Below are 72,089 nucleotides of genomic sequence, written 5' to 3'. Positions count from 1 at the left end.
TCAGCCTCCGGGGACGTCTTTCGCTGCCTGCCACGCCTTGGAACGACCTCCCAATCAACCACAGGCGAGAGCTCAGCCCCACTGCGGGCAGCAACCGGGGCAACCACAGCGGCAGACCGATCTGGGGACAGACGGGACGAGGCTGACATCCCTGTGATACCCAAGTCCGGCTCCCCATAGTGGTGCCCATTGGCAACAGCCTCAAACTGCGCGACCGAAGTTAGCGTCGCTTGCAGCTGTGAGCGAAGGGCTGCCAACTCAGCCCTCATCCGAACACAGCAATCATAGTCCCTGTCCATTCTAATCGATGTTGAACAACAGTTACTGAAACACGAGTCCGTGCCTAGATAACGCAAGGGAAACACGCAAAGAATGTATTAACTAACCTGTACAAATGCGTAACGACTGCGCTACAATCTGCCTGAATTTACGATTACAGTAACTAAAACTCGAAATTACACCTCCTATATGAAACTCACACGCAATTTAAGTAAGAATCTAGGAAGTAAACACTAAAGTTAAAGAAATATGAGAGCAGTAGAAATAAAAACATGAGACAATAATGAGAGAAATATTAGTGATAGCAGTTCTTGCAAATTTGAACGCGCAACTGCAATTTGAAATTGCTGCATACATAAGTAAAATCGGTCAGAATGTGGCAAGTGTGAACCAAGGTGTAGAGAAAGTACAAAAAGTACAGTAAACAGTCGAAAATAGGTAAAGCAGGAGTAAGTAACAACCTACACAGTGACAAAGGATCAGTAAAGACTCCAATGGCATTAAGAGCTAGAAGTGGCCCCTCAAAAAACAAAGATTGCTTACGTTGTCAACCAAATGGACGACGAAGTATATAATTGCGGGACACGCATCTAAAAAGTAGCTTAACCTACGCAGAATTCGAGAACATGTTTCTAAACAAATACTGGTCGAAAGGTAAGCGGGACAGTATCCTAATTTCCACATGCAGTCGTTCATATAATAAAAGGAGGAATGGAATATACAGCGATGTCTTAGAAGAAGAACTCGAAAGGAATCAATACCCTGAGGTCCCGCACGAGAAAACGAACATGGTGCTGTCGGTAGTATAAAGATTATTTCGCGAACTAGGCAGCCACATGATAAGAATAATCATAGTCTCAGTGTAATACGCCAGAACAATATCCGCGCACTTTCATAGGACTCGTCGGTTCGCGCGGATACCCCGTCGGAGGTTCGAGTCCTCCCTCGGGCATGAGTGTGTGTCTTGTCGGTAGCGTAAGTTAGTTTAAGTAGTGTGTAAGTCTAGGGACCAATGATCTTATCAGTTTGTTCCCTTAGAAATTCACACACATTTGAACATTTCTCTCTCTCTCTCTCTCTCTCTCTCTCTCTCTCATGTTGCCATAATGGTTTGCTTTCCCTCCTTGACTATTTAGCTTGAGAGAATGGGTGAGCGGTTTGAATTGTAGAGGTCAAAGAAGTCCTTAACTTATACTCCCAAACAGTTAGGTCCAGCGAACCACTGACCATGGCCCCCTTGGTCAGGCTGTCTGCTAAAACAGCGAGTAACTTTAGTTGCTATTTTACGCATCATCATTGGCTAGTGGAGAGGGAGCCACCTCCATTCTCAAAAAAATCCGTCTCTGCTCTGAACAAGGGGCAATGGTTGTCTTTGAATCGGAGTCATGTCCCAACCCTTGGTCGGTACGCATGTGCGTTCCTAGTGCGGACGAAATTACAGATTAAGCTGCGATACGTTTATTGAGCTCGGAAGCCAATAAATTCGAAAACGTTCTTGCCCCCTTTAAATTCTATCCTCATTTCTATACTTATTGCGTGTGAAGTTCAATGAGTTTTGAGGACGTATTTGACTTTGTGTTAGAACTTTGACCATTAGGCAGTTTCATACTTCGCTTGGTACCCCCATTAAGTAATGCCTTTCGTACTTATGTTGATTGTGTTTGGTCGTTACCGATTTTCCACCCCACCCTGTAATACGTGGGCAAATTGATGAATTATTTCGCATTTAAGTAACCCAAGAATCGTGTGATGAATTTTCTTGAAATTTACATAAGATGTAGATGGGAGGCCTTGTCTTCTGTTATCCGCCCTGTAGTTCAGGACCAGAAGTATGAAATCTGAATTATGTCGCAATAATTACACGTCTGTTGTCTGAAACTGATAACCAATATATTATTCAAAATGATCTCCATTGCTATTTATACATTTCTCCCACCTCTTCGGCAGCCTATGAATGCAAAAAAAAAAAAAAAAAAAAAAAAAAAAAAAAAACTTTGGAAGCGAACCAGTCAGCGACCCACTTTCGTACATTGTCAAACAAATTTGAGCGTTGTTCGGCGAGAGCGTGTCATGGCCAAATATTTCCCAACTGAACACATCTACCAACACCTCGACCGTTTCCCTGACCGATTTTGCTGTGTGTGATCGGGCGTTATCATGCAACATTATGACTTTATGTTGCCTTTCTCCATTTTCCAGCGGTTCTAGGCGCTTCAGTCTGGATCCGCGCGACCGCTACGGTCGCAGATTCGAATCCTGCCTCGGGAATGGATGTGTCTGATGTCCTTAGGTTCGTTAGGTTTAAATAGTTCTAAGGTCTATGGGACTGATGACCTAAGATGTTAAGTCCCATAGTGCTCAGAGCCATTTGAACCATTTTAACAACCATTTTACGGTCGTTTTTCACGTAGTGAAGCTTGCACAGGATAGAGTAGCATGGAGGGCTGCATAAAACCAGTCTCTGGACTGAAGACCACAACAACAACAACTCGATTTAAATCGATCATTTGCTATTGGTAGTGATCAGTGTTAACGGTTTCACCAGACTTTAGCAGCTCATAATAGCTGACACCCATCTGATCCCGCCAAACACAGAGCATTGTCTTCTTTCCAAAGCGATGGACTTGCAGTGGATGTCGATGGTTTCCCTGGATTCACCCAGGATGTACGACGCTTAAGAGTCTCAAAATATATCCATTTTTCGTCATCTGTCACTATTCGATGGAGAAATTACTTTCTTTTGTATCTGGCGAGCAGCATTTCACAAGTGGTCTTTCGATTTGCTTGCTGTCTTTCATTCAGTTCGCCGGCCGCGGTGGTCTCGCGGTTCTAGGCGCGCAGTCCGGAACCGTGCGACTGCTACGGTCGCAGGTTCGAATCCTGCCTCGGGCATGGGTGTGTGTGATGTCCTTAGGTTAGTTAGGTTTCAGTAGTTCTAAGTTCTAGGGGACTAATGACCACAGCAGTTGAGTCCCATAGTGCTCAGAGCCATTTGAACCATTTTTTTTCATTCAGTTCATGCGGAACACATTTTTCCAGTTTCTGTACCTTTCCCACAGCTTCAAACCGGAGACGAACGGATTTCTGCGTCACATTCAATCATTCCGCTAGATCCTGTTGAGTTCGAGTATCATCTTCGTCCAATAAGGCCTGCAACTCGTTTTCTTCGAGCTTTTTCGGTAGTTTCCCTGGCTCGTCGTTCCTCGCGTCAAAATTACCACTTTTGAATTTTTTGAACCACTCACAACATTCTGTTTTCCCAACAGCATGTTCGCCGAAAGCTTCAACAAGCATTTCATGCGATTCTGCAGCAGTTATCTTCAAATAGCATCAGAAAATCAATGCTGTCCGCAAATAGTAGTTCTTAGACGCAAAACTCGGCATGTTTACGGGTTTGAAAAAGATACCGATGTATGGAACTTGGATTACTGTGTGTGTCGACATTCATAGTCAGCCGTTACAGGAAGCATATGGCGCCGCAGACGCGGTGCCACGGTTGCTACACTGACGGCTAGCACCATCTATAGGGCAATTCCGGTTTCATACTTCTACACCTGGTAATTATTTCTCAGTCTTTCTCTATCAGTGTAGTATACATTCTAATAATTCCCACGTCTTCGTAATCACGTGCATGATTTTCATTCTGTAACCGTCAACCTCCTGCATATACCTTCTTTTTCCCGCCTAATTATTTGATCTGATTCCTTACTGATACTATTGCTGAGCTGTTTGTTAAATCAGCCACACCAGACCAAATTTAAGAAAATAGAATGAATTTTATAAATTGATTTATTCATGTCATTTATGTTCCAAAAATCAGTATTTTAATAAATTTGATGTTTGTACATGCTCGTCTTACTGATCATCCATCGCCCAACAACTGGTTTAGTGTATAAGAATTTGTAAAGAATTTCATGAGTACTTGCACAGAGAATAATGAAACTTGCGCTGTGTCTTCTCATGGTTAGTCGGATCTTGCGTTTCCACCTAGTTGCTGTTTCGCTGAATTAGATTCAGATGCTATGCGCAACTTTCTCTGATGCGTCACAATTGTTGCGCGTAAGACAGACACATGCAGATGAATTATCTATCATACCTCCATTCACAGAGTATAAAGTACCTCACGTGATGAAAGAGAATGCTTTATTATGAATATTATAGTGAGGTACATACTAATTAAAGTCACCTTAGGTAGATTTGTTGCTCTTTTCCAGTGTATCCCATACCCTTTTTGATTGAGTGACAGTGCCAAGTGAGAGCAGCCTGTCCTAAAAATCCCATGATACTTCTCCTGACTACCAGACTCCTCTTTTAGCGTCCCTGTACATGGTACAGAAACTCCTGTGTGGTGTGCCCACCACAACTGCGGAGATATGGTAGTAGAAATGTGGAAAACTTCGACGACATTATTGTTTTTTAGTACGGCCACATTAGTGAGGAATTAGTTGATAAGCTGTCCGGTGTGAAAAAATACGGGTACCACCACTGTAAAGCACAAAGTTATCACTCAAGTTGTATTGCCTAGCCGGCCGCGGTGGCCGAGCGGTTCTGGGCGCTTCAGTCCGGAACCACGCTGCTCCTACGGTTGCTGGTTCGAATCCTGCCTCGGGCATGGATGTGTGTGATGTCCTTAGGTTAGTTAAGTTTAAGTAGTTCTAAGTTCTAGGGGACTGATGAGCTCAGATGTTAAGTCCCATACTGCTCAGAGCCATTTGAACCATTGGTGTTACCTAATAACCAAAGAAAACAATCACGGTAGAGGGTTTAAAAACTTTACCGCAATATGGAGGGGGCCGTAGTATATTGCAGTGAGACTTTCTGGCAGTCTAAGACTGACTGCTGGACCTTTGCCTTCCGCGAACAGGTGCTCTGGCAGGAAGTTTTATGCCAGAGAATACTCCGCAGCAGAGTAAAAATTTCATTCGCCACTAAGGTGACAAAAGTCATGGCATAGCAAATGCACTATGCAGATGGTAGTAGTATCGCGTACACAAGTTATAAAAGAGCAGTGCGTGGGCGGAGCTGTCATTTGTAGTCAAGTGATTCGTGTGATTGTGACCGCACGACGAGAGGTAACAGATTTTGAAGCGGAATGATAGTTGGAGCTAGACACATGGGACATTCCATTTCAGAATTCGTTAAGGAATTCAATATTCCTAGAACCACAGTGTCAAGAGTTTCAGACATTACCTCTCGTCACGGGCAAGACAGTGGCCAACGGCCTTCAGATAACGGCCGAGAGCAGCGAAATATGCGTAGAGTTGTCGGTACTAACAGACAAGCAACACTGCGCGAAATAACGGGAGAAATTAACGTGGGAAGTGGGGCGAACATATCTGTTAGAACAGTGTCCGTGGTCAGAAGTGATGCCGGCAAACTCTTGGCACTTGGGAACTCGGAATTCTGATTTCTCTGACGGTTCCCAACACCAAATGTCCCACGATTCTAGCTCCACCTACTGTTCCGCTTTCAAATTCCCATCGTGCGGCCGTAGTGACGTCAGTAACCTTTTCACGTGACTCACACGAGACGAATGACAACTCCGCCATTGCACTGCTCTTTTACACCTTACATACGCGATACTAACGCCATCTGTGTATGTGTCATCTGTATGTATATGGAATAGCGTCTCGCTTATGTGACTGGATTTGTGATTTCCTGTCAGAAAGTTCACAGTTCGAACTAACTGACGGAAAGTCATCGATTGAAACAGAAGGGATTCCTGGCGTAGTGTTATAGGCTCTTTGCTGTTCCTTATCCATATAAACGATATGGGAGACAATCTGAGCAGCCGTCTTAGGTTGTTTACAGATGACTCTGTCTTTAATCGACTAATAAAGTCACCAGAAGATCAAATCAAATTGCAAAACGATTTAGGAGAGATATCTGAATGGTGGCAAAATTGACAGTTGACCCTAAATAACGAAAAGGGTGAGGTCATCCACATGAGTGCTAAAAGAAATCCATTAAACTTCGGTTACACGATAAATCAGTCTAATCTAAAAGTCGTAAATTCAACTAAATACCTATGTATTACAATTACGAACAACTTAAATTGGAAGGAACATATAGAAAATGTTGTGGGGAAGGCTAACCAAAGAGTACGTTTTATTGGAAGGCACTTACAAAATGTAACAGACCTACTAAGGAGACTGCCTACACTATGCTTATCCCTCCTCTTTTAGAATACTGCAGTACTGCTGGACAGTATAGAAAAATCAAGACTGCAGTGGTATGGACACATGAAGAGAATGGATGAGGGAAGAATTCCAAAGAGGATGTTTGATCTGCAACTGGAGGGGAAGAGGCCCAGAGGAAGATCAAGAGATAGATTGGTGAAGGGAGTGAAGGAATGTGTGACGAGAAGAGGAGAGAACTGGACGAAGGTGGAAGAGGGGGAATGGTGGAAAGACAGAACACGATGGAGAGGCTTGTGTTCCCGACAGACCCAGCCAGTGGCTGGAAACTGTCCAAGATGATGATGAATACTGCTGCGTGGTGTGGGATCCTTACCAGATACGACTGACGGAGTATTTCCAAAAAGTTCAAAGAAAGCCAGCACGTTTTGTAATATCGCGAAACATGGGAGAGAGTGTCACAGAAATGATACAGGATTTGGGCTGCACATCATTAAAATTAAGGCGTTTTCATTGCGGCGGTATCTTCTCACGAAATTACAATCACTAACTTTCTCCTCCGAATGCGAAAATATTTAGTTAACACCGACCTACATAGGGAGAAACGATCACCATGATATAATAAGAGAAATCAGAGCTCGTGGAAAGACCACATAGATAATATTGTGGGGAAGGCGAGCCAAAGGTTGCGTTTCATTGGCAGGACACTTAGAAGATGCAACAAGTCCACTAAAGAGACAGCTTACACTACACTCGTTCGTCCTCTGTTAGAATATTGCTGCGCGTTGTGGGATCCTTACCAGGTGGGGTTGACGGAGGACATCGAAAGGGTGCAAAAAAGGGCAGCTCGTTTTGTATTATCACGTAATAGGGGAGAGAGTGTGGCAGACATGATACGCGAATTGGGATGGAAGTCATTACAGCAAAGACGTTTTTCGTCGCGGCGAGATCTATTTACGAAATTTCAGTCACCAACTTTCTCTTCCGAATGCGAAAATATTTTGTTGAGCCCAACCTACATAGGTAGGAATGATCATCAAAATAAAATAAGAGAAATCAGAGCTCGAACAGAAAGGCTTAGGTGTTCGTTTTTCCCGCGCGCTGTTCGGGATTGGAATGGTAGAGAGATAGTATGTTTGTGGTTCGACGAACCCTCTGCCAAGCACTTAAATGTGAATTGCAGAGTAGTTATGTAGATGTAGAAGATATATGTGTTCGTTCTTTCCTCGCGCTATACAGGATTGGAATAATAGAGGATTGTGAAGGTTGTTCGATTAGCCCTCTGCGAGGCACTTAAATGTGATTTGCAGAGTACCCATGTAGATGTAGATAGATATATGTGCATGTCGCTATCCCATGACTTTATGACCACAGTAGAAGGTTATAAATCCACGATATATATTTTTTTATTACGAGTGGAATATGAACGTGTGGATAATATTCATTCAGTTATGTAATTATTTCTTAAAAAGATGATAATTATGTAAAACAGAGACAATATTTGTCTCACATTCTTTGTTAATCTATGTCATTCTTTTCTTTTGTTTTGTATCCTTTTGTCGTCTTCTTCTGATGTACATCGCCGATGCAAGACGCGAAACGATTTGTAAAATTATTGTACTTTTATGTTCATTTGCTGGTAAAAACAAATAGAGCCAAATGCGTTAAAACTACACTCCTGGAAATGGAAAAAAGAACACATTGACACCGGTGTGTCAGACCCACCATACTTCCTCCGGACACTGCGAGAGGGCTGTACAAGCAATGATCACACGCACGGCACAGCGGACACACCAGGAACCGCGGTGTTGGCCGTCGAATGGCGCTAGCTGCGCAGCATTTGTGCACCGCCGCCGTCAGTGTCAGCCAGTTTGCCGTGGCATACGGAGCTCCATCGCAGTCTTTAACACTGGTAGCATGCCGCGACAGCGTGGACGTGAACCGTATGTGCAGTTGACGGACTTTGAGCGAGGGCGTACAGTGGGCATGCGGCAGGCCGGGTGGACGTACCGCCGAATTGCTCAACACGTGGGGCGTGAGGTCTCCACAGTACATCGATGTTGTCGCCAGTGGTCGGCGGAAGGTGCACGTGCCCGTCGACCTGGGACCGGACCGCAGCGACGCACGGATGCACGCCAAGACCGTAGGATCCTACGCAGTGCCGTAGGGGACCGCACCGCCACTTCCCAGCAAATTAGGGACACTGTTGCTCCTGGGGTATCGGCGAGGACCATTCGCAACCGTCTCCATGAAGCTGGGCTACGGTCCCGCACACCGTTAGGCCGTCTTCCGCTCACGCCCCAACATCGTGCAGCCCGCCTCCAGTGGTGTCGCGACAGGCGTGAATGGAGGGACGAATGGAGACGTGTCGTCTTCAGCGATGAGAGTCGCTTCTGCCTTGGTGCCAATGATGGTCGTATGCGTGTTTGGCGCCGTGCAGGTGAGCGCCACAATCAGGACTGCATACGACCGAGGCACACAGGGCCAACACCCGGCATCATGGTGTGGGGAGCGATCTCCTACACTGGCCGTACACCACTGGTGATCGTCGAGGGGACACTGAATAGTGCATGGTACATCCAAACCGTCATCGAACCCATCGTTCTATCATTCCTAGACCGGCAAGGGAACTTGCTGTTCCTACAGGACAATGCACGTCCGCATGTACCCCGTGCCACCCAACGTGCTCTAGAAGGTGTAAGTCAACTACCATGGCCAGCAAGATCTCCGGATCTGTCCCCCATTGAGCATGTTTGGGACTGGATGAAGCGTCGTCTCACGCAGTCTGCACGTCCAGCACGAACGCTGGTCCAACTGAGGCGCCAGGCGGAAATGGCATGGCAAGCCGTTCCACAGGACTACATCCAGCATCTCTACGATCGTCTCCATGGGAGAATAGCAGCCTGCATTGCTGCGAAAGGTGGATATACACTGTACTAGTGCCGACATTGTGCATGCTCTGTTGCCTGTGTCTATGTGCCTGTGGTTCTGTCAGTGTGATCATGTGATGTATCTGACCCCAGGAATGTGTCAGTAAAGTTTCCCCTTCCTGGGACAATGAATTCACGGTGTTCTTATTTCAATTTCCAGGAGTGTATTTATGATTAATTATTGAAAATTCACTTCCTATTTTAATTATAATTTTCTATTAGTTGTTTTATCATAGCTGCAAGAAGCGCAGCCATTGTTAGTTGCGATTATATAGTAAGTTCGTCTGTACTTCTAGTTGAAGTGTTAAACTAATTTTCAAAACAATTTAATAATTTTTTTATTGGTGGCATCAATTTAAATGATTAAATAGTTATTGGGAAAAGGAAAATCTTAATTGAAAAGGAAATCCTCTATCTTTTGTTGGCCGCCATCTTAACTTTTATTACAGCGACAAATTTAAATTACTTGAAACTGCAAACTTTCAATATTCTGATAAATGTGCACCGGTGGTACTGAACCCTATTTATAAAAGAAGAAAATAATCGAATCAGACTGCATTTTCTAAGAACAGTGCTGATGGTATTTATTGTTGAACAAGATTTCATTGCTGATGTATGAGGCCAAAATTAAACTACGGAGGAATCACGGAGAAAAATATTTTTTGAATACGTCAGTGCCGTGTACGAGTGGTATTCTGTGGTTCCTTTTCATGATCAATTTGCTAAGAATAATTAAATCCATCGAAGACAAAAATTATAAAAGCTCTGATGTACGATGTGTAATTTTAGTGATATGAACACAACTTACAGTCAACATTATTACACTACGTCAGGTGGAATTCTTGCGCAATTTGAACGAAATAATTATCCGGGAGAAGTTGTAGTGTGAGTAATGCATTATAAATGTGTATAATATTGTCAGTATCATTTACAATACCAAATCAATGGAACTGATAAAGAAAAAAAAACAGAGTGAATTCAAAGCGCAGAATACCATAGAGTATCGTATCATCCATATTCTTTGCACTTGTCGATGTTGATGACACACAAAAACCGCCACAAGATGTCAACCGAAACAACACGATGTGAAGCGACCGGAAAAAATCGCAACACCAAAGAATAATTAATTCACGGTAATTAAGTTGCAAGGCACCTTCGTCTAGGTAACATATTTAAATGATTAATATTGCAAGGTCGCAGTTTAATGTAACCGCGAGATAAGCCATTGCAAATGTGAAATTCTGGTACGTTAAAAACCGTTGTAGCCGCCAGAATTTGAATGCAAGCAAGCAAACGTGCATCGATTGTCTTGCATAGGCGCCGGATGTCCGGTTGTGGGATGGAGTTCCATGTCCGTTGAAGTTATCGTCACATGATGTCCCATATGTGTTCGACTGGAGATATATCTCGTGATCGAACAGGCCGATGCAACATCTGAGCACTCCGTACAGCATGTCGGGTTACCGCAGTGTTTTGCTGGCGAGCGTCAACCTATTGGAAAACCACCATGGAATGCTATTCATGAATGGCACCAGAACAGGTAGAACCACAAGACTGACGTAACAAATTTGCGGTAATGGTGCGTGGGATGGCCACGAGAGTGGTCCTGCTGCCATACGAAATCACATCCCAGACCACAACTCGAGGGATTGGTCCTTTGCGTCTAGGATGCAGACATGTCAGCTTGTCTCCTTCTCACCAAGACATGGCCTTCACTGGCACAGAAATAGCTTTCATCAGAACACCCAACAGACCTCCACCCTGCCCTCCACTAAGCTTTCACTTGACACCACTGAAGTCGCTGATGGCTGTGGTCAGGTGTCTGAGAATGCACGCTACAGGGCGTCTGGCTCTGAGCTGTCGTTGAAGTGACCGATTTGTGACAGTTTGTAACCTCCCCAGAAAACAGTTGCGAAACCTCCCAACAGTAAGAATATAATTATTTATAATTTACATTCAGCGTAACCTACCAATAATACAATGTGACGAACTTCTCAATAAAATTAGCGCTCACTTATAACCTTTCCATAATTGACTGTGAATTTAAACTGGTGAATTTTGGACGTCAGCAGCGCTGCGTCATGGCCCTGAAAGATCATTCTGAATAAATTGAAAATTCTTACCTCAATAAGGTCGCCGGCTAACGCGTATATATGTGCTCGTATAAGAAATTTTTGTGGCAGAACCCTGCGCAATCCTGGCCGATAGATTTGTCATGTATAAAAAGAAACAACTGATTTTTCTTTACAATAATCGTGATGACCATGGATTGGAGAAATTAGTAAGTTCTTTAAATTAAGATGAATGATTATCAAAAGTTAATTTTTTATAAGAAACATTATTGTAAAGAGATTTTTTAAAAACGTTTACATGCGGCTTGACATAACAATAGTACATATGCGCGAGGCTGCTTTTACCTTATATTACGAGGCCTGTTCAGAAAGTAAGCTCCGATTGATTGCCAAATTGAAACCACAGTGAACATCAGAAATGTTTTACTTGTAACAATTAGCTACACCTTTCAGCTACTTCTCTACGTAGTCGCCGTTCTGACTTAGACTTTTGTCATAGCGTTGTACCAACTTTTCAATAGCCTCATCATAGAAGGCAGCCGCCAGTGCTTTCCGCCAATTCTCCACGCTGGCCTACACCTCGTTGTCTGTGTCAAAATGTTGTCTTCAAAGACAGCGGTTCATGTGACCAGAGATGAAACTCAGGGGGAGACAATTGCGGACTGTATTGTGGGTAATCTCACATTTCCATTTGAAAACGATGCAGGAGCATCTTCATTGCCCCTGCAGAATGCGGCTGAGAATTGTCTTGAAGAAGAAACAGAACGACAGTTATGTAATGTTAGCTGCATAGCTTCAGGCGAAATTTCTCACCAGGCCCTCGTACTTGGCGGCAGACACTATTTTCTAGACATCTTTACGCACTCACTGCGAGCTCAGAAATGAGAAGAGCGACGTGATGCTAACTGGGGTTATACTAGAGACACTACCCAACACATCTGTGTAAAGCTTTATCGGATTTTCATAGTCGTTTCCATTTCGCGACCGATCGGAGCTTACTTTCTGAACGCCCCTCGTATATCGCTCAGGCTCCACTATCACTCCCCACGACCGGCCCAGCCAACACCATACACCAGACTGCAAGCAACAACTTGCCACTACTGCCACACAGTTCTTAGTGCAGTCCACACTGCTCTCTGGTCTAAGATTCTCTTATAGCTTACATATCGCAGGCAGCGCGTGAGCAATCCATCGAAATTACATCTGCTCGAGTGGGCTAGCAACAAATTCTTTAATCATGGACCTCTTACAAGTTCTTTGTGTCACTGTGGTCCCAAGTCCTGGTCGGATTACAGCTGCAGGTAGCGTACGATGCGACAGAGCAGCGCCGAACACGATGGTCTCCCCTCTCGGTAGTGCGACACTTGGCCGCCTTGGAGCCCAGCCCATGGCAGTCGCACTTTTCCTAACCACCGCTCCCAGTAACCATGTACAGTGGCTACATTATTGCCAAGTCTGTATGCAGTATAGCAGAAGAAACGGCCAGCTTCTCGTAGCCCTATTACACGACCTCGTTTAAAGTTAACGAGGTGTCGCTAATGGTGTCTGTCTCCTTATATGCATCAACTCACTGCGTCCAGTATCAAAAGTAATTAACGCTCTCCACCGTTACAGCACGCATTTAAAGCAAGCCGGATCCGCATCCTTATACTGGCGCTACTAGCGGTACTCTTACGCGACCGATGGGAAATTTTAATAGACGCCATCTTACAGATCTAGATACACGCCTACCAACTTTCGTCTATTTCACACAGCTCCCTCTTGGTGCTGCGATTTTTCTTTCGTCGGTGTATTTCAAGATATCATCTTCCTTCTAAACTAGCCGAACGACTGACGGGAGAAGTAAATAGATTATGCCAGGTACATTGTCACCATAAGCAAATTTGGTGGCCGAGATGGATTAGTACATTTGAAGACGTCATCAACCTTGTTCCATATGACTCAACGGAATATACTGTACTTTGATGGAAGTATTGCCTAACCAGATACCAGACAGCATAATTAGAGATATGCTGAAAATATATCGGATGAAAATGTAATATTTAATGAGTAGGTCCTGAAAATGGGACAGCACACGCCACAAGAGCTGCCGCCCACAAAAGTCAGTTTGATATACACTACTGGCAATTAAAATTGCTACACCACGAACATGACGTGCTACAGACGCGAAATTTAACCGACAGGAAGAAGATGCTGGGATATGCAAATGATTAGCTTTTCAGAGCATTCACACAAGGTTGGCGCCGCTGGCGACACCTACAACATGCTGACATGAGGAAAGCTTCCAACCGATTTCTCATACGCAAACAGCACTAGACAGCGTTGCCTGGTGAAATGTTGTTTGTGATGCCTCGTGTAAGGAGGGGAAATGCGTACCATCACGTTTGCGACTTTGATAAAGGTCGGATTGTAGCCTATCGCGATTGCGGTTTATCGTATCGCGACATTGCTGCTCGCGTTGGTCGAGATCCAATGACTGTTAGCAGAATATGGAATCGGTGGGTTCAGGAGCGTAATACGGAACGCCGTGCTGAATCCCAACGGCCTCGTATCATTAGCATTCGAGATGACAAGCATCTTATCTGCGTGGCTGTAAAGGATCGTGCAGCCACGTCTCGACCCCTGAGTCAACAGATGGGGACGTTTGCAAGACAGCAACCGTCAGCACGAACAGTTGGACGACGTTTGCAGCAGCATGGACTATCAGCTCGGAGACCATGGCTGCGGTTACCCTTGACGCTGCATCACAGACAGGAGCGCCTGCGATGGTGTACTCTGCGACGAACCTGGGTGCACGAATGGCAAAGCGTCATTTTTTCGGATGAATCCAGGCTCTGTTTACAGCATCCTGATGGTCGCATCCGTGTTTGGCGACATCGCGGTGAACGCACATAGGAAGCCTGTATTCGTGATCGCCATACTGGCGTATCCCTCGGCGTGATGCTATGGGGTGCCATTGGTTACACGTCTTGGTCACCTCTTATTCGCATTGACAGCACTTTGAGCAGTGGTCGTTAAATTTCAGATGTGTTACTACCCGTGGATCTATCCTTCATTCGATTCCTGCGGAACCCTACATTTCAGCAGGATAATGCACGACCGCATGTTGCAGGTACTGTACGGGCCTTTCTGGACACAGAAAATGTTCGACTGCTGCCCTGGCCAGCACATGCTCCAGCTCTCACCAATTGAAAACGCCTGGTCAATGGTGGCCCAGGCGTATCAAGAGTCGTGTGAAGTTAGCACACCTTTTTCGAGAAATATACATTTTTTTCATAGTTCTTGATAGATGTGCCATAGTTCTAGAGTTCTTTGTACAAAATTTCAATAGATCTACAGAATTTAGCGAAGAAAACAATATTCGAAAAAATTATCGTATCGAAAAAATTCATTGTCAATTTCCGCAAAATATAAATAAGTACAAAAGTTCTGAGCACAGTTCTGACTGGAGCTCAAAGAGTTCTATCGAAAATCTCAGTAACATTTTTTTGTGCTGCTAGTAGTTTATGAGATAATTGCGTTTTAATGAGAAAATCTTTTCACTTACTGTGAAGTTGCCACCCTTTTCTTCAGAAATAATAATTTTTTCAGAGTTCTTGGTAGATATGCCATAGTTCTAGAGTTCTTTGTACAAAATTTGAATAGTTCTGCAGAATTTAGCAAAGAAAACAACAATACTCGAAAACATATTCGTATCGAAAACATTCTTTGTCAATTTTCGCAAAAATTTAACTCGTAGAACAGTTCTGAGGACAGTTCTGAACAGAACCCAAAGAGCTCTATCGAAAATCCCAACAACATTTTTCTATGGCGATAATAGTTTATGAGATAAATTGATTTAATGTGGGACACACTTTCTCTGCAGAAAATATAAATGCATTCGTACAACAGTACTGATGACAGTTCTGGACACCACGTGAAGAGTTCTATCGAAAATCCTAGTAGCATTTTTTTGTGCAGGTAATAGTTTACGAGATAATTGCAATTTAAGGAGAAAATCTTTTCACTTACTGTGAAGTTGGCACCCTTTCTTCTCAGAAATATATATTTTTTCAGAGTTCTTGATAGAAATGCCATAGTTCTAGAGTTCTTTGCACAAAAATTTAGTAGTCCTGCTGAATTTAGCGAAGAAAACAACAATACTCGAAAAAATTTTCGTATCGAAAACATTCTTTGTCAATGTTGGCAAAAAGTAAATTCGTACAACAGTTCTGAACAGAACACCAAGAGCTCTATTGAAAATCCTAATAACATCTTTTTGTGGCGATGATAGTTTATACGGTAACTGCTTTGATGTTAGACCCACTGTCTCTACAGAAAAAAATAAATTCGTACAACAGTTTTGATGAACATTTCTGGATAACACCACAAGACTTCTATCGATAATCATAATAACAATTTTTGTGGTTATAATAGTTTGTAAGATAATTGATTAATTGTGGGACTCACTTACTCTACAAAAAAATTATGTATATTCGTACGTTCTGGTGATAGCTCTGGATAGCATTGTAAGAGTTCTATCGAAAATACTAGTAACATATTCTGTGCAGGTAATTGTTTACGTAGTAACTGCATTTAATAAGGAATGCTTATGAGCCTTTCCCGTGAAGTTTACACCCCTTTTACGAGAAATATACATTATTTTCATAGTTCTTGATACGTATGCAATTGTTCTAGGTTTCCCTGGTCAAAACGCGAATAGATCTGCAGAATTTCGGGAAGAAAACAATAACTCGGCAAAATTTTAGTATGGTAAAAAATTGTCAGTTTGGGAAAAATAAATTTGTATAACAGTTCTGTTGGCAGTGTGGATAGCACCCGAAGAGTTGTATTGAACATGATAAGAACATTTTTGTGGCGATAATAGTTTATACGATGATTGTTTTAATCTGATACTCACTTTCTCTACGAAAGCAAAATTCATAGAATAGTTCTGATGGCAGTTCTGAATAGCACCCACAGAGTTCTACCAAAAACTATAACAACATTTTTTGTGACGATGACATTATATGAGATAATTAATGTGGGACTCACTTTTGTCATGTAAAAGCAATAAATTCGTACAGAAGGTCTGATGGCATTTCTTAATAGGACCCTAAGAGTTCTACCGAAAACTGTAATAACATTTTTTGTGGGGATAACAGTTAATGAGATAATATCATTTACGAGAGACCCACTTGGTCTACATTATACCTCATAACATTTTTATGCTGCCAATAGATTATGAAATAGATTGTGTGTTCACTCTGCAGTGGGTGTGCGCCGATGTGAAACTTACTGGCAGATAAAAACTGTGTGCCGGACCGGGTCTCTAACCCCAGCTGTGACGAAGCAATATGGTCACAATATCCTTTCTTCCAGGGGTGCTACTTCTGCAATTTTCGTAGGACAACTTCTGCGAAATTGGGAACGCAGGAGATGAGGTACTGCTGGAAGTAAGCTATGAAGACGGATCGAAAATTCTCGCTTTTAATTGGAAAACCGAAAATCCGGATATATATTCTGCTAAATACAAAAAGTCTAAATGTTCAGCACTGTACAAATGCCAGTACACCTTCTTAAGACTGACTGTAGTAACTGTAGGTGGAAGCGTGGGATGTGCACGCTTAGATGATTCAAAGAGAGAAGGCTCGTCTGTGCAAAACAAACAGATGGCTGAGAGAGCAGATACATTCACACGCGCCACTAACCAGATTGTGTCACACCTGTCGAGAAGCGCACCAGAGGTACAATGAGCTGTGGTGGAGTGCTGTTGGCGTGGTTACTATGCAACTTACTTGATGGGCACCAATACACCGTTATATTAAGGTACAATACTTGAGAAACAATGTCATTCACACACACTGAGTTCCTTATCACTCAGTACTAGACTAAATTACCGGCCTAATGATAAGCAGCCTATGTACATCACCGACTGCATATCTTCGTGTTAGAAGAAAAAAAGAGACAAATACCAAGGGACACAAAATATGAATCCGGATAAACCGGAAATCAGGATTAGTGCGGACCAAATAAACGAGATTCTTGTTTACAAATTTCGAACACCTTGTTAACGTTAATACTGTATCCCCTCAACATAATAACACCTCTATCAGTCATGTACTGAATTATGATTTAAACATACTACGTTCGTTTGTACAATATATTCATTTAAATATACTTACATTTCTATACATTGTAAAGACTTTTGACTCTCGCTGTAGTGAAACTCATCAAACGTCCACACTTCCTTTCCAACTAGAACAAATGTTTGCAACAATATTAACGACAGAAATTTCAAATTTATTCGTTACACACAGCACATGCTTTTATGTATCCTAGCGTCTTGTGATGTTGCCACCTAACTTTCATCCATGAGGGTCCAGGGCAATTTTTAGCTCCTAGTGAGTCCTGGATGTCATGAGAGCTCAAACCAGTTACTGTATTACGTAATAAAATTCATCTGGTTCTTCCTGATTTTAAAGATATACACTTCATGTACAGTACGTCGTCATTCTCGTGCTTACATGTCACTTTGTTTAATTTGGGCGCGCCGCGCGGGATTAGCCGAGCGGTCTTAGGCGCTGCAGTCATGGACGGCGCGGCTGGTCCCGGTGGAGGTTCGAGTCCTCCCTCGGGCATGGGTGTGTGTGTTTGTCCTTAGGATAATTTAGATTAAGTAGTGTGTAAGCTTAGGAACTGATGACCTTAGCAGTTAAGTCCCATAAGATTTCACACACTTTTGAACATTTGAACATTTAATTTGGGCGCCGCAGTTTCTGTAGAACCTCGTTTATGTAATATCTTTGAAGAACCTGTCGACTGTCGTATATGCAGGAAAAATGTTTACATGGCATAAAACAAAACCAGAATGCGTTACAACAGCTGCAGTATGTTTTAATGGTGGAGTAAAAATGGTTCAAATGCATCTGAGCACTATGGGATTTATCATCTGAGGTCATCATTCCCCAAGAACTTAGAACTGCTTAAACCTAACTAACCTAAGGACACCACACTCATCCATGCCCGAGGCAGGATTCAAATCTGCGACAGAAGCGGTCGCGCGGTTCCAGACTGAAGCGCCTAGAACCGCTCGGCCACTCCGGCCGGCCTGATGGAGTAAAGATTAAAAACAACGAGAAGAAGAGGCATCAAAACTAGGAACAACATGAAAATTGTGCTGGTATGGGCGGACAGGCAACATGTTACATAAACTGAAAAAGCTGCTGAAAGCATGAAAAAGGAGGCCAGAATAACAAAGAAAAGAAGCAAAACTAAAGAAAATTAAAAGGACATGAAAGATAACAACAATATTATGGAGCAGGAATGGTTTGGAATGTCCTCATTGAGAAGAAAATGACATACAAATCTTTAGTTTGAATTTTCTGTAATCAACGTGTTTGCATACAGAGATAATGTTACCAGTATCTCATCCACTATTAAAGCTACATAAACAAAGCTATTCATGAATAATAATATAGTGCTTGCCTACACACTGAACCACATTATTCAACAATGGATTAAATATTTTAAGCTGCAGTATGTCATATTATGTTCTTAAATTATTAGGAGAAAAAATCAAAACATGAAACTGGTAAATATTACTGGTTTGCTGTTTCCACAAGGTAATAATTCAAAGAATAAAATATGTTTTTATCTTTTATTTGGAATAGTGTGTAAGTACATTGAACCTAAAATAACAATTACGTGTAATTCAGTATGTAAGAAAAACATCAATATTCACTGCACAATGTATTCCACAGATTTACAATGTATTTCACCTAGAACTCACAAGATACCAATACTTTGATAAAAGTTTCATTCCTGAATCTATTGACAGTCTTGCATTATTAAATTTCAAAGTACCAGTAAAAACTACAGGCCGTGATGTACAGGTCCCCTTAACAGTTCTTCTTCAGAATACACTATAACCCAGAAGGAAATACATATGTAGGGAATTCAGTAATAAATAAGCATGGAATTTATGAGGAGTGAAACAACTAAGAAAAATAAGTACAAAAAACAAATACGTGAAATTTAGGGCATAAAATGCTCTTATTCTAGTAACTAAAACAGGAGTGCTGTGGTTCCAGAAACAAAGATACTAAGAATTAACATAAGAGCTGTATTTGTAATATTTAGATATCAACTTTTAGCAATTGCTTACCTTATAAAGCAAAGTTCCTATGTAGGAACTACTTGTTTCGTCTCGTTGGTCTTGTAGCTGCCATTTGAAAACTTTCCTGTCTTGACATACACGAACAGGTGTGGAGAAATTATCGTTTCTCTTGAAACTCTCTGTACATCTTTGTATAAGTCATCTTACTGCTTCCAGTAGGTTCCATCGAAGACATATGCCGTGTAGTGTTTGATGGAGCTATTATAATGAATGGCACCAGCGAGAGTGTACTCTTGATTGTTAACTACGATTTCTTTCGTGATCGTTTGCAACACACATTTCTTCCTTTGATTCGGAGGAAACTGATCTTCAGTTAGTGGGCAAGTTGTTGTACTAGTATCCATCATCAAGTAGCATCCAAATCTCTTTTCTTCGACTGCTTCTCCTTTACATTTCTGGAATTTTATGATAGTCTTTAGACCTCCATTTGTTGCATCTACGGCCTCTTGCATGAAATTATAACCAAGTCTGAAAAGCACATACGTATCAACGGAAATATAGTGTAGTTTCACATAGCGTGAATTTAGGCACGTCAGACACGATATCTTTTCGTTGCAAATCGGGATATCTTTTAATATTGTCTCGTATAATTCCCTAACATTCGACTCTGCATTCAGAGACAATATTTTTCGAGAGATTACTCCTTTTTTCAGGAATAGTATTACATATAAAATATCAAATCTCTGCTTAAAATGCTGGGAGTTTATAATTTTTTTGTGCAAAACATCAAAAGCCACATCCAAAAATGGAGGGCTCACCATTTGAATGGCACTTTTGAAATCATCACTGAGTGATGTTGCTTGCAAGAATAAGGTCATCGAAGAATCGAAAGCCGCACGTTCCCTTCAAGTTGTAGGTAGCAGATTTGAATTTGCTTGAGGACCCATTTGGGAAAAGTGGCAAATTAATGTCTATGAATTTCTTAGTCGAATTTCAGTTTGGGAAATCATATAAGTAGTTTTTCTTGCTCTTAGTTTGCATGCTCGATGTGACAATGATTTCATTTTGAAGCTTTTTCAGCATTGCACTCTCCTCCATTTAATTGTTACTGGCCTCTCGGTTTTCTTCTGTTTTCGAACCACAGGATGAAATTTCAGTGACATCCCTGGTGAAGTTTGGTTCTCGATAGTCTTTTGTGGAATGAAATATCTCTTTAGAGTCCAAATTCGGCAGTAAATTATTATCTGAAGAGCGCTGAAAACACACACTATCACTCTTGACTGAGAGACTGTTGTTCTCCGCATTCATAACTAGTGAGCTCGAAGTTGGAGAAAATATGTATTCAAAACTATTAAAATTTTTGTTTAACTCTGTCTCATTGCCATCATCGTGTTGGGTCTCACTTCGTAAGGTATTATTCAGCGTGCTCTCAGAATTATCAAGGATATGATTGCTTTTGAGGTTTGTTATCTTCAGCTTCTTATTTTTTCCTCTCCAGTTTTCTTCTTCATGGTAAGGCAATGATGCTTCAGTTGTTTTGTGCTTCACAGCTTGCTTTGAATCTTGTTTTCCCATCATAAGTGGCGCTAACATTTTTGTTTCCTCACGCAGCCACTTCAAATGTTGACAAATGAATTTGTCTACTCGTAGAGGCAACTTGTCAAAGCCCATTGTCTTTAATTTTGAAAATTATCTTTCAGTCGCTCCTGACGAACGAATAGATAGAGGAATATGGAAAGAAGGATACATCACAGCTGTCCACAGTGGTATATAGATCATCAACTCTTTCAGCATCTCTGTAGCATTAGGAATGTTGTACGGATTCACATCAAAGAGATTGTCATCCTTAGTCTGATTCGCGATGACTTCAGCTTCATTGTAGATACGTTTTGCCCTATCAATCCACGCGTTTGCAGTAGATCCCTTAGAGTTCAAAATTCACTCCAAAAGACAGTCATCATTGTTTTCAACATCATCAGTTTTCTTGTCATCATCTTCCTTTTCTTCAATATATGAATAACGTGGACCACCTCTGGTAATGTTATCAAGGTGGCGCTGATGTTCCATTGATGAATATTCTTGACTGCACTCATCAGTACAGAGATGTTCACTCAACGCAACAACCAAAAATGAGTGCAAAGCACTTTCAATATCACGAAAATCTGTCATCATGTAAATATGGGCCAAAACTCGAAGATAAAGTTGTTTGACTTGTGATTTACCTCTTGAGAAGCATTTACACCTCGAAATCATGACCATAAAATGGTTTAAATTTATCCTCAAACACGACGAGGGTAGAATTACTCTTTCATGCAAAACAATATGACTATAACACCTATTCAAATACTCTGTTAAGTCTGAGCAATTGGCTATTGCTCTAGAAATGGCAACCAACAAAGCCTTACCAAAATCAGTTACCATGATTTTTGGTCTCGGAGCTCCAGATCTGACGATTTCCATAAAGAAAAATGACAAGAATGATGCGTCATGCCTAGAGGATATCATCTTATAAGTTGACGATATTTGGATCTTTACCAGTGACGTTTACTTCGCGGATGCACATGTACTGATACAGGTATATGTAGTTCGACTTAATTTCCACACAGTTAGCCCTGTTTGACAGATCCTCAAATCGTGAAATAAATCGAAATGCAACGCCACCTGTAACATCTACTGAATCGTATACACTGCTATTGATTTGAGGACAATATTTGTGCAACTGATTTCGATCATTCAGCCAATATATACAGAAGAATGGGTCCAATCCGATTGCGTGAATTTCGTCCCGATGGGTTGTATGTTTTGCGGATGTGCAGGTTTTCAACAGGCATACTAGTTATTATACCAAATCGTTTGTCCCTTTCCTCTTCTTTAGCCTTTCTCAAGACATCAGCATTTGGTAAATTTGGAGGAATCATGTCTCAGAAAGACATATTTTTCGCTTCATAGTTTCGCCAAAGAGCTGCAGGAATCCTGTTATCAACCAATTTAGCAGCTACCTGTTGTCTTCTTGTGCCACGAAGTTGTCTTCTTTTCAGGTGATTTCTATCGTCTGAAAAGTTTGAAAGTCTGCATTTCAGAATAATGTCGTCCTTTTTTTGCATCTTCAGAGCAATCCCTTCAATAGTGGCTCCGCATTCTGTACATCTTCCTCTGATCTTCAAGAAGTACTTTCAACTTGAACGTTCACGCACTTTCGCGTATTTGAAAGAAAAGGGACATGGAATTTTGTGATGTTCATAAATTTTATCAGGCATCAAATCGGTCCATTTCCTTATTTCCAGTTTTGAAGGCTTTCCAAGTTTCCTCTCTTTTGGTTTTATGGTAGACCATTTTTCTGCTGACAGTAGTAAGTCTAATTGCTTTGTCATGTCCTTGTTGCATGAAGAATCAAAAACATTCCGCGACTCATCTTTTCCGTCGTCGTCTTTTTCTTCAACAAAACATTCCAGCCTGAAAGTGTTTCTAACAAAAGTAAGCAGATCATGACGATCTTCTTTAATTGTTGTGTAAATATGTTTGAAGACGTTTTCGAGCCGATGTCGGCCATGGCATCGGACAGTTTTTGGAAGACCGGATGAGACGGAGTGAATTGAATGCCTCTATCATCGATTACTTTAAATTCCCCCATACTGAGAAGACGTTTCAATTCTGGTAGATTGTACATTTTTATGGGTATTACGGTTCATAAATATCACTTACACAACAGCACCGACTGCACAACAGGCACCGACTGCACAAGAGATCTGACTGAATGAGCATTATTATTATTCGCATGAGTGTGAGTAGTATTGTTACGTTTAGTCATTAGGGGCAGATCAAGGAGCGAAATGCAGCGCCGGCGGGCGGCTTCACACGACGCGGCGCGCGCTACCCAAAAAGTGCAGCTGTTGTTGTCATTAGCTTTGATGCTACCGCGAGAAGCTTTGATGCTACCTCCATTGTAACTGCTACGCTGACGTCACTTGCTGATTGTTTAAAAGACGCGTGTTCACGTGTTCATTGTTTCCAGATGTAGTGCCACGACTTTTGTACTGTTGCTGTGCTTTGTTTATTATTTTTTGGTTTTGAGAGGTCTCAATGACGTATCATAGTTTTCATTATCCTTCCAACGGCCCCATCTGCTCAAATTGATAAATGTGAAATGTTCTATAAATTACTTTTCAACAATTTGCAGTATTGGCGCCTTCTCGTTAATAGCTTCCATTCTCCATATGCTTTTCATTGTTGTGTGATTCTGTAAATTACTTGTCAACAACCGGTAGCACTGGCGCCTTCTCGTTATAGCTTCCTTTCTCTGTATGCCTTTCATTGTTATATGAATCAGTATCGACGCTAAGCCTCTCTTGATGAGATATGAGCCGATTGCTCGTTTTTATCCACTGTGCCCTTTCGTATTTCATTTCAGCAAATAATTTATTTGTTTATCAACGTAGTTAGTAGTACAAAAGCTAATCCAGAATGTAAAATGCACTTAAATTCTGTTTGAACTGTTTAACCGTCAGTGTCCGCTGTCTGAAAGTCAAATATCAAATTAACACACTGTGCCTGGTTGCGTTATTTTATAGGAATTTTATTAATTTAAGTGGGATGTACTTGATCATGCTGAAGAAATCCAAAGCATATAGGTCGAAGGGGATAATATTATTCGAAATTTACCTGGACCGATAGGCGCAGCCAAAGTAGCCTTTGTGATGCTGTAATTGCCTCATAGACGATATTTCTCTATTGTAGTTTTGTATTTCAATCAGCATTTTGAGAGCATTAAAGCTTCATTTCAGCGTGAGAGACTGGTAAAATCAATAGATGTTATTGAACTAAAAGCCTTAATCAGTCAATTGTTTTTAATTGTTGTTAACAAAAGCAACAGATAAAGCCTGGAACATCTGTGTGGAACTGATGGGGATGGCATTGAAAAATTTCACCTCTCAAATGAACATAAAAACGTTTCAAATTTATTGTGGAGTGCCTTAGATTTTACAGTCGCGCTATTCGTGATGAAAGGAGACAATTAGACAAGCTAACAGCAATTCGGGAAATATTTGCTGTGTGTGTACGCAACTACCAGAAATCTTATACCCTTGGAGAAAATGTTACAGTAGACAAGAAGCTGGAAGGAATCTGTGGAAGATACAGTTTTCGCCAATATGTACCTATCAAAACAAACAAGTATGGATATTAAATCTCTGCTTTTGTGGATTCTTAAGTATTTTCCCTGTACAATTTGGAAATAAACGCTGTGTTGCAACCAGAAGGATTTACCAACTGAGCAATAAACATTTTGATGTTGTTCTGTGACTGTGTAAACCTATATATCATCAGGTCGAAATGTGAAAGCGGACAACTGATTTACTAGTACTGGAATGATAATAGAGCTATGAAGGGAGAATTTTTCTTTTGTTGCCACGATGAAGAAAAACAACCGTGAGATTTCTCTAGAGTTTGCTATCAGTAAAAGAAGGTCTGCCCACAGTTCCTTTTTTGGCTTCCATAAGACTGAGCTCTAGTTTCCTCCGTACCTAAAAAGGGGAAGTGTGTGGTCCTGGCATCACGTTTGCATGAAGATAATTCGATAGATGCTGACACTGTAGATAAATGGAAGCCATCCATCGAAAATGTTACAATAGCGTTAAGTGTGGTATTTTCACAGCGGATAAGCTGAATGCTTTGTACACCTCTGCAAGAAATGTGCGCCGCTGGTCAATGGTTATATTTTTGTAATGATCAGTACGGTTGGAATCTATGCACAAGTGATTTATTGTGGCAACAGTAAGAATTGTATCAGAAGGAAAGGGTTCCTGAATCAGCTATGTTATACATTGTTGTTTTCTTCGCTTCTGCAGAACTATTCAAATTTTGTACAAAGAACTCTAGAACTATGCCATATCTATCAAGAACTCCAAAAAATATACATTTCGGAAAAAAAGGGTGACAACTTCACAGTAAGTGAAAAGATTTTCTCCTTACATTGCAATTATCTCGTGAACTACTAGCTGCACAAAAAAATGTTATTGGGATTTTCGATAGAACTCTAGGAGTTATGCTCAGAACTGTGCTCAGAACTGATGTACTTATTTACAATTTGCGAAAATTGACAAAGAATGTTACATTCTGCAGAACTATTGAAATTTTGTGCGAAGAACGCTAGAACTATGGCACATCTAACAAGAACTGTGAAAAAAATGTATATTTTTCGAAAAAGGGGTGCTAACTTCACACGACTTGTATCAAGGCCGCTATTATGGCCAGAGGTGGTTGTTCATGGTACTGATTTCTCAGGATCTATGAACGTAAATTGGGTGAAAATGTAATTACATATCAGTTCTAGTATAATATATTTGTCCAATGAATCTGCATTTCATCATGGTGTAGCAAGTTTAATGGGCAGTAGTGTACTTGTACAGCCTATAGTGATAAGTGGTACTTACTGGAATTAAGGAAAACGTGGAAGGGAGAACCCACCGATATAACTTTCTTTTCAAACAACTGAAACGACCCCTTTTAAACAATTTTACACGACTGTGCTTATACTGACGCACAATATTTTTGTTAGCGCAACGCAATCTGACTTTCAAAAAAATCCCTACAAAAGAATGGCCCTGACTAACATTAAACTATACCTTTCACAAATCACTTACCTCACAAAAATCTTGGTTACTGCCACTACTGCAATACAGCGAGCGCCACTACTGCCAGCTAAATAAAAGATTCAAACTATGGAAGGCACTAACTACTGATAGGGATAGTTAGCAAATGAAAGATATTAATAGAGAACAAACAATGTATTTACCTTGATATCATCATATATATATATATATAGAGCAGTTCATGACAAATTTCAAAACTCCGCCATCTCTCTCCCCACATCCACCACTGCTGGCGGCTCACCTCCAACTGCCCAGCGCTACGCGCTGTTCACAGCCAGCTGCCTAACACTACAATGGTTGAGTATTACAACAATGCAAAGCAGCCACAGACTGCACACAGCACAGCCAGTGATTTTCATATTGAGGTGGCGTTACTAATAAAAAAACCTAAACAGCCTACTTACATAGTCCCCATGCTCCCCACAAAAAATTTTACAAAATTTGTTGGGCACTGGCCGATACATATTTGTTAATTTTTTTTTTCACAATTACAATAACAAAGAAATCAAATGCACACACTTATTGATACAATGTTGGTCAAAAGCTCAAATTTTCTCACAGTCCATAAAGACAGTCCTGATCGTTCATGACGTTAAAATAGCAGTGTTTTTCTCAAAGTCTGATCAGTAAAAGAAAATGCACACGGAAGTAGTGGATTTCCATGCAGTCTTGAAGAAGTAGTGTTGTCCTTCCAACGGAAAGACAGTGCTGACTCTTGACATGCCGGCAGGTAATGGGCCACAACAGAGCAAACCCACAGCTGAGTCAGTCAAGGTTTTGAAGAATATCGTTTGGTAGGTCATCACAGAGCAGACCCACAGCAGTCCTGGTAGAGATTACGGTATTGGTGGGCCACCAGAGGCGCAGACCCACTGCAGTCCTTGTAGAAATAATGGTATTGATGGATCATCAAAGATGTAGACCCACTGTAGTCCTTGTAGAAATAATGGTATTGGTGGGTCATCAAAGATGCAGACCCACTGTAGTCCTTGTAGAGATGGCCAGCAGCCATCTGTTGTGACTATGCAGGTGCACAATCAGCATTGAAGAGTCTTGCAGATAATATAGCAAATCCATAACCACCACTTGTGCACTCACAAAGTTTTTGGAATTGTCCTTAGAACCAGCAATGCTGTTATCCAGTCCCTTGCTGAATTATTAACACACGTGCAAACACTATCAGTCCCTACTTCTCACATATTGTCCATATACTATGACCAACAGAAACGTGTGCAGTGAAATGATACTTAATTTGAAGAACTGGTGTCAATTACAATATTATAACATGAGAATACAATTACAAAGGTACAAAATACATTATTAAAGAACATAACAATACAGATAACATTTGTAGTACAGGTTTTACAACAGAACAGAAATAAACATATACATCAATGTTACAGGAATTATGACATAAGTAAATACATAAAATATCAGAATAACTTTTGGAACATCAACTTCACACATGAGCTTTAAAACAGAACAGAATAAATAATATCTAAGCATATTTACAGGTTAAATAACATATTATTAATACCAATGATATTTGACGATAACAGTATTCCTCATCATAGTGAATAGTATTAGAAAAAAAATTCTATGAAACTACACAGAGACAGGAAGAAAACAAATACACAAGGGTACACAAACACATAGGGGGATAACACAAAAGGAAAGGACAGGGTTTGTTTTACTGCAGTATTTTGCAAACAAAACTTTCTTTACTTCTCGGAGATCTCCCTGCGTTCTTCATTATTTCCAAAAAGTCCTATCTAAACCTCCTTCCTGTATTCTATTCATATTTCTCTCAAAATAATTATTTCTCATTGTACAATACTCATTTGGCCCAAATATTTTTCATATACCTTGTTAATGCATTGCTTCCAATTCATCATAGTTATTTTCTTATATAGTCTACCGCCTCTTAAGCTAACTTAAATCTACTGAGCTCAGATGCTAAACTAAGGAACGACGCAATGCAGCATCACATAAAACAAGTAATATAAACAGCAATAAAAAAAACGCAGATTTGCGAAGCAAGCAGCATTAAGAAATTAGCAAAGCAATTGTAATATTACAACTAATCTAGGCAATGTGCAGCAAACAATAAAAATAAATCATTAGTAAAACTGGCTTAACAGAATAATACAAAGTCAAATTCAATAACACTATGCCTGGCAAACAGCAGCAACTTATACCTAAACATGACAGAGCTCAAGCAGAAAAAATATTACAGTAAAAATGGCCATGTTTAAAACTTACGTCACATCTTAACACTAGAGTGATGCATCACAAAAACTTACTCTACGAAAAAAAAATTACCAAGTAGTTGAAAAGAAAATTATGTATGCAGTTCCTGTTATTAGTCCCTTCTTAGTGTTCTTTCCATTCCAAGAGCTCCTTATTCGAAGAATGTGGGTCATAAAATAATTATTTAATAAATCTGTTGACAGAAAGTGTTCACATTAGCAAATGAATTTTTTTTATATAAAACCCATGCTGCAACACAGCTGGAAACTAGATATCTAATGAAATAAGCAACTATGTACAAAACAAAGCATAAGAACATCGTTCAATAGCCATGTGGCATTTCATAAGTAGTAAAAAAATATCTCATCTAGAAAGACAGTAGTCATAATCAGGTATGTAGACAAACTATTTCTTGTCATTTCATTAGGCATTTCAGTAAATATCAGAAAGTACGATATGTTTCCAAGTAATGAGCGTGTCGCATTCGCGATGCTTTCTACAAAGGAACGTCAATAGTGAGGATAATGGCCTCCCCTTTTTTTTTCTTCTTCTCCACCTGCGCCACACACTAATGGCTTTTTCTCAAGGCGGCTGGCACACCTGGCCGCTCACAACGAATTACTTCACGGTCACTTACCTTTCTTAACGAAATATTTACGACAGCAGTTTTCGCTACAGCGATAGTCTCATATAAAAATTTCATAGGTCAAGAATTTGCGTTACAAATCTGTAGAAACAAAATCGTATGAATATAACAGTGTCCGAAAAATTTTCGTAGGCATTGTGGTACATTCACGCATTTACACACATTTCATAACTCTTAAAGTACGATTCTTGGTTTCCAACATCCTTTTTCCCTAACCACTACTCATTATTCCTTACTTTATTACACATATACATATTCGTCGACACGTCTTCAATATTTCATCTTAGAAATCCGTAGCATAATCAAATTCCTCATATACGGTAGCATCATCTTATTGATCATAAACATATCTCAACAGCATAATACACATCGTCGTCGTAAAAATAACATCATAACACCTCAGTCAAATCTCTCAATCGTCGTAGCTTTCTGCAATAATATCAAAACCTAAAAAAAATTCTCTGCTCATTTCAATGGTGTCATCTACCTCAAACGTACTTTAAAAATTATGATCCCATACCAAATACATCATTCAAAGCTCTCATAGTACCACAATGATTCCGAAAAAATATGAACAGTTTACAAAGTACAGACAAAATACAGTTTCATAAGTGTGAAGTTATCCAACTGTGTAATTGCGTAAACATGTGTCACTGATGCAGTAAAATAAATGTTTGTTTCTTTGTTAAATAATCGGATAGCTGTGTAATTTATGTGTTAGAGAAATATGGTACCGATGTGTAAAGTTGTATAAGCAAATACCATATTAGCTAGGGTTCCTTGTGGTTGCCACACACATGGTACACAAAGTAAGCGTGTACCCCCCTGAGGATAAATGTAATTATACCCTCAGGAGTTACAGATTACAGCAATGGAATGAAATGTATCACGGAAAACTTTCTTTGTAATTAAAAAATCTTTAAAAATAAGTATTTTAAGTATAAGATTAATCACTCAAATGCGTGTACTGTAGCGCTAAACTGTGCGTCTTGTCGCAACATAATCTCTGTGGAAGTGTCGTAGTTATCGTCCTCCGAAAGCTAAGTTCTGCAGAAGTCAATGTACTTACCTCATGATAAACAAAAGTGAAATGCTTTGCGTATAGATATCGTAGTTATTACGCTTATTGTTGTGATGAAGAAAGTACTGTACTGTAACGTATTGTTGTGCCACGAAAAAGGCTGTCTCATTGTTGCTATACCACAAAAGTTACTACTAAAACATGTTGTACTTTCCAGAAGAATTCAGAAAAACTGTGCAGATGTAAAACAGATACACCGCAAAAGCAACTAGGTTAATTGTGTCACACATTAGTAGCGTCGTGATATAGTCGTGTAGCTGTCAAATAAACTAACCACTGTGTCACCTGGTATCTCTCAGAAAGCACCTTGAATCCATAATGTATTTGCAAGTAAACCAAAATGTTGCATTAAAAAAAGCAGATTATCTTTCAATAAACGGTTTTACATGTGAAATGTGGTGTAAACCTTTACTCTTCCTAGTACGCAGAGTTTCAACTTTAACGCAATTATCAAGTGGTAAACGTCATTAAAGAATACTGGAATATTTCTCAAGGTTAGCGTCTATGTTATTTTTCTCGGAGCCAGCCGGCGCACGTGTCTGCCTGCGGTGCGGGTCATTGTCTGTTGTCTCTTTGTTGGCGCGCGTCGTTATTGGGGTTTGGAGACCTAACTTCTACTAATTCACCGTGACGAGAGGGCCCTGTCCTGTTTAAATCCCGCCAGTTCTGATGCAATTCAGGTCTGTCGTTACGATCACATCGTCTGTCGTCATGTCGGTAAATTTCATAATTTCTTGTTTGTCGGTCATGTGGTGGAGAATTTCTCCCTGAATCGTCACTGTGCGCCGAACTGTTGCGTCTGAAGTTATTCTGCCTCTTTTTTTTTTTATGAACAGCTTATAGTAAAAATCATCGTGTCGGCGAGTAGCATATCGGTCATTGTTAGATCGTGTCGGCGGTTCCCTCTCAAAATTCGGTGCACATTGCCAATTTCTTTCATAACTTCCGAAATGCCCTGTGTTATTATGTTGCGGATTTTCCGTATTTCTATGTCCCTCTTCCCGTATTGGGGCGCGAGTGTCCTCTGAAATACGTAATTCTTGTATTACCTGTGTCAGCTGATCTTGTACTTCGCGGATTTCTCTTTTGTACTGTGTATTGAATTGATTTTGATTTTGTTTGAATTTTGTAATTTCTTCATACTCTTCAGTGTCAGTGAAGGCTAGAGGTGTTGTGTCATTCAGATCATCATCTACCTTTGTAGATAAGTTAGTGAACTGATCTGAAAGTTCGGCTACTTTCTCCGATAGTGTACTTATTTCCTCAGTGTGTTTTTCTGAACCAAGTTTCAGAGTGTCCATTTGTGTTGAAATCGAATCTACTGTGTCCTTCAAGTTTTCCTGAGTTTTTGCAAGTTGCGTAACCGAATCGGTAGATGCAAATGAGTCAATTTTAGCTTGCAAGGTGTCGTGATTTTCATGAACAATGGTTTGCAGTTCTTTTATGGCTGCTTCATGATTCTGTAATGCATTTTCATGACGCGAAAAAATAGGTTGGAAATGCTCACAAATTTGTGTTTTTACGTCATTACAGACTTTTTGACATTTCGATTCGATTTTATGTAACTCAGTAGTTAAATCTTCACGTGTTTGTTCAAGTGTGGTGTCTAACTTTTGAAGATTTTGTTCCATTGTGTCTAATTTTTGAAGCTTTTGCTGTGTTTGTCTCTGATTTTGTTCCATTGTGTCTAATTTTTCAAGCTTTTGTCCCATTTGTCTCTGATTTTGTTCCATTTGTTGCATTAATTGCAATAATAATGTATTAGTATCCGGAATCTGTTTCTCTATGCTTTTTGGCACTGAATTTGCACCGGCAACATTTACATTTTGACAAGCAGAAAATGTGTCTTGACTTATTTGAGAAAACGGTGAGGATCCAAAACCTGAATCTACAGTATTTGCGAGATCGTGTCGTGTCATTTCGGATTCCTGGGCCGAGCTATTGCCGACCGATCGATCGATAATGCTTTCCTGCTCACTAATTGTTTCACTGCCTACGCCATTGTTTGCAGCCTGCTCCATTTCCCTATGCACAGTTACCAAATTACTACTTTGAACGTCTGTTAATTCATTACACAGTGGTGCTGGCAAGCTACGCTCGTCGTCACTATTATTTCTCAGTTTGCTTTGGAGCCTAGTGTTACGTTTTTCACACGCCATTATTGTCACAGTATTTCACACGACAACACAGAAAAACACAATTTTAAGAGCAAAAATAAGAAAACACATTAACATGACACTGAAAATAATATCTAGTTAATTGCAGCTGCGAAATACTTGGTGCAAATCTACATGCATGCCACAACTGTTTTACTGTACAACAATGAAAGACTGCAACTACACAGGAGATTTTCTCTACAATTATGCGCTAGCAATAAACAAAATCTACGCTAATTACACAAACTACAAGAAAAAAATCAGAGGATTCCAGTGAGGTATCCTCGGCTAAGTGTCGACATATGAAACGTCCCCTTTAAACAATTTTACACGACTGTGCTTATACTGACGCACAATATTTTTGTTAGCGCAACGCAATCTGACTTTCAAAAAAATCCCTACAAAAGAATGGCCCTGACTAACATTAAACTATACCTTTCACAAATCACTTACCTCACAAAAATCTTGGTTACTGCCACTACTGCAATACAGCGAGCGCCACTACTGCCAGCTAAATAAAAGATTCAAACTATGGAAGGCACTAACTACTGATAGGGATAGTTAGCAAATGAAAGATATTAATAGAGAACAAACAATGTATTTACCTTGATATCATATATATATATATATATATATATATATATATATATATATATATATATATATAGAGCAGTTCATGACAAATTTCAAAACTCCGCCATCTCTCTCCCCACATCCACCACTGCTGGCGGCTCACCTCCAACTGCCCAGCGCTACGCGCTGTTCACAGCCAGCTGCCTAACACTACAATGGTTGAGTATTACAACAATGCAAAGCAGCCACAGACTGCACACAGCACAGCCAGTGATTTTCATACAGAGGTGGCGTTACTAATAAAAACACCTAAACAGCCTACTTACACAACCTGTTTATTTAATAATACATAAAATGTGTTTTACAGATAATCGAAGCATTCAAGAAAATGAACAAATTTGCAAAATTCTTTTGACCTTAAATCTTAAGTTGAATAACCTTTTAATCTTTGAAAAAGAAATCTGAAGTGCTGCATTGCAAAACAGTAAACAATATGACGACGATTACAATGCGACCGGCCCTGCAGCCTGCGGGCTTTCAAAAAAAAAATTAATGGTGGCCCTCAACTACGTACCCTCAGACTCAGAGTTGAAATATCAAAAGTTTTGGCTGGTTTCGTTGTTTAGAGGCCGTCATACGTAGTTGCCGCATTACAGGCAAAATACAGCTGAGTCTACAGAATGCATTATGAATATACACCCGAATCGAATGGTCCAAGGTTCCCATAACTTGGCAATTGCGAATTTTGAATGTAACATAGAAATTTATAAATGAAAGACTGCAATTAAATAAAATCTGCAGGTACTATTTTAACGGCTTTAAATGATGAGTACGATAGCAGAAGTACCTTTAGGAATGCCATTTATTACTGCAAAACACTTATTGGTGTCGATGGTCCAGCAATTAAATAAAATATAAGCTGAATAACAAGGAAACAATAGTTTCCTAATTCACATGATTAGTTATGAGCAACAACATAGCTCGCGAGATATTCACTTCTAAATGCATACTCCGTCTTCACTGAAGAAGCCACGGAAGTCTTACAAGTGCACAAGTCGGCACTACGAACTATTTCCATCTCCCGCGACCACGCGTAAACTGCTCAACACTCTCCAAGTGTCTCCTGCGACCGTCCGTCGCGCCTTCCCGCGACTCGATGCTCCTCCCCCCCCCCCCCTTTCCATCCAGTCTCTACATTGACTTCGGTGGTCGCCTACCGTAGTAACGAGCGCTGTGATTGGCTAGAGCTCTCCCGCCATGACTCCAAGCCAATGCACACTCACAAACATATTGAAACACATACGAAATACTGGATTTACAGTTAAATAACTTGAAATTACATAAATATTCCTATGGCTGGACCATAAACACGCTCTAACACACATTATTAAATACGTAAACAAATCGAATAAACATATATCAAACAAATAGAAACAAAAGTAGGCCAGTAGCCTAATGTCCCTGTGCTTTCTAAAACACAGTAAACATTTGACAAATTTCTTCACAAATAGTATATATCGGATATGAACAAAGACATAGACAAATAAATATATTTATAAGCATTCTGCTACCGTTTTTTCGTGTAACTGTCGAGTACTTGTGGCCTGACGCGATCAGTAGTAATCGGCCACTTTGACCTCCAATAACTCATGTACTATTCACGTTACATGCCTGTAGTTCATACCAATTTAGGTTTATACTAATAGCTTTCTAAAGACATGTTGATCGACAAAATCGGATGAACCGTTTAGATTATGGATATTCGCTGCTGGGTGTTACTTGTATAATTTACAGTCAGATAATAATACATTGAAAATCTGATTACAGCATCAGAATCGTCGTGCAAATAATGGTAATGTACATGTTTCTTTTTGAGGTATCATTAATTTCTACATGAACCGTGAAATGTCTGCCACTATGGTTTCACAAAGTCCGCCATCTTTGACACTCCCAACATACATGTCTCCTTCATCGACACAAAGCCCATTCCTTGACACAGCGTCAACATGGAATTTCCAGCCACGTGGTCAGCGTGGACCACGCTCTGGGGCTAACCCTCTTGCTCCGGCTAATGTTCGGCAATGTGAGGTTACTGACGAGAACCAGCTTGCCTAGTGGCCCGTGCAGCCAAGCTAACACCAAACTTGGAATATTTTCAGGGCGCCACAACTCGCCTGTTACCTCACAACCCCACCCGTTATTGGGTGAGACAGCTGTGTTTACTACCGCGCCGGACACAGTCCGTCCCCTTAAATGCCCTTCAGCAACACATGAAAACAATATAAGCACTGTTGATGATAGAGTGATTCAGTTACTCAAAACAGATGATTCATCTTTTAATGTGAGCCGGCTGGAGTGGCCGAGAGGTTCTAGGCGCTACAGTCTCGAGCCGCGCGACCGCTACGGTTGCAGGTTCGAATCCTGCCTCGGGCATGGATGTGTGTGATGTCCTTAGGTTAGTTAGGTTTAAATAGTTCTAATTTCTAGGGGACTGATGACTTCAGAAGTTAAGTCCCATAGTGCTCAGAGCCATTTGGACCTTTTTTTTTTTTTTTTTTTTTTTTTTTAGTTTTAAAGCTGTATGTCGAAAGGTTTGGGGTTAGGATGCACACCTGTGCTTAAAGGTTAAACAGGTTAGCAAACAATATGACAGTGATAAGGCTTATTTCAAAGCAACCAACCTTTAATTTCAACCAAGGTGCGACTGGATCCCAACCCGTCCCTTCTGAAAATTTTCGTTGGTTGGTTGCTTGTTTGGGGAAGGAGAACAGACAGCGAGATCTTCGGTCTCATCGGATGAGGGAAGGATGGGGAAGGGAGTCGGCCGTGCCCTTTCAGATGGACCATCCCGGCATTTGCCTGGAGTGATTTAGGGAAATCACGGAAAACCCTAATCAGGATGGCCGGACGCGGGATTGAACCATCGTCTCCCGAATGCGAGTCCAGTGTGTAACCACCTCGCTCGGTCTGAAAATTTTATTTTGGCTAAAGCCCTGGTGACAATTGGCTGTTAATATTTTCAAAGTTAAACTGATAGTCAGTTATTAAGACCGCTCTGAAGGAACGTCTTAACACAAGTGAACACCTATTACAAGAGAACTCACTCGCCGGAATCACAAGATACAGCTAAAATCCAACAGTAGTGACCCGGTCTGTCAAACACAGCAACGCCCATCTTAGTACAACAGGTTGTTCAGATTATAACTAATGACCGAGAAACGCAATTACAATCAAAGAACTGAACCGGTTAACATCTAAACCTATCCACGTGGTCCCTCTTTTGTTTAACGGCAGCCTGTGCCTTACTACTGTTCTGGCTTTATTTACGACCAAGAGCTGATTAATGAGAACATTAATGATAGGTTAAAAACCAGAAACGAAGGGCAATTAACAGTGGGACAAACTTTCAAGCGACAACTAGTGCTTTAGTACAGTAATACTGCCTATGTTTACAACCAAAGAGCCGACCGAGTGAAACTCTGTGAGATTCGGGTACAAACCAGAAAATAAGGAGGCCAGGTATATAGAATGAAACAAATGACCACGAGGATTACAGAATGTTACTCCCCTTTATCAGCAAGCAGTCCCACGGATCCACGGCGCGTCACAGCGGTTACTGAGTGGTACCGATGACAGCCAGGTAGAAGAGGGTGAAACGTCCCCTTAGAAAAATTAATGAATCACTGTGCTGGTAAACCCCTTACGTTATTTGATTTTCAAACAGCTGAGCAGAACTGAACGTACTCAGATATTTCGCTCTTTACCTATTCTGAATAACACTAAGCTGACACACAATATTTTTAGCGCAACGCAATCTGACCTTCAATAATCCCTAAACAAGAATGGCCCTGACTAACAATAACCTATACCTTTCATGAATCTCTTACCTCACAAAAATCTTCATTACTCGAACTACTGCAATACAGCGAGCGCCAATACTGCCAGCTAAATAAAAGATTCTAACTACTGAAGGCACTAACTACTGATAGGTATAGTTAGCAAATGAAAGATTTTGATAGAGAACAAACAATTTACCTTAATAGTGTTCAAAAGTCATTATATATATATATATATATATATATATATATATATATATATATATATATATATCAGTTCATGACATCCAGTCTTACAAATGTACTGTCTCTGATGGACACACGTCCAGATCATCCGCTCTCAAAACTCCGCCATCTCTCTCCCCCATCGACCACTGCTGGCGGCTCACCATGCGTTTGCCTCTTCTGTGGCCTGTAGAAGAAGGCGACCGCTCATATTGGTCGTCAATGAGTTCCAAGCTGCGTGTTTTGAGTTTAGATCTCCGGCAATGAATATTCGTCCGGGCGCCCGGAGCAATTCTCGTGCGTCTTCCAAGTCCAGCAGTTGTTGTGGGCTGCGGTATACTGATATGAATGTGATGGGTCCGGTTTGCGTCTGCACAGAAACAGCGGTGGCTTCGATGTGGCGGGTGATGGGCGGCTGAACTTCGTGATGAATAATGGAGCGGCGGATGAAACTGGCGGTGCCTCCTCCGTGCGTCGGTCGGTCCGTCCTGTATCATCTGTAGTTCGGTATATTTGAACGGATGCTTGGCTTTAGAAATGTCTCGTTGACCATGCAGATGTTATATTGAAGTCGATCAGGAATTGCTGCAGTTCCGGAATGTCGTGGATCAAGTTGTCTGCGTTGCACTGCGCAACGCTACGCGTTGTTAACATCCAACTGCCCAACACTACAATAGCGAATATTACAACAATGCCACCCAGCCACTTACTGCACAAAGCACAGCCAGTGATTTTCATACAGAGCGTTACGTGGCGTTGCCAATATAAAAACCTACAAGGGCAACCAGGCCACGAGCGGTCGTCCGACACGAATGTTGCCAACCAACCGACGGGATGTCGGCCTGCTGCTTGTAGTCGGCGCTGACCCCGGTGGAGTACTCCGGTACCTTCGCTCTGCCCTCCTTGTGCAGCTCGTGGCTTCGGCTGGTCGGACCTCGTGACCGCCTCTAGTCGTGATGCTACCACAAATCCCCAAACTTTCTGCCTCACTCTCAGGCCAGCAAACCCTCTTTATATATCGGCATGCAAAGACTTTCTAAGGACACAACCCAAAGATACCAACTATTCCTCATAGATTTTGGCAATGGGGCCACAAGAGGGACAGTCCATATTACAGCTGAGCCAGTGGCGCCAGACAGGTCTACTAAATCAATGGCGCCACAGCTCACTGTGGACACACGTTATGCGTACTTAATGCAACGGCTTCCATTGCCTTCTTCATTGCCGTGCCGTTGATGACTGCTGACTTGGCAGAAAATCCTAAGAAAGTTTGATCTTATATCAAAGCGGTAGGTCGATCAAAACAAAATGTCCAGACACTCTGTGACCAAAATGGTACTGAAACAGAGGATGACAGACTAAAGGCCGAAATACTAAATATCTTTTTCCAAAGCTGTTTCACAGAGGAAGACTGCACTGTAGTTCCTTTTATAGATTATCGTACAGATGACAAAATGGTAGATATCGAAATAAACGACACAGGGATAGAGAAACAATTAAAATCGCTCAAAAGAGGAAAGGCCGCCGGACCTGATGGGATACCAGTTCGATTTTACACAGAGCACGCGAAGGAGCTTGCCCCCCTTCTTGCAGCGGAGTACCGTAGGTCTCTAGAACAGCGTAGTGTTCCAAAGTATTGGAAAAGGGCACAGGTCATCCCCGTTTTCAAGAAGGGACGTCGAACAGATGTGCACAACTATAGACCTATATCTCTAACGTCGATCAGTTGTAGCACTTTGGAACACGTATTATGTTCGAGTATAATGACTTTTCTGGGGACTAGAAATCTACTCTGTAGCAATCAGCATGGCTTTCGAAAAAGACGGTCATATGAAACCCAGCTCGCGCTATTCGTCCACGACACTCAGGGGGCCATAGACACGGGTTCACAGGTAGATGCGGTGTTTCTTGACTTCCGCAAGGCGTTCGTTACAGTTCCCCACAGTCGTTTAATGAACAAAGTAAGAGCATATGGACTATCAGACCAATTGTGTGATTGGATTGAAGAGTTCCTAGATAACAGAACGCAGCGTGTCATTCTCAATGGAGAGAAGTCTTCCGAAGTAAGAGTGATTTCAGGTGTGCCGCAGGGGAGTGTCGTAGGACCGTTGCTGTTCACAATATACATGAATGACCTTGTGGATGACATCGGAAGTTCACTGAGGCTTTTTGCGGATGATGCTGTGGTATATCGAGAGGTTGTAACAATGGAAAATTCTACTGAAATGCAGGAGGATCTGCAGCTAATTGACGCATGGTGCAGGCAATGGCAATTGAATCTCAATGTAGACAAGTGTAATGTGCTGCGAATACATAGAAAGAAAGATCCCTTATCATTTAGCTACAAAATAGCAGGTCAGCAACTGGAAGCAGCTAATTCCATAAATTATCTGGGAGTACGCATTAGGAGTGATTTAAAATGGAATGATCATATAAAGTTGATCGTCGGTAAAGTAGATGCCAGACTGAGATTCATTGGAAGAATCCTAAGGAAATGCAATCCGAAAACATAGGAAGAAGGTTACAGTACGCTTGTTCGCCCACTACTTTGCTTGAATACTGCTCAGGAATGTGGGATCCGTACCAGATAGGGTTGATAGAAGAGATAGAGAAGATCCAACAGAGAGCAGCGCGCTTCGTTGCAGGATCATTTAGTAATCGCGAAAGAGTTACGGAGATGATAGATAAACTCCAGTGGAAGAGTCTGCAGGAGAGACGCTCAGTAGCTCGGTACGGGCTTTTGTTGAAGTTTCGAGAACATACCTTCACCGAGGGGTCAAGCAGTATATTGCTGCCTCCTACGTATATCTCGCGAAGAGACCAAGAGGATAAAATCAGAGAGATTAGAGCCCACACAGAGGCATACCGGCAATCCTTTTTTCCACGAACAATACGAGACTGGAATAGAAGGGAGAACCGATAGAGGTACTCAAGGTACCCTCCGCCACGCACCGTCAGGTGGCTTGCGGAGTATGGATGTAGATGTAGATGTAGATGCTGATACTTTCACATTTAGTGGCAGTTTCCCACGCCAAGGACAAAAGAGTGCCCTGAACCTCTGTCCGCTCCTCCGTCCTCTTTGACAAGGCCATTGGCAGATTGAAGGTGACTTCTTATGGCAGCAGTCTTGGGTCGCCAATGCTGATTATTAATCTATAACTTACGCGCTGTCAGATTTCGAACCCGGGACTGAGGACGTTTTGGTTACTATTCAAAGACACTACCCGTAGATCACGGGCGCCCTCCCCCGGTTAACGACTGCCAACGACTGCGTCGCCCTCGACCATAGCGTCATGTCCATCTTCCACCCTCTGGGCACCTCAGAACCGTTGTATGTCACTGGTACAAGACTAAGCTCGTGTCCATCTTCAAGAGCACCGTGGCATGCTGCATTCGCAGTCGGTGAGCCGCTGTAGGCTTGCATCTGCAGACTCCTGATCACCGGCTACATGCCCGACATCGCTGTTGGCTCATTGTTGTGTACATAGTTTCGCGTGGTCAAGGCGTACACAACTTTCCCACTAGAGCGCGCCCCGCTAAGCAGAACAGCGCAGGCGCAGCGCTCGTCCATCTCCGCACTACGAGATGGCGCTGTCTTAGAGACGGACCAAATTCTGCTTCCGCCGATCCGCGTATTAATATGTAACGCAGCCAATGAGGTTGCTGCTAACGTAGAACCTTTTCTCCTCGCGGATCACACTTGCGCAGTGATACCTGAACGCGCGAGGTATTATAACGAGTGTACAGACCTCCGATTTGTCAGTCTGCATTAGTCTGCATTTGTCTGTACTAGTCTATAGTCAAGTTTCAGTCTGCGCCTAATAAGATTATCATATTCCTGTACATAGCCATGAAGAGAAGTGTATAGACACTTTGTCAAGTATCAGAGATATGTGAGATAAGATTAACGTACCAAGACCAAAGGAACTTCAGATTGTCAATTGCAAACAGCATCCAGAATCAATTTACATAATATCTATGCTTTTTATTATTTTAATGAATGTGTGTGAAAATTAATCAAGTTGTGTTTAAAGTTGGTCACCGTCAATCTGTTACTCTAAGCGTGCAAGTGGCATTTCTATCGTCTGACGTAACGCCACGATAAGACCACGAGACATATTGCTGACACTCGCCTACTTCGTTAGAGCGACAAGTCAAATAATCTGATGGTGTGTGTACCAAAGGTCTTACGCACACCACACTCATGACCTGCTGCAACACCCTCAGCTTCCAGGGTGCTGCATTCACATTCCTCACGAGCACGTGAGTGCGACTGAGCGCGCATTTTGCCAGCTGGAGAAGATGTTCCATGTTGTAAAATATCGAACAATAAATGCGCTTCCAGAAAATTCTGTTTACCTCGTGCCTTTGGCCATATGATGGGGACCCTCATCCTTTCCCCGAGCATGACATCCTTAACCTACAGTGTCACCACTTCACCTTGTCAGCCACTATGCCCACTAAAACCCTGAACCCACGGGGTGACCTCTACACACTGGTTGTCAGAAGTGGTCCTGAAGCTGGAACCGTTTTCTAATGTCACCGTCATCACCACAGCAGCTTTTCTTATCTTGCAGGTTGGAGCTTTACACATTGAATGGTGCTAAGTGTGAATTATTTTGTTTCTTTGTAACAGGCCTTCTCCATCATATTATTCATTATCCACAGTGGTTCGTAGGGACATTCATGTAAATCTAATTGTGACTATCATACAACCGTGTGAACATCCTGGTCTGACTTATTTTGAGAGATTTGAGATTTGTAAAACACAGTTTATATGTTGTTAAATAAACAGGTTGTATGAAAAGAAAGTTATATTGGTGGGTCCTCCCTTCCATGTTTTCCTTAATTCCAGTAAGTACCACGTATCACACAGGGCATGTAGCATGTAAGCGGAAAAGTGATTACCTCTCTATTCCAAAAGAGTCCGGAAAAGCGCCCATTGGGATCTCTGTGAGCGGACTCCCAAAAGGAGGTGACCATGAGAAAAAGATTGAATAATCAACGAAATGATAACGTTATACGGGTCAGGGCGTGGAATGTCAGAAGCCTGAACGTGGTAGGGAAGCTAGAAAATCTGTAAAGGGAAGTCCAAAGGCTGAATCTAGATATAGTAGGCGCAGGTGCAGTGAAATGGAAAGAAGACGAGGATTTCTAGTCAGATGAGTATAGGGTAATATCGACAGCAGCAGAAAATGGTATACCGGTTGTAGGATTAGTTATGAATAGGAATATAAGGTAGACAACGTGTTACTGTGAATAGTTCAGTGATATAATTGTTCTTATCAGAATCGACAGCAACCGTAGTTGAGGTATTCATGCCGACGTCACAAACTGATGGTGAAGAGATAGAGAAAGTGTATGAGTATACTGAAAGGGTAATACAGTACGTAAAGGGACATGAAAATTTAATTTTCATGGGGGACTGGAATGCAATTTTAGAGGAAGGAGTAGATGTGGTGTCACCGCCAGACACCACAATTGCTAGGTGGTAGCCTTTAAATCGACCGCGGTCCGTTAGTATACGTCGGACCAGCGTGTCGCCACTATCAGTGATTGCAGACCGAGCGCCGCCACACGGCAGGTCTAGTCTAGAGGGACTCCCTAGCACTCTCCCCAGTTGTACAGCCGACTTTGCTAGCGATGGTTCACTGTCTACATACGCTCTCATTTGCAGAGACGACAGTTTAGCATAGCCTTCAGTTACGTTATTTGCTACGACCTAGCGAGGCGCCCAATTCAGTTACTATAATTACTGTCTTCAAGAATGTATTCTGAACAGATAATATTGTGAATCATGTACCGTCAAGAGCGACGTTCATCATTAATGGATTAAAGTTAAGTATCAAACTAATTACGTCCGCTTTCTGAATTCTCATTCCTTGTCATGTTCCAGACCTCCTGTCAGTATAGTTCTTCCTTCCTCACGCCAGCCTGCGTGAGCTAAAATGCGTGCATTTCGGCCTCCACTCGTAACACGGTTTTGGCTCTTCTGCTAACACAAAAGTAGAAGAAATGGTTACAGGAGAAAATGAGTTTGGGACAAGGTATGAAAGAGAAGAAGGACTAATTTAGTTCTGTAATAAATTTCAACTAGAAACAGCGAATTCTTTGTTCGAGAATCACAAGGCGAGGAGGAGTACTTGGAAAAAGCCGGGTGATACGGGAAGACTTCAGTTAGATTACATCACGTTGATTCCGAGGGTCAGGTCTAGACTCAGAACACAACGTAGTAGTGATGAAGGATGGACTGAAGTTTAAGATGGTAGTCAGGAAGAATCAATACACAAAGAAGTGGGATACAGAAGTACTAAATAATGAGGAGATACGCCGGAAGTTCTCTAAGGCTATAGATACAGCAATAAGGAATAGCTCAGTAGGCATTACCGTTGAAGAAGAATGGACATGTATAAAAAGGGCAATCACAGAAGCTGGAAAGAAAAACATAAGTGCAAAGAAAGTAACCACGAAGAAACTATGGGTAACAGAAGAAATACTTCAGTTGACAGATGAAAGGAGGAAATCCAGAAACGTTCAGCGAAATTCAGGAATGCACAAATAAAGTCGCTGGCGAGCAAAATAAACAGAAAATGCAGGGAAGCTAAGACGAAATGGCTGCAGGAAAAATGTGAAGAAATCGAAATGGAAATGTTTGTCGGAAGGACTGACTCAGATATAGGAAAGACAAAACGACATTTGGTGAAATTAAAAGCGAGGGTGGTAACATTAAGAGTCCTATGGGAATTCCACCGGGAATGCAGGGGAGAAAGCGGGTAGGTGGAAAGAGTGCATTGGAGCCGTCTATGAGGGGTAAGGTTTGTCTGATGTAATAGAAGAAGATGAAACAGGAGTTGATTTAGGAGAGAGAGGGGACCCAGTATTAGAATCAGCATTTAAGAGAGCCTTGGAGGACTTAAGATCAAATAAGGCTGAAGGAACAGATAAAATTCCACCAGAATTTCTAAAATCATTCGGAGAAATGGCAACAAAACGACTACTCACGTTGGTGCGTAGAATTTATAAATCTGGCGACATACCAACTGACTATCGGAAAAATGACACTTGGAAGACTGCAAGAGCTGATAAGTGTATTATCGCACAATCAGCTTAACAGCTCGTGCATCTAATTTGCTGACTCGGCTAATATACAGAAGAATAAAAAGGAAAATTGAGGATCTGTTATATGATGATCAGTTTGACATTAGGAAAGGTAAAGGCTCCAGAGAAGCAGTTCGGACGTCGCGCTTGATAATGGATACAAGATTAAATAAAGATGAGGACACGTTCATAGGATTTGTTTACGTGGGAAAAACGTTCAGTTGTGTAAAATGGTTCAAGATTTTCGAAATCCTGAGAAAAATAAAGGTAAGCTATAGGGAGAGACGGGTAACATACAATATGTAAAAGAACCAAGAGGGAATAATAGGAGTGGACGACCAAGTACCAAGTGCTCGGATTCAGAAGGGTGTAAGACAGGGATGTAGTCCTTCACCTCTACTGTTGAATCTGTACATCGAAGAAACAATTATGGAAATAAAGGAAATATTTAGGAGTCGAATTAAAATACAAGGTGAAAGTATATCAGTGATACGATTTACTGATGACATTTCTGTCCTGAGTGAAAGTGAGGAAGCATTACATCATCTGCTAAATGGAATGAACAGTCTAATGAGTGGAGAATATGGGTTGAGAGTAAATGGAAAAACGAAGTAATGAGAAGTAGCAGAAATGAGGACGGCGAGAAACTTAACATCAGGAATGATGGTGACGTGGTATGTGAAGTTACAGAATTCTACTATCGCCACGCGGAGTAGCCGCGCGGTTTGAGGCATCATGCTTGGAGTGTGCGGCGCCTCTCTCCGGAGGTTCGAGTCCTCCCTGTTCTTCTTAGCACAAGTGAGATTAAGTTAGTTTAAGTAGTGCCTAAGTCTAGGTACTGATGACCTCAGCAGTTAGGTCCCTTAGAAATCCACACACATTTGAAGAATTCTATCACCTAGGCAGCAAAATAACCAATGACGGGCCGAGCAAGGGGCACACAAAAAGCAGACTAGCACTGGCAAAAATGGTATTCCTGGCCAGGAGAAATCTACTAGTATCAAACACGGGCCTTAATTTGAGGAAAAACCTTCTGAAAATGTACGTTAGGAGCACCGTATTGTATGGTAGTTAAACATGGACTGTGGGAAAACCGCAATAGAAGAGAATCGAAGCATTTGCCATGTGGTGCTACAGAGGAAAGTTGAAAATTAGTTGGATTCATAAGGTAAGAAATGACGAGGTTCTGTGCATAATGGGAGAGGTAAGCAATATGTGGAAGACACTGACAACGAGAAAGTGAAGGATGATAGGATATCTGTTAGAACATCAGGGAATGACTTCCATGGTATCAGAGGGAGCTGTGGAGGGAAAAAACTGAAGAAACTGCATAGGAAGACAGAGATTGAAATAAATCCAGCAAATAACTGTGGAAGTAGCGTGCAATAGGTACTCTGAGATGAAGAGATTCGTGACTTGCTGCATCAAACCATTTAGAAGACTGATGACTCAAAAAAAAAAAAAAAAAAAAAAAAAAAACAAGCCAGAGGTGTCAGCAGGATGGTCTCGACCGTCGTGGCTCCACTGTTGTTAGTTTTCGGTCCTGCCGCGTTTCCTATCAGAAGTAGCGGCATGCCGGCTGAGCTCGGATGTTACGTGTTATTACTCCGCATTGCATGGCTCGCGAAAGACGTATTGGATGCTGTCGTACTGAATCATTTGCACTCTTCGCTTATGGCTCGGTTCGGCGTGGCAATGCGTTTAGAGCGACGCCCTGCCTTCTGCAAAACTGGCGCTATCAGTGTGCTCTAGATACCTACTGTGACACACGGTGTGAGTCGGACTTTGTTCTCTGCCGTCTGCGCCAAGTAATATTTTTAAAAATTTATATGTGCACTGAACTGGATCAGCTGTGCAAAAATACTTCGGAGGGCAATATATTAAACAAACTGATAGGAAATATTAGGTTTTCGGCAGTAGAAATTTGTAAGAAAATAGTTTGTACATTAATTACCATGTTCTGTTTGTTGAACCATATTATTTTAGCGTTTTCTTCGAACTATGTGAGCACGCAAATATAGATATTACTGCCAGAAATAATGCCATATTCTGCCCTATATAATTTGTGCTCTATAAAAAACCTATTTACAATACTTATCAATACAGAAAAAAGCAAAAAAAATTGTAGTAAACTCAACAAATACCACAACCAGCCAGTGCCATCTTAGGATGTCTGAGTACAGGGTAGAAGAACACCAGTCTATCAGCGGTAACGACGTGAGGTGAGTTACACATCCCGAATCAACGTATCCTTACTAAAGAGAAGGGAAAATGATACAGAGCTAGTTTATGTAATTATTAACACTTTCATACTTCGCTGAAGCAAAATAATTACCGTATCCACCTGTGTGTACACTAGGTTATCCTATTTTTTGCTTGGACATATTGTCTTAGAAATAAATTAAGAACAAAATGGATCCCACCCTGAGTGCTGGTCATGTTTCTCGGGGTGATATCCCTGGGTATAAGACAAATGCTGTAACTGATATTCTCCTCCAAAAGTTTCCCAACTGGGGATCACTAAATCTCCACTACATTTTTGCCTGGTATGTGGCATTCGAGGACCTCACTCGCCAATGCGTTATTACCTAAACAGCCCTCTCTACCCTTGGTACAGAATAAAAAGTGCTTAAAGAAAAAGCCTTCCTCTCGTTCCTGCCATTGACAGTGGAGTAGGTATGCCTACTCTGTACGCACAGAAACAAATATTTACACGAAATGAATTTATCAATAGTGGATGCTGTCGAACTCCGTGACTGTTCCTTTATAGGGTGTAGAAAAATATCCGCTACCAGTCACAATAAAAGGTTATTTATTTGTCATACGACCGGTTTTGGGCTTGCACCCATCCTCAGGTGCTTATACATTCATGCACATGTTTATAATGCTGGAGATCACTGTATAAATAAAAAAAAATCATTTGATTGTGATTAAACAGATACAACTGGGACAATTGTAAGTGGCAAGGCAGCATTTCACGAAAATATATCTGTTCAAATGGCTCTGAGCACTATGGGACTCAACATCTTAGGTCATAAGTCCCCTAGAACTTAGAACTACTTAAACCTAACTAACCTAAGGACATCATACACCCATGCCCGAGGCAGGATTCGAACCTGCGACCGTAGCAGTCCCGCGGTTCCGGACTGCAGCGCCAGAACCGCACGGCCACCGCGGCCGGCAATGTATCTGTACTTACATAAAGATGAAGCACCATTATTATAGTTACGTTGTGGTGAAACTGAAATATGGACGTGAAAATGGTAATAAGTGTGTAACTAAGTGGCAAACCTGTCACCACAGCGTAACTATAATAATGCTGCTTCATCTTTATGTAAGAACAGATATACGAGGGCTATTCCGGAAGTAAGGTCCGATAGGTCGCGAAATGGAAACCACGGTAAAAATCAAAAATGTTTTATTTGCAACAGTTAGATACACCTTGCAGCTACTTATCTCCATAGTCGCCGACCCGACTTAGACGTGTATCGTAGCGTTGTACCAACTTTCCCATACCCTCGCTATAGAAGGCAGCCGCCAGTGCTCTCCGCCAATTCTCTACGCTGGCCTACGGCTCGTTGTCTTGTGCCGAAATGTTGTCTTCATAACCAGCGGTTCATGTGACCTGAGCTGAAACTCAGAGGGAGACAATTACGGGCTGTATTGTGGGTAATCTCACATTTCCATTTGAAAACGATGCAGGAGCATCTTCATTGCCCCTGCAGAATGCGGCTGAGAATTGTCTTGAAGACGAAACAGCACGACAGTTATGTAATGTTAGCTGCATAGCTTCAGGGGAAATTTCTCACCAGGCCCCCGTACTTGGCGGCAGACACTATTTTCTAGACATCTTTACGCACTCACTGCGAGCTCAGAAATGAGAAGAGCGACGTGATGCTAACTGGGGTTATACTAGAGACACTACCCAACACATCTGTGCAAAGCTTTATCGGATTTTCATAGTCGTTTCCATTTCGTGACCGATCGGACCTTACTTTCGGAATAGCCGTCGTATTTTCGTCAAATGTTGCCTTGCCACTTACAATTGTCCCACTTGTATCTGTTTAGTCACAAGCAAATAATTTTTTTTGTATTTATACAGTGATCTCCAGCCGTATAAACATGTACATGAATGTATAAACACCTGAGGACGGTCGCACGCCCGAAATCGGTCGTGTGACAAATAAATAACCTTTTATTGTGACTGGTAGCGGATATTTTTCTACAACCTATAAATGTTTACACGCTCAAGGCTTCCGTATTTTTTGCTAGTGACACATTGCCCAGCACTAAAACAAAATTGGTTCCCATTCCCGGGATTTGATGACGGTTTTAAGAAGGTTTCCCCTACTCTTGAGGCAAATGTTTGATATGGAGACTCCCCTCCCAAACATTAACAACTCGGAGTTCCCCTGCTCCAGTACCAGATCACCTGAAAGGCCGATGATGCCTCACTGTGTCAACGAAAAGTATTAAATAAACGGAATTTCTCTGCCATTTTACCATCTCGCCAGGTATTTGACTGTAAGGTCTTTGACTCTACAACCAGCCACTACTCCAAAAACGACATACCGTAACAAATGATTTGTTGTTCTCCAAAACAGTTAGCTGATACTTCGAATTACATACGTAACGGGGACAGAGGACTGGCAAAAATGGCAGTGAATAATATAACGATACACGTTATATACACTGATTGACACGAAAAATGCAACACACTATAAATGACGCGCATTTATCTGTTTAATCAAAGTGTAGCACCGCAGTCTAACGTGAACAGTCGTGACATTCCAGGTCACTTTTGTTGTACGTTACGATAGCAGCGCTCCAAGCGGACAGAAAGCTACACTTCAGAAATGTATATCGTATAAAAGCGAAGGGTATCGTATCTTTTCAATTGTAACATAGTTATCACAATATGGCGCGTATGTCGTGTCATACAAATCGTCACTAACTAAAAAATGACACAACATTTGTCTTTCTTTAGTTTCCTAAGGAACCTGGAGGTATGAAACTACACATTACACGGCAGCTTATTTTCAATTCAGTTCTCTTGCAACTTACAGATACTTACCGAAGAATGTCGTTTTCTTTTAAGAGCAAAAAATGGCTAGTAAATAGCAGAATGCCTGATCTTTTGCAGGAACTCTTCTTATGTTCACTAAAGAACGTGAAGTATTCTTCACTATGCTTCCAGTCAAACTGGAGAATGTTGAACGCAAGCAACTTGTGTGGAATGCAATAGCTACATCATTTAACTTATCAAATAAGCCATTACGATTGTAGCTGAAGGGGAAACCACACACATGATAATAAAATATCAAAGGCAATTAAACTGTTTACCAACATAGAAGAAAACAATGCCACAATAATTGTACCGGCATCTGGGCCACAAACTCCAAAACTCTTCAACAAAATCACTTTCAAGCAGAAGTAATTAAATTCACATCCATGTATCAGAACGTCGCGTTACGCGTAGGAGCGTGCGAATCATTGGAATCCATATAAAATTATTGTGTGTTAACTAAAGTGTCTATCATTTTAAGGATAGACAACGACAGCTTTATATGCTTGTTATGCATGAAACATTCGTTTATATTCTTTTGCTTTCAGCAAAGTACGCTGCACTTATACGTGTATTTGAAAGAATTTCTTCGGGAATAAATTGTAGCTTATGTCACTGAATTGATGAGGTTCAATGTTTTTATACTTCTTCCTCTGTCATTTATGTCTCTTGATCATTTACTAAGGCTTTAAAAGCAAAAATATAAAAACTATTTCCTTAATTACCTACAGAAACGATTAAAAACAAACATTAATCTTGCGGCAGGCTTTCTTTCTTTTCTTCTTTTAGCCACAGCGTGCATTACGTTGCATAAGAGCTAAGAACTACGCCTTCCACTGTCCCAGGACCGGTAAAAGGAACAGAGGAACTGGAGGTTACGGAAAAAAAACTGTGAGAAGAGCAACTTCGGCAAGAGAAACTTACACGTTGTCCGCCGCAACCGTCAGACCGCCTCCGTTAAAGCATAAAATTCACTCCAACAAGTCCAGGGGTGAATGCTAGAGAGAGAACCGTCCGAAGAAGACTGTAAGAAGCCAGCCGTCACTCCAGAAGACCTGATACACACCTAGAACTTACCAGAGAGCATCGCACATCTCGACTACGTTTCGCAAGGAAACATCTTGGCTGGAGAGTACTATGGTAGTAGCAAGGTGTGTTCAGACAAGTTGTGATTTCCCCTGCGATCAAATGATACTAGGGAGAGGGTCTGGAGAAAGTCTGGGGATAGTGTTCCCCTTCCACATTCTCTGGCAGGACGCCCTTTTCAGGGTGGTTATCTGGTTGTATGGGCAGGAACCAGTATGACTGCAAGGACGATTTGGTCTTTGTGGAGAATGGGAAGATGGTTTTGCACTAATGCGTGATAAGGCACGCTCACATGTTGTAAGAATTGTGCAAGGATTCTTGGATGGAGCATTCATGCTAAGGCTTGGCCTGTGAAGTCATTTGAATCCTGTTGAGCGTTTATGGGATCAGCTAGGAAGAAGGCCCCGTCAGAAATATTTAGAGATCATACAGGACCTAAGGAAAGTTATGCTGAAAAGGGGAATGATTGGACAGGAGCACATTGTACCATTAATCGTGAGGACGTTTGAAAGGTTGGATGCTGTGATTGCTGCAAGAGGAGGAGACAAAACGCTTTCCAAAATGCGGAGAGCATAGAATGTGAAATGTAGAAAACAAAAACGTGGTGCACTACCTTCATGAGGTTCCTCAAAATGTGCTTAAAGTGTGAATCTCAAGCTTAATTTGTTTGTAACTGTGACATCCTGCCCACTCGTCTGATATAAGGTGCTTAGGAAGCTGTTTCCCCGGATAGCTAGACAACATACAAGCAAATCTTGTCGATCGAGTTTATTACAATAAAATGTGTTGACAATACTTAACTTGCATTCCTACAATGAAGCGTCGCAAGCAATTGGCGACTTGCAAATAATCAATATCCTTCGTTATACACAATTACCGTGCAAGCAATTAACCTAAGGCACAAGTCTCAACTAAAAAGTTAGGATGACGGCTCATCTTCTAGTGCGTCTTCTACTGCCTCTCTTCTAGTGCGGCCGAGTCTCGCTGGAGCGGCACTTATATTGTCTTCTTGTAGAGGCCGCTCCTTTCGTGGTTCGGTCCTAGTCAGCGTACTGTTGGCTGACGTCGGCTCACAGCCTTCTCTACTGCATCGTTCCAGGCCGACGCGCCGGTGCGTCATGTTACGCCGGAAGAGTAACTGTTTCTCTTTTTCATTATTAGACACCGATATCAGACTGAACCACCATATATTATCATAAAGCTAGTACATTAGTGTCCGAAAACGGACTGGAAATTGAAGTAAAAATTTTAAAATAATTTTTTTGATGAATTGGAGTGTTGGGTTTCTTATGCCGGTCGGTGTAGATTATGACTAACCGGTTTTCGTTTATTGTCATTTTCACAAGATGTATAACACTAATTATGTTTCCGTTCTCTTTGAGTGTCAGTTCTTCAGGATAATGTGTTTTTTGTGTGGTCAGCGTATCTTATTTGCACGGTTTATTCAGTGACTTTTCCGTTACAATTGTTGTTGTTGCGGTCTTCAGACCAGAGACTGGTTTGATGCAGCTCTCCATGCTACTCTATCCTGTGCAAGCTTCTTCATCTCCCAGTCCCTAGTGCAACCTACATCCTTCTGAATCTGCTTAGTGTATTCATCTCTTGGTCTCCCTCTACGATTTTTACCCTCCACGCTGCCCTCTAATACTAAATTGATGCCTCAGAATATGCCCTATCAGCCGATCCCTTCTTCTAGTCAAGTTGTGCCACAAATTCCGTGCACATAATCTGCTGATGCGTAGTAAGCAAATCTTCGTTGTTTCTATCAAACCATTCTTCATAAGCATATACCGAAGAGCTCTGCCGCCATTGTTTTCTGATCCTCAGTGCAATATGATGCCCTGAATCAGTGGGTTAGCCAACATACGTGCACAATTCCTAGTTGAAACCAGTATTTTGGCTCTACCTGATCCATTAGATCTATAAACGAAGTACTGTTTTACATCAAAGGGTTTCTTGCATTCTGTGGGCCGAGTGTTATCGTATTGCAAATGCTGCAGTAGCGTATGAGGAATATCGGTACACAATGGTGAGGTTACCTTTCATTAATCATTAAATTTAAACTTTTTTTTGCCTTGTGGTAAAAGGCTTCGCAAGACCCATGCCCAAATCAGGGACAAAATTAATCTTTCTGCCGTAACGAAACGATATATGAGGAGATATACCGTTGGGTTTAAGTTATTCCAAGCGAAGACAATTAAGCCACTTCACAACTACCGTACTGTTTAATGGACGTAGCACAGTCGCAACAGAAGCTACAAAAATAAGCAACTTAGTCGGACAGCTGAACAGGTCCGTCGTGCCATTGTCAAGGTAAGGAGTGTTAGGTGACGATGTGCACTACAGGGACAGCAGTAGCTAATTCTGTAGTATTGTGGTTTGAAATTGCTGATTCAATATGAAATCAACCGTAGTTTTGTGTTACCGTGCGTCTTGCAACTAACTTTTTTGTAACCCACCTTGCACTGTTCAGGAAATAAGGTTATCGGTTCTAGTTATGCTAATATTTTGGACAATACGAAGGTAAAGCTAGGACACAGCAAACAACCGCGTCGCTAAATTCCTGAAAGGCTGTTCATATACCAAAACCCTCTCAACCGACAGAGATGTAAACGTGTGGGCTGTCCTCATACCAAATGTATGACCGTATCGATTAATGTACGTGTGACCAAACCAGTAGGTTGTTACAGACGCAAAACATACTTTTATTGTTTACTAACGGTACTGTTACATAAACAAAAGTGTCCTTTTTGAGAAATTGTAGGATAATTCGAAAGAACGAATTATTCTCTTGGTTATCGAAGGTGTGTTACCAGAATATGGTTCAGAGCACAATGATGTGCGTCAGTAAACGAAAACTGCCAACCGAGCGAGTTGGTGCACTGGTTAGCACACTTGACTCGCATTCGAGAGGGCAACGATTCAAATCCACGTACGGCCATTAAGGTTTGCCGTTATTTTCCAAAATCTCTTCAGGCAAGTACTGGAATGGTTCCTTTCAAAGGAAGCGGCCGATTTCATTCCCTCATCCTTGACGCCATCTGAGGTGTTGATTGCCGAATTACCCATGTGCCATTGGATGCAGCCATATAGACTGCATACACTAATGGCCATTAAAATTGCTACACCAAGAAGCAATGCAGATGATAAATGGGTATTCATTGGACAAATATATTATACTAGAACTGACATGTGATTACATTTTCACGCAATTTGGGTTCATAGATCCTGAGAAATCGCCGGCCGGAGTGGCCGTGCGGTTATAGGCGCTACAGTCTGGAGCCGAGCGACCGCTACGGTCGCAGGTTCGAATCCTGCCTCGGGCATGGATGTGTGTGATGTCCTTAGGTTAGTTAGGTTTAATTAGTTCTAAGTTCTAATCGACTGATGACCTCAGAAGTTAAGTCGCATCGTGCTCAGAGCCATTTGAACCATTTGAACCAGAGAAATCAGTACCCAGGACAACCACCTCTAGCCGTAATAACGGCCTCTATATGCCTGGGCATTGAGTCAAACAGAGCTTGGATGGCGTGTACAGGTACAGCTGCCCATGCAGCTTCAACACGATACCACAGTTCATCAGGAGTAGTGACTGGCGTATTGTGACGAGACAGCTGCTCGGCTACCATTGACCAGACTTTTCAGTTGGTGAGAGATCTGGAGACTGTGCTGGCCAGGGCAGTAGTCGAACATTTTCTGTATCCAGAAAGGCCCTTACAGGACCTGCAACATGCGGTCGTGCATTGTCCTGCTGAAATGTAGGGTTTCGCAGGCATAGAATGGAGGGTAGAGCCACGGGTCGTAACACATCTGAAATGTAACGTTCACTGTTCAAAGAGCCGTCAATGCGAACAAGAGGTGACCGAGACGTGTAACCAATGGCACCCCATACCATCACGCTGGGTGATACGCCAGTATAGCGATGACGAATACACGCTTCCAATGTGCGTTCACCGCGATGTCGCCAAACACGGATGCGACCATCATGATGCTGTAAAAAGTACCTGGATTCATCCTAAAAAATCACGTTTTGCCATTCGTGCACTCATGTTCGTCGTTGAGTACACCATCGCAGGCGCTCCTGTCTGTGTTGCAGCGTCAAGGGTAACCGCAGCCATGGTCTCCGAGCTGATAGTCCATGCTGCTGCGAACGTCGTCGAACTGTTCGTGCAGATGGTTGTTGTCTTGCAAACTTCCCCATTTGTTGACTCAGGGATCGAGACGTGGCTGCACGATCCGTTACCGCCATGTGTATAAGATGCCTGTCACCTCGACTGCTAGTGATACGAGACCATTGGGATCCAGAACGGTGTTCCGTATTACCTTCCTGAACCCACCGATTCCATATTCTGCTAACAGTCATTGGATCTCGACCAACGCGAGCAGCAATGTCGCGATACGATAAACCGCAATCGCGATAGGCTACAAACCGACCTTTATCAAATTCGGAAACGTGATGGTACGCATTTCTCCTCCTTACACGAGGCATCACAACAACGTTTCACCAGGTAAACGCCGGTCAACTGCTGTTTGTGTATGAGAAATCGTTTAGAAACTTTCCTCATGTCAGCACGTTGTAGGTGTCTCCACAGGCGCCAACCTTGTGTGAATGCTCTGAAAAGCTAATCATTTGCATATCACAGCATCCTCTTCCTGTCGGTTAAATTTCGCGTCTGTAGCACGTCACCTTCGTGGTGTAGCAATTTTAATGTCCAGTAGTGTATTTCGTTCAGCTGTTCATGGAGATCAAGTTTATCGTGTAAAAGTGAAAAGCTTCCACTTGTAACGAGAACAAACACATATGGCTGCACATATCCCAAATGCATCATTCAGATGGGTGGCACCAAATGATGGCCTGTCAGTTGATCTTGTACTACTCCAGTCACAAGTTTAGATATGACTGCTGTTTCTTGGTATATGATGTTCATCATTTCGAGCACTACTACTGTGGCACCTGGAAACCCCATCTTATTTGAAGTATGCCTCGACCGTGAACGATACAAACTGTAGGAAGTTTCGGACTGCGGTACTACGCTGTATGATGAATCACCGGAACTACAATCTGGGTTCAATAACATTTGGTCACATTGCTGCTCCAGAAGTACTCACTTCATTGGATTCTTCGAAGAGACCATTTCATGGAAACGGTGAGGGGTAATTCTCGCTGAGTCTTCTTCCACCATTTAACGTTACTGTTAATTAGTGTGTTTTTTGTACAAGATATGATTTAGTAATGGTTATTTACTGACAGGTATGCGGAAATAGATATTATCAAACCATTTTAATAACAAAGTAATTTTGAATAGTAACAGCACTCTCATTTCAGTGTTATATACTTAAGCATTTAATCCAAGCCTTTTTGTTGAGTTTGAACTCTTTCTACGGTTGTTATATTTTATTATTACGGTAAGAATAGTACTCATTCAAAGGAGGACGGAGAAGCCTTTTCTTTTGTCCTTCAGTTATCTGAACGCCTTTTCAACAAGTGAAGATGGTCAGCGGCCTCACCCCGTGGACAACGTCGAGATGGGGTTAGAGGCTCTCTCTTGCTGTTCCTGCTTTGCGTACGTCTTTTTGCGGAACGAAGAATGTTGGAGACAGGTTGAATAATAGAGAGATACCATGTAGCATTTTTTGAGTGAGGTCATGAATTAGTGCATCCTGCAAGACATTACACGCCTGTGCTAATGTTGAAACAATTCATGGAAGGAGTCGAAAATTAGCACATCTGCATTAATATTCGTCTCGTGCAAACTGTAGCCGTGGATGCCAGACTCTTGGAAAAATATGAAGTTGCAAGAATTGCATCATGTTGATGCAAGAATTTTTTTAAAAGATTGACGTTATGGAGTGTGGTCTGGTTAATAAGATAGGCGAAAAATTTCCGGAAACATTTTTCTACCACATTCTCAACTTCACTGCTTCTGACAAGGCAAGCTATAGATAATTTATTTCATTATTCGTTTACAGGAAAGGCAGACTTTGTTAACATAAACTGTATGGAAAAGTGTTTTGTTTCAGTGTAATGACAGTTACTGTTAACGAAATTAACCATCTTATTTCAAGTACGTACCATTGCTATTATTAAACACAACCTTCACCTTACCATTTACTGCGTGGAAAATTAACAACAGTGAATGGTATGGTTGTGTGGTTTAAAAAAGTAGGAAAGAGGAGCCACTCAATTTTGATCGGTAACTGTGCTACAGTACTTGCTTAAATTTCATTGTTGAAATTCAGTTACTAATAGTGACAAGATTAAAGTAACTTCAGTCTAACAAGTGCTAGTTTAATAAACGTAAAGATGATCCCTAGTAGGCTGTAATGCGATGCTTATTTAATCGTGCGATTACCTAATTTCGACTAAGCGTTATAATCAAGCACGTTTGTAACATCTGAATTTCATGTCGTTTCCAAATCACTCTTAATTACAAGTAAAAAGTTGCCATATTCCGTTATTTTACGGAAGAATCCACACTACAGTGACACCTTTTGAGATCGTATTCTGAACTTTGCTCCATGTATTACAACATATTGTAGTATGTAGTACGTAGTACATACACCCTACTTGCCAAATTAGTCGGAGGGTCAGTATTGCCTTTCATGTTCTTACATTTCTCCGGAATCCAAACTCATCTTATCCGAGGTGGGCTTCTACAGTTTTTCCATTCTTCTGTAAAGCATTCGTGTTATTATTTTGTAACCATGACGTATTAAACTGATAGTTCAGTAATTCTCACACGTGTCAGCACCTAATTTCTTTGGAACTGGAATTATTACATTTCTCTTCAAGTCTGAGAGTATTTTCCCTGTCTCATACATCTCGTACACCGGATGGAATGATTTTCTCACGGCTGGCTCTCCAAAGGCTATCAGTAGTTGTGAAGGAATGTCGGCTACTCTAGGGGCCTTGTTTTGTCTTAGGTCTTTCAGTGCTCTGTCAAATTCTTCTCGCAGTGTCATGTCTGACATCACTTACACGACACGAAATAGAGAATCGAGTCGCGCAATTGAGACGATACCGCACGGGTTCGCAATTTGACTAGATGTAAATGGGACGAACACAAAACTTCAAGGAAATTGGGCGACTCCGCTCGTGGAGAATTTGTGTAAATGCAGATTTTGATACCGAAACCTCGATACACCCGCGTGGCAGCCTGGCAGCTAGAGGGGCCGGAGCACAGCGGGTGTTCGAAGTTTCTTTGAGCCAGCAGTGGCCTGCGCAAAAAGATACTCTGCCGGCATAATCCGAAGGCCGACCACTGCCACCTCAGAAGTAATGACCTGGAAGAACAGCTTTCTGCGTTGGGGCTGGTTGCTACGAGCGCCCCGTGCATCGCCGTAATGAGAGACATAGTCACTGCTTCAGGTGAATGTAGTTTTTCTAGGAACGCTTCATTTAATAGGTCTGTACGATAGTCGTAGAAGCGTTTCTTGTTACCACCACGCAGCCTACGCAAGGGCTTGGTATGAGAATACTGCACAGATTAACGTGACATGACACCTTAACGCGTTCTATACATATATCTACAAACGTACTCCGCAAGCCACTGTACGGTGAGTGGCGGACTGTACTGTGTGCCATTAGTACACATTTCCTTCCAGTCCCACTCGCAAACATAGCGAGGGAATGAACACTGTGTATCTCCGCATGAGCCCTTCGTGGTCCTTACGCGAAATTCACTGAAGAGCCAAAGAAACTGGTACACCTGCGTAAAATCGTGTAGGGCCCCCGCGAGCACGCACAAGTGCCGCAACACGACGTGACATGGGCTCTACTGATGTCTGAAGTAACTGACACCATAAATCCAGTAGGGCTGTCTACAAATCGGTAAGAGTACGAGAGGTTGGAGATCTCTTCTGAATAGCACGTTGCAAAGCATCTCAAATATGCTCAAAAATGTTCATGTCTGCGGAGTTTGGGGACCAGCGGAAGTGTTTAAACTCAGAAGAATTCCAATCTGTAGAAATTATAGACGTGTGGAGTGTCACATTGTCCTGCTGGAATTAGTCCCTCGCAATTCACTATGGACACGAATCGATACAGTGATCAGACAGGATGCTTACGTCCGTGTCACCTGTAACAGTCGTATCTGGACTTTTCTGGGGTCCCATATCACTCCAACCGTACACACCCCACACCATTACAGAGTCTCTAACTTGAACAAACCCCTCCTGACAAGCTGGGTCCATGGATTCATGAGGTTGTCTCCATACCCGTACAAGTTCATCCGCTCGATAACATTTGAAACGAGTCTCGTCCGACCAGGCAACACATTTCCAGTCATCAACAATCCAATGTCGGTGTTGACTGGCCCAGGCGAGACGTAAAGCTTTGTGCCTTGCAGTCACCAAGGATACACGAGTGGGCCTTCGGCTCCGAAAGCCCATATCGATGATGTTTCGCTGAATGGTTCGCACGCTGACACTTCTTGATGGCCCAGCATTGAAATCTGCAGCAGTTTGCGGAAGGGTACCACTTCTGTCACGTGGAACAAAAAAATGGTTCAAGTGGCTCTGAGCAGAATGGGACTTAACTTCTGAGGTCATCGGTCCCCTAGAACTTAGAACTACTTAAACCTAACTAACCTAAGGACATCATGTGGAACGATTCTCTTTAGTGGCCGTTGCTCCAGTTCTTGCAGGTTCTTGTTCCTGCCGCACCGTTGTCGGAGATTTGATATTTTACCGGATTCCTGGTATTCGTGGTAGACTCGTGAAACGGTCGTACGGGAAAATCCCCACTTCGACGCTACCTTTGAGATGCTGTGTCCCATCTCTCGTACTACAACACCACGTTCAAACTCACTTAAATCTTGATACCCTGCCACTGTAGCAGCAGTAACCAATCTACCAACTGTGCCATACACTTGTCTTATATAGGCGTTTCCGACCGCAGCGCCGTATTATTCCTTTTTACATATCTCAGTATTTGAATGCGTATGTCCATGCGAGTTTCGTTGGCGCTTCAGTGTCCGTTGGTGGCAGTTGAATCACTACGCAGGCAGAGTCAAATGCTGGTTCTCTAAAATTTTCTCAGTAGTGTTCCTGGAAAACAACGTCGTCTGCCTCCAGTGATTCTCATTTGAGCTCCCGAAGTACCTCCGTAATGCGTGCGTGTTGATCGAAGCTACCGGTAACAAATCTAGCAGCCCGCTTCTGAATTACTCCTATGTTTTTCTTTAATCCTATACGGTGGGGGCTCCAAACACTCTAGTAGTACTCGAGAATGGATAGCACTAGTATCCAACACGCGGTCTCCTCTACAAATGAACCACGCTGCTCTACAATTCCCTCAATAAACGGATGTCGACAATTCGCCTTCCCTACTACGTCCCTTACACGCTCGTTCCATTTCGTGTCGCTTTAGAAACGTTTCGCCTACATATTTAACCGACGTGACTCCGTCAAACAGCACACTACACTAATGCTTTATTCGGAAAAAACGACTTTGTTTTTCCTACTTATCTGCATTAACTTACATTTTTATACATTTAGAGTAACCTGCCATCCATTGTAACAACTGGAAAGACGGCGCATGTCGTCGTACATCCTCCTACACTCACTCGTGGAAGACACTTTATCGTACACCTCAGCACCATCAGTTAAATGCTGCAGATTACTGCTCCACCTGTCCGGCAGATCATTTGTGTGTGCAGAAAATAACAGCGGTCCTACTACACTTCCCTGAGGCGCTCCTGACCATAACCCTGTCTCTGGTGTACACTAGCTGACAAGAACAACGTACTACGTTCTGTCACTTAGGAAGCCACTCACATATCTGGGATCTATTCCGTATGCTTCTACTTCCGTTAACAGTCTGCAATGTGGCAGCCTGTTAAATGCTTTTCGGAAATATAGACATATGGAATCTGCCTGTTTCCCTTCTTCCACAGTCCGCAAGATATCATGCGAGAGAAGGACAAGCTGGGTATCACACAAGCGATGCTTTCTAAAACCGTGGTGACTCATGGACAGAAGGAAATGGATGGAGGAAATTTATAATTTTCGGAGAGAGAGTATGTTCAAGAATTCTGCAGCAAAAAAAAAAAATGGTTCAAATGGCTCTGAGCACTATGGGACTCAACTGCTGAGGTCATTAGTCCCCTAGAACTTAGAACCAGTTAAACCTAACTAACCTAAGGACATCACAAACATCCATGCCCGAGGCAGGATTCGAACCTGCGACCGTAGCGGTCTTGCGGTTCCAGACTGCAGCGCCTTTAACCGCACGGCCACTTCGGCCGGCTTATAAGTATATCATTTTCCGTCCATGACGAACCGCTTCCTGCACGCTTTCCTTTTATAGGTCTCTTCAGAACAGTCACGTTGCAGATTCCAGCAATAATCTGCCATCATATGCCTGTCCCATCTTCCTTTATATCTTTCCTCTATTCCTTTCATATCTTGATGGAACCGCTCTCCTTGTTCCTCACTGAAATCACCTAGATTACGAGGAAATCGATCCAAGTGGCTGTGAAGGAAGTGCAATTTTATGCTCATGTTAGCTCCTAAGTTTTGAAAGTTAGTGAGCATGTTTTTGACCAGTTCCTCGTAATTGGGAGCTTTATGATTGCCCAAAAAACATTTTACAACAGCGACAAAACTGTTCCAGGCCGATGCTTCAGTGACAGTCATGACACTTGTAAAATTGGTATCGTTGATGAGCCTGCGAATTTGAGGACCATCAAATATTCCTGCCTTAAGTTTTTCACTACTGAGTCCAGGGAACGTATTGCAGATGTATGTGAAGCAATTACCATTTCTGTCTAAAGCTTTGGTGAATTGCTTCATTAGTCCTAACTTAAAATGTAATGGTGGAAGAACAATCTTGTCCCTACTAACCAGAGGTTCATTAATGATGTTTGCTTCACCAACAGCCATATGTTCCCTTGGAGGCCAGGTTTTCTGCTTCCCATGTTCGTGCTTTGCCCTACTATCCCACATGCAGATAAAACATGGGTGCTTTGTGTATCCACTTTGTTGTCCAAGCAAGAAGTTCACCATTTTCAAATCAACACAAATCAACCACTGGTGCTGCATATACTGAATTTTCTGCAGAACCATCTTGATGTTAGCATATGCTTCACAAAGTTTTGTTGAGTGGGCAATTGGAATAGATGCGTAACGATTGCCATTGTGTAGGAGAACACATTTTAAACTTGTAGTGGAACTGTCTATGAAGAGACGCCAGTCCTCTGGTCTATATTCCGGCAGCCCCAATTCAAGTAAAAGTCCAGGTATATTGCTGCAATACACTTTAACCTCTTCTTGGTTGAAGTATGGAAGAAGGTTTTCTTCTCTCGTCCGGTAAGCTGTTATTTTAACACTTGGATGAAGACAGTTCTTTTCCTTAAGCCTGGATGCTAAGAGTTCTGATGCTTGCTTTGAAAGATTGAGTTCTCGTATCAAGTCACTGAGCTCCTTCTGGTCGAACTGCTGGGGTTGTGTCTCACGTCCTTCGTATTCCGAACCACTACTTGTACAATCCTCGCCGTGCACATCGTCATCTGATGATGTTAGCGTGGGTAATGTTGTGAAGGTTGGTACAGGAACATCGTTGCTGTGCACCACCGGTCTTCTTGCTGACTCCAAATCGGGATATTCCCACTTTCGTTTTTTGAACCTATTAAAACCTTTCACATTAACAATGCAAAAATAGCAATCATCTGTATGGTTCTTCTGCTCTCGCCATACCATAGGCACTCCGAAGTTTAAGCTTTTCCTTTTTCGTTTTGTCCACTGCCGTAAGCACTCCACACAGCATTTACAAACTTTATGGGGTGCCCACGCCTTGTCTTGATCTCCAAGTTTAATTCCGAAATATGCCAGATACGCTTCCTTCACAAAAGGAGTGATATTCTTCCTGTTCTTTTGAAGAACGTATTCACCACAAATGTAGCAGAACTCATCTGGATGGTTCACGCAAAGATGGCGTGAAGAACTCATGTTTTCCTAAAACAAAATTGCACAAATACTACATATTATGCAGAACTTTCTTGTATTTGCATGTCAATCACATCCAACAAACATCATTAATTGTTTTGTGTGAAATGAATACTCACCTCTTATTTGCTACGTCACGATGAAAAGGTTCTATCTCCTTGAAGCTGCACTGCACATGTGTGTGACTTTCGACCATCGCCATTTTTCTTGTTTACACTGAACGCTACCTATCGGCTGTTGCGGGGATTACCTCGGCCAACAAATGAATGTCGAGTACCGCCGAATTCAAATCTGCACAACCCTCAATATCTTCAACACACGCACCGCACAACAGGACTGAACACATGCTGACAGTGTGATGTTTGCATGATGTAATCCTCAGCCATACAGATGCACTCCCTGAGCACAATTGTTTAATAAAGATAGTACAATATCACTAATTAAAAAACAGGTAGCAAATACATTACACCATATATGGACCCTGCAGTCGATATTATCCACATGAAACTCTCATTTCCACAAATAACCTATATCTCAAAAACCAGAGCCAATTTGCAAAAAGTACAAATATACTCGGAATGAGTATCATAACAATATCCCATTTTCGTTCAAACTTCCCTGGCAACGAAAAAAAAAATTTATTTTGTAGAGCTGTGTAAATAATCATGTGACTATAATTGCACAAGTGGTCATAAAAATTAGTAAATGGCATCATAGCATGTTAAATCATAAAGTGGTTTCATTCAATAAAGGGTTTAATGTTCGACACATGGTGGTTGCCCTTACTTTTCCTGGTTCTCAAAGTTTCGACGTGTACAACATTGGGGTGAGGAATGCTGCGAATCCGATATGGACCTGCGTATAGAAGTTCAAATTTACTGCACTTACCTTTTATTCTGCTGGATAAATAGTGTGTACGTACTAATATCTTCTGTCCAATGTGAAAGTCACAGCGTGTACAAACCTGTTTTTGCTGTCTTCTCCGGCGCTCTGCGGCACGTTTGATGTTGTTCAGCGCAATGTTAATTATTTCATGGTGTCGTAATCGACGAGATGTAGGAAAGTGTACTAATTCTTTAATTTTGTTAGGTGGTTCAGCATTTTTCAGTATAACAGACGGAGATAGCATAGTGGATTAATTTGGTATGGAATTAATTACATCTTGGAATAAGAATATGTGTGTGTCCCAATCAATATGTCTTTTGTGGCAGTATATTCTACACAGTTTACCAATTTCTTTCATTAATCGTTCACAAGGGTTCGAAGAAGCATGGTACTTGGATATATAGATCGGAGAAATGTTTCTAGCTCGTAACATACGTGTCCATGTAGCAGAACGAAATTGCGTTCCATTGTCAGAAATTACTTTCATCACATGCCCTACATGAAATAGAAAATGTTTTACAAATGCTCTTGAAACAGTTTTAGCAGTAGCTTTGCGTAACGGAGTGAAAGCAACAAATTTTGAAGTGAGTTCAACAGCGACAAAGATGTAGCAAAAACCTCTGTTAGTTCTCGGAATTGGACCAAAAATGTCTACAGCGGCCATATGTCTTAATTTAACAGGTACAATCGGATATAATGGAGGAATATGTGAAGTTGTGTCTGACTTAGCTTTCTGACAAATTTTACATGACGCTAAAACTCGTCGTATACGTTTTTCCATGTTGGTAAAATAACAGTTCTGTCTCAGTATAAGAAAAACATTTTCTGGCTCCGTAATGTGCATAACTTAAATGAGTATACCATATTAATTTGTTAACCAGTTCGTCAGTAATGCATAATAACCAATTGTTGCTGTCAGGATGAGAGCGGCGAAATACACTCCTGGAAATGGAAAAAAGAACACATTGACACCGGTGTGTCAGACCCACCATACTTGCTCCGGACACTGCGAGACGGCTGTACAAGCAATGATCACACGCACGGCACAGCGGACACACCAGGAACAGCGGTGTTGTCCGTCGAATGGGGCTAGCTGCGCAGCATTTGTGCACCGCCGCCGTCAGTGTCAGCCAGTTTGCCGTGGCATACGGAGCTCCATCGCAGTCTTTAACACTGGTAGCATGCCGCGACAGCGTGGACGTGAACCGTATGTGCAGTTGACGGACTTTGAGCGAGGGCGTATAGTGGGCATGCGGGAGGCCGGGTGGACGTACCGCCGAATTGCTCAACACGTGGGGCGTGAGGTCTCCACAGTACATCGATGTTGTCGCCAGTGGTCGGCGGAAGGTGCACGTGCCCGTCGACCTGGGACCGGACCGCAGCGACGCACGGATGCACGCCAAGACCGTAGGATCCTACGCAGTGCCGTAGGGGACCACACCGCCACTTCCCAGCAAATTAGGGACACTGTTGCTCCTGGGGTATCGGCGAGGACCATTCGCAACCGTCTCCATGAAGCTGGGCTACGGTCCCGCACACCGTTAGGCCGTCTTCCGCTCACGCCCCAACATCGTGCAGCCCGCCTCCTGTTGTGTCGCGACAGGCGTGAATGGAGGGACGAATGGAGACGTGTCGTCTTCAGCGATGAGAGTCGCTTCTGCCTTGGTGCCAATGATGGTCGTACGCGTGTTTGGCGCCGTGCAGGTGAGCTCCACAATCAGGACTGCATACGACCGAGGCACACAGGGCCAACACCCGGCATCATGGTGTGGGGAGCGATCTCCTACACTGGCCGTACACCACTGGTGATCGTCGAGGGGACACTGAATAGTGCACGGTACATCCAAACCGTCATCGAACCCATCGTTCTACCGTTCCTAGACCGGCAAGGGAACTTGCTGTTCCAACAGGACAATGCACGTCCGCATGTATCCCGTGCCACCCAACGTGCTCTAGAAGGTGTAAGTCAACTACCCTGGCCAGCAAGATCTCCGGATCTGTCCCCCATTGAGCATGTTTGGGACTGGATGAAGCGTCGTCTCACGCGGTCTGCACGTCCAGCACGAACGCTGGCCCAACTGAGGCGCCAGGTGGAAATGGCATGGCAAGCCGTTCCACAGGACTACATCCAGCATCTCTACGATCGTTTCCATGGGAGAATATCAGCCTGCATTGCTGCGAAAGGTGGATATACACTGTACTAGTGCCGACATTGTGCATGCTCTGTTGCCTGTGTCTATGTGCCTGTGGTTCTGTCAGTGTGATCATGTGATGTATCTGACCTCAGGAATGTGTCAATAAAGTTTCCCCTTCCTGGGACAATGAATTCACGGTGTTCTTATTTCAATTTCCAGGAGTGTAGAATCTCATTGCATACAGTGTAATGGTTTCTAATCGTAACATTATTCTTATCTTGCCAGAGGTGTTTAATTTATTTCCACACGTTGTCTTTATTTTGCTCTTTTGCTATGTCCTGTAATGACGACGAAATAAAATTTTCAAATGCAACTTGCTAAATGTACATAACGCTGAAATTTGCTTTGCAGAAGTTGGTTGCGATGTCATGCTGATTGTTGCTGAGAGAACGAGATAGTGCGTCTGCTATAACATTTTGTGTGCCGGTAATGTGAACTATTGTAAAATTAAATTCCTGTAAATAAAGTTTCCATCTACTAAGTCTGTCGTGTGTAAATTTAGCCGAAAGTAAAAATTGTATAGCTCTATGGTCTGTGTAAACGGTGGTATGTCTGCCATAAAGAAAGTGCCGAAATCTCGTAAAACCCCATACAACACATAATGTTTCCAATTCTGTAACGGAATAATTTCGTTCAGCAGATGACAGAATGCGACTTGCAAATGCGATGTTTTTAATTACTGTAGAGCCATCTTCTTCAATTTCCTGAAAAATGTGACGCCTAAAGCGGTGTTAGAACTGTCTGTGGCGATCGAAACATTTCTGGTAAGATCTGCGTGCGATAAAAGTGGTGCATTCAACAAAGCATGTTTCAAATAACATTCTCGTGAACAAGATTCTGCGTGTCAAAATTATTGCTTATGTTACTGGAATATGCAATCTGTGCTGTATCTGTTTAAATTCTATCGTACGTGTTATTATTTTCAGCAGGATTCTGTGGCATTTCAACTATTTGAACTGTACTATTATTTCTTCCTGACGTATTACGCTATGGATGACACCTGTTGTCTGGTTCATTCATGATAATATGTTGTTGCTGCTCATAAGATCGACTGTTATTAAATGTACGCTGAAAATTGTGCTCATCATTTTTACGTCTGTCATGATAGTAATTTCTATACGGCGCATTTGCGATACGAGTTGAAATAGTGTGTTGTCTGTACGTAGTTATTTCTTTGCTAGCGTGCGTTACTATTTGTTGTAGCTGAGACTATAGGTGCACGCGGCGAAACATTAAAGTTTGGTTTACCTTGTAGACTGCATTGTTGGTTAGGTATGCTAAGCGGCTGACTTTCATGCTGCTGTGGTGAAAAACGTCTATTGTTACTAAAATGTGGTTGCGACTGCTCAAAATTTTGTACATACTGATGATTAAAATTTTATCTGATATTAAAATTACGCAGGTAGTTCTGGAGTGCCTAATGGAAATTGTCACTTTCGGTAAATTTTGTCTTATCGGGTTTTCATTATACATTCTTAATTCTAGATAGAGCAATAGTTAAAGAGCTGTTTTGATAGATATAAAGGATAGTAGAAGAGAAGGCAGCAGTGCAGAAAACTAAAGATGAAACAGCACTACTACAGCTCGGGGCTATATGCATGCTACGGCACATATTCATTAAAGCGTAATGAATCCCCTGAGGTCAACTACGCACTGCAAATAAGTTTTATCTTTTGCGTTACAGGCAATGGTGGTAAAATTTCAAAAGCAGTTGTTGTATCCATGCTAATTCCAGTTTCTGCATTACAGGCAATAGCGGTGAAAATACAATGGCAAATTGTCGTATACAGCTCAAAGCGTGTACCTGTGTTCTGTCATCATTAAATTCCTTAGATTTTCTTATAAACGCAAATTGCTTATATCCAATTTCTCGTCGCTGAATTTGAGAACACGTTCAGGTTTGTGTGAGAATCTGTTTGTCTGTGTATACTCTCTGTTGATTACCTAAATTATACGTACTGCGTGAGTCTGACAAATGTTCGCAAAGTGGCGTTTGCTGTGATGTATTATTAACTGAAATATTTTTCATCTCTGTTACTTCTTGCTGTAAACTTGACAATTTTCTACGCAACGTGTTATTAGACGAATCGATCTCATTAATTGTCTGCTGTAGATTTTGAAATTCAGGTGTTTGATTAAATGAAACCGGTGAAGTATCGTCTGATTTGTTGTCATTATTACTTTCAATAACGTCAATACGACTGGCCATTTTATCACATTTTTCAGTCAGTATTTTTACCTGATCATCGGTTTTAGTGTCAGAGGCATTAATCTGTTTTTGAAATTTACGTGTAGTTTCGTTCAGTTTTTTAACGTCAGCTTTGACGACGTCGGAATCCTGTGTTAGTTCTAATTGTTCGAGTCTGTCGGTCACTGTTTGAAAATCTGTTGAGTTCGTTTGTTCATCAGTAAGATAATAATCATCATTAGAGGTTGGAACGCACTGATTGTCGGTGAACGCAGGATTGTCATCATTACACTGCGTGTCACAATTACTATCGATCACGTTGTTTAAGTCGGTAATTTCATTCATAATACCTCGCGATACACTATTCACAGTCTTTCGCGGCATTTTTACAATAGTCAAAATTATTCACAAAACAAATAAGCACAATGCAAAAACAACACACAAATACAACAGAGCAACGAATTGCCGATGATCTGAGGAAAGAAAGTCATAAAATTAGTAAAAGCGTTGCGCCAAAAGCTAATTATATTTTAGTAAATAACAGCAGATATCTGGCTACGTTTCAGAAGATTCTCAACGAAACACGATCCTGGACTGGATGTCGCCAAGTGTAACCTCCCCGCAAAATTTCGAATGACAATATTTAAATGTTAATGAGAATAGAACTTAGTGTAACCTCCCCGCAATTTAATAATTATTCGTAGACAAAGACAATAAATGAAAAATAGCAATCTGAGCCATGTGTAAGCTCCCCACAAAAAATGTAAGTCAATTCAATGATAATGAAATCTCAGTGACAATGAAAACGCAAATAGATCGAAATGTCGATCTTAGGCCCTGTGCAACTTTGAATTTACGTGAAACTTTTCTTTAAGGAAATGCATGGGAAACTTTCTTTCAATTCAAATGATTGTTTTCTTAAAAAATTGCTTTGAAAACAAAATTATTATTGGGGCGATTCTTGAACAAATTAATTACAGTTAAAATACATTACATTATCAGACGAGCGCAATGCTGCTTCATTAGCTTATTTAAAAAAATATACCTCGTCCCGAATCTTGACCAGACGCCCATGTCGACGCCCGCCGACTCCTCACACACAACTGCGACTCTCTCTCGCGCGCTACTACATGCTCTCGCGACTCGCTACGTACAACTGAACTCTCTCGCAACTCGACCGCAACTGTACTGAACTCTTGCGCGGTCAAGCGCAGACTAGCAACGATAAATAACTCTCTGGTCAGAGATTCTGTCATGCCTCGCCATCGCTGTACTGAATACATAGGCGTTTCATGCTCTGAAAAGCTAATCATTTGCATATCACAGCATCCTCTTCCTGTCGGTTAAATTTCGCGTCTGTAGCACGTCATCTTCGTGGTGTAGCAATTTTAATGGCCAGTAGTGTATTTCGTTCAGCTGTTCATGGAGAACAAGTTTATCGTGTAAAAGTGAAAAGCTTCCACTTGGAACGAGAACAAACACATATGGCTGCACATATCCCAAATGCATCATTCAGATGGGTGGCACCAAATGATGGCCTGTCAGTTGATCTTGTACTACTCCAGTCACAAGTTTAGATATGACTGCTGTTTCTTGGTATATGATGTTCATCATTTCCAGCACTACTATTATTACGGTAAGAATAGTACTCATTCAAAGGAGGACGGACACGCCTTTTCTTTTGTCCTTCAGTTATCTGAACGCCTTTTCAACAAGTGAAGATGGTCAGCGGCCTCACCCCGTGGACAACGTCGAGATGGGGTTAGAGGCTCTTTCTTGCTGTTCCTGCTTTGCGTACGTCTTTTTGCGGAACGAAGAATGTTGGAGACAGGTTGAATAATAGAGAGATACCATGTAGCATTTTTTGAGTGAGGTCATGAGTTGGTGCATCCTGTAAGACATTACACGCCTGTGCTAATGTTGAAACAATTCATGGAAGGAGTCGAAAATTAGCACATCTGCATTAATATTCGTCTCGTGCAAACTGTAGCCGTGGATGCCAGACTCTTGGAAAAATATGAAGTTGCAAGAATTGCATCATGTTGATGCAAAATTTTTTTTTTTTTTAAGATTGACGTTATGGAGTGTGGTCTGGTTAATACGATAGGCGAAGAATTTGCGGAAACATTTTTCTACCACATTCTCAACTTCACTGCTTCTGACAAGGCAAGCTATAGATAATTTATTTCATTATTCGTTTACAGGAAAGGCAGACTTTGTTAACATAAACTGTGTGGAAAAGTGTTTTGTTTCAGTGTAATGACAGTTACTGTTAACGAAATTAACCATCTTATTTCAAGTACGTACCATTGCTATTATTAAACACTACCTTCACCTTACCATTTACTGCGTGGAAAATTAACAACAGTGAATGGTATGGTTGTGTGGTTTAAAAAAGTAGGAAAGAGGAAATACTCAATTTTGATCGGTAACTGTGCTACAGTACTTGCTTAAATTTCATTGTTGAAATTCAGCTACTAATAGTCACAAGATCAAAGTAACTTCAGTCTAACAAGTGGTAGTTTAATAAACGTAAAGATGATCCCTAGTAGGCTGTAGTGCGATGCTTATTTAATCGTGCGATTACCTAATTTCGACTAAGCGTTATAATCAAGCACGTTTGTAACATCTGAATTTCATGTCGTTTCCAAATCACTCTTAATTGCAAGTAAAAAGTTGCCATATTCTGTTATTTTACGGAAGAATCCACACTACAGTGACACCTTTTGAGATCGTATTCTGAACTTTGCTCCATGTATTACAACATATTGTAGTATGTAGTACGTAGTACATACACCCTACTTGCCGAATTAGTCGGAGGGTCAGTATTGCCTTTCATGTTCTTACATTTCTCCGGAATCCAAACTCATCTTATCCGAGGTGGGCTTCTACAGTTTTTCCATTCTTCTGTAAAGCATTCGTGTTATTATTTTGTAACCATGACGTATTAAACTGATAGTTCAGTAATTTTCACAAGTGTCAGCACCTAATTTCTTTGGAACTGGAATTATTACATTTCTCTTCAAGTCTGAGAGTATTTTCCCTGTCTCATACATCTCGTACACCGGATGGAATGATTTTCTCACGGCTGGCTCTCCAAAGGCTATCAGTAGTCGTGAAGGGATGTCGGCTACTCTAGGGGCCTTGTTTTGTCTTAGGTCTTTCAGTGCTCTGTCAAATTCTTCTCGCAGTGTCATGTCTGACATCACTTACACGACACGAAATAGAGAATCAAGTCGCGCAATTGAGACGATACCCCACGGGTTCGCAATTGGACTAGATGTAAATGGGACGAACACAAAACTTCAAGGAAATTGGACGACTCCGCTCGTGGAGAATTTGTGTAAATGCAGATTTTGTTACCGAAACCTCGATACACCCGCGAAACTGTATGGAAGAGTGGCAGCTAGAGGGACCGGAGCACAGCGGGTGTTCGAAGTTTCTTCGAGCCAGCAGTGGCCTGCGCAAAAAGATACTCTGTCGGCATAATCCGAAGGCCGACCACTGCCACCTCAGAAGTAATGACCTGGAAGAACAGCTTTCTGCGTTGGGGCTGGTTGCTACGAGCGCCCCGTGCATCGCCGTAATGAGAGACATAGTCACTGCTTCAGGTGAATGTAGCTTTTCTAGCAACGCTTCAGTTAATAGCTCTGTACGATAGTCGTAGAAGCGTTTCTTGTTACCACCACGCAGCCTACGCAAGGGCTTGGTATGAGAATACTGTACAGATTAACGTGACATGACACCTTAACGCGTTCTATACATACATCTACAAACGTACTCCGCAAGCCACCGTACGGTGCGTGGCGGAGTGTACTTTGTGCCATTGGTACACATTTCCTTCCAGTCCCACTCGCAAACATAGCGAGGCAATGAACACTGTGTATCTCCGCATGAGCCCTTCGTGGTCCTTACGCGAAATTCACTGAAGAGCCAAAGAAACTGGTACACCTGCGTAAAATCGTGTAGGGCCCCCGCGAGCACGCACAAGTGGCGCAACACGACGTGACATGGGCTCTACTGATGTCTGAAGTAACTGACACCATAAATCCAGTAGGGCTGTCTACAAATCGGTAAGAGTACGAGAGGTTGGAGATCTCTTCTGAACAGCACGTTGCAAAGCAGCTCAGATATGCTCAAAAATGTTCATGTCTGCGGAGTTTGGGGACCAGCGGAAGTGTTTAAACTCAGAAGAATTCCAATCAGTAGAAATTATAGACGTGTGGAGTGTCGCATTGTCCTGCTGGAATTAGTCCCTCGCAATTCACTATGGACACGAATCGATACAGTGATCAGACAGGATGCTTACGTACGTGTCACCTGTAACAGTCGTATCTGGACCTTTCTGGGGTCCCATATCACTCCAACCGTACACACCCCACACCATTACAGAGTCTCTAACTTGAACAAACCCCTCCTGACAAGCTGGGTCCATGGATTCATGAGGTTGTCTCCATACTCGTACAAGTTCATCCGCTCGATAATATTCGAAACGAGTCTCGTCCGACCAGGCAACATATTTCCAGTCATCAACAATCCAATGTCGGTGTTGACTGGCCCAGGCGAGACGTAAAGCTTTGTGCCTTGCAGTCACCAAGGACACACGAGTGGGCCTTCAGCTCCGAAAGCCCATATCGATGATGTTTCGCTGAATGGTTCGCACGCTGACACTTCTTGATGGCCCAGCATTGAAATC

This window comes from Schistocerca nitens, chromosome 7 (assembly GCF_023898315.1).
Source record: "Schistocerca nitens isolate TAMUIC-IGC-003100 chromosome 7, iqSchNite1.1, whole genome shotgun sequence".
NCBI classification, from domain to species: Eukaryota; Metazoa; Arthropoda; class Insecta; order Orthoptera; family Acrididae; genus Schistocerca; species Schistocerca nitens.
Note: the sequence above shows the minus strand (reverse complement) of the source record.